Source organism: Silene latifolia, chromosome 1 (genome assembly GCF_048544455.1).
Source record: "Silene latifolia isolate original U9 population chromosome 1, ASM4854445v1, whole genome shotgun sequence".
NCBI classification, from domain to species: Eukaryota; Viridiplantae; Streptophyta; class Magnoliopsida; order Caryophyllales; family Caryophyllaceae; genus Silene; species Silene latifolia.
Window position 1 is genome coordinate 131,723,623 of NC_133526.1, and position 72,089 is coordinate 131,795,711.

At 39.1% G+C, this 72,089-nt stretch overlaps 1 protein-coding gene and 1 long non-coding RNA gene across 2 annotated transcripts; one reads left to right on the plus strand and one right to left on the minus strand.

The window, feature by feature from the left end:
* Positions 1 to 23,121: 23,121 nt before the first annotated feature.
* Positions 23,122 to 24,128, minus strand: LOC141656189 (uncharacterized). The gene is made up of 2 exons (XM_074463047.1): positions 24,069 to 24,128; positions 23,122 to 23,856 (listed from the first exon to the last, which is right to left on the minus strand). Exons 1-2 carry the CDS (start codon positions 24,126 to 24,128, stop codon positions 23,122 to 23,124), a joined length of 795 nt encoding a protein of 264 aa, XP_074319148.1.
* A 31,029-nt stretch (positions 24,129 to 55,157) lies between these two features.
* LOC141603660 (uncharacterized) lies at positions 55,158 to 55,641 on the plus strand. Its single transcript, XR_012525569.1, has 3 exons — positions 55,158 to 55,240; positions 55,330 to 55,455; positions 55,554 to 55,641. It is a non-coding gene; the product is annotated as an uncharacterized LOC141603660 (long non-coding RNA).
* The last annotated feature ends 16,448 nt before the right edge of the window (positions 55,642 to 72,089 follow it).

The following is a 72,089-nucleotide window of genomic DNA, read 5'->3' on the forward strand; positions in this document are numbered from 1 at the left end:
CCATATCAACCCCTTGAGCCCCTTCACCATTGCCAGCCTGAAATACCACCGACCCAGCAAAGGGTTGGGCAGTTACAGCAAACATCATCCCAGGTACAACCCTTCCCCCTGGAGTAATCCCTAAATCAAACTCAATTGCCCTCTCAGGGGACTCCCATCTTCTCCTTATCCTAGGCAAGCCCCTCCCATTACCCAGCTTAACCCTAGACGACAGAAACTTAGTTGTGGAAGGTGTTGCTCTGAGGTCTAAGTTGAACATCGTATGGTTACTATTTGCTTAATACACGGGAAACCCTTTTGCTATTGATCTATCTAACATACCATCACACTTGACACCACAGTCATTACAGACTCCCTACACTGGGATCATTTATGCCCAATTTTGCCACACCGGATACAATACTTAAAGACCTCCTCGTATTTAAATTGAACCCATAACAAGTACCCCCCCCCCCCCTCCATGGCTAGGAAAAACCCCGGCATAAGGGGTTCATTCAACCTTAGATACACTTTCAACTTCAGATAATCCTTATCAGGCACCAAATGGAAAGGATCAACTTGGTACTGATGACTAAGAAGCTTACCTGCAATCTGAGCAACCTCCATTGTTAAGTACTCAAAGGGCAGCCCACAAACACGAACCCCAATCTCAGCATAAGGAAATCTGACAGTGCGTGGTACCGTATCAGGGAACCACTTTGAAAAAACCATCACTGCCCCATCAATGGTAGCAGTATTCCTTTGCAATAGAGCCTCCATATCTTCCACCTTAGAACAATGGAACACGTAGACCTCCCTCATACGAAAGGCCGTAACCGTCGCATTAGTAGTCCACTTGCGTCTAATGACATCATTGATTAGTTCAGCTTCAAACAGGCGATAATCTATAAGAAACCCCAGTACACATTTACCCCAGAACTCCCGTGACTTACCTAACTCAGACGGGTCAATGTTGATGACCCCTCCTGAGCGTGGGTATCTCCATATATTAGCATGAAGAGGATTGGTGGGGTGGAACTCAGTAGGGAGAACATCCTCAGGCAAGTGATGATGATCCCCATTTCCATTCATCCCCTGAGCAAACCCATTGTTTCCAGAAAAGAACTCACCCTCCATAATCTGACTTAAACAAGAAGAACTTGATAAAGAAGAAGAAGAAGTTTTATTAAGCTGATTTTTATACCTTGACTTGTTATTCGAATGTAGTAGATTAATGAAGTGAGACGATTGGGATGGAGAACCAACAGCCATCAGAATTGGCTTAAATAGGGAAAACTCAAGGAACTTGCACACGTTACTAGACGGAATAAGCAGCGTCTATATTAATCAATGCTTCCAAACCACTAATCAATACATTAAACACTCCTTGAGCCACCCAAACAGAAGAATACCCAATAAACAGCCACCATATTGTAATGATTGTGGGATAGCTGAAGAGATTTAGACGCACCAAACTCCACCCCTTCAAATCATCCTATAAATTAGGGTTTCCATCCCTAATTGTAAAAATGCAGAAGTAATAATTATTGCAGCTTTATCAGACGGAAATCATAGGAGCTTACAACCCCCAATCAAAAAGTATGAATAACTGAGCCTTAAGGGAATAAGATAAAGCAATTTATTGGGTAGTGTAAAGAGAAAAAGGATAAATAGGTAAAGATTTTCCAGAAAGGAGAGATCTAAAAAATCCCAAGACAGCCAATTAAATGTGCTTGCCACTAATCATAAGCTAGGAAAGTTTGATTTTTCAAGAACAATAGGAGAAGATTAAACGAAGCCTAGGTTTTTCGGGCTAGAATTTGATAATCGTGGAAAAGCTCAACTTTTTGGGATAAAAGCTCTCTTAGCTAGAGAGAGAAAGTTTTTTGTCGTCGATTGTTAAGTTTTCTTCTATTATTCTTTCCTTTCCAATTGTTCATCTTAAGTTTGGTATAATTCCTTTACTCTTTACTCTTTATTGCTTATTTCTTCACTTTTTTATCGTGTTTATAATTGTTGTGATGATTGACACCATTGATGACATGTTTTCCATGATAATAAGTGAGTAGTTACTTAACTAGGACTAGTGGGGGATTAGGGGAGCTAGTCATAGGAGAGATTTATGCTTAATGAGTTCATATGAATGCTTGCTTATTGTTCTTCAACTTATGCACATGTTATGTTTGATTAAATGCTAGACTATGAAACCTTGCATTTTTTTACCCATCTCTTATCTTTTCAATGAGACTTGTAAGATATAAACCAACTTAAGCCTTATTAGACTATGCATAGAGTTGAATAGGGAAAACCCAAGTGGACTTGTAGGTGTTGTAAAGTCTTAATCGACTCGCCTCCGAGATGTAAGGTTCCCTAGGATTTGGACGTAAGGTTCCCTAGGATTTGGTTTATCATGCATATAGTTTAATAGGAAGAGTTAAGTCGACTTGTAGGTGTTGTAAAGTCACAAATGACTCAGCTCCGGGAACCAAATCTTCTTATGAATTATATGACATGTGTGGACAAGGCCCTCGGGAACTGCGTCCGCGGGATCCACACTAGGCATAATCGACTCGAGGTTCTTTCGAATCGAATTAAGACCAATTAGAGTCGCCACCAAGTTTTTTGGGAACTTGGAACCGTTCAAGTCAACTTTACACCTTTCATCGAAAAGCATAAAGCCAATCGACTACGAGTGATTAAAGATAAAGACTTTTACCCTATATCACTCGATTTGAATGACTCTCGTAATCCAATGGTATTTAGACGGATCCACAAACCATAGATCTTAAGTAAGGGGTGAGGGTACGTGTTGGGAAGCCCATAAGGACACCCAACCCCGCCCGTCGATAACGGCCTCTACTAAGTCAAGTATGGATTTCAAACAAGGTCATAGCTACTACGATGTATGATATGCAAACGTTGTTTTAACCCTATCATGTGACAACAATTTCTATGTCGTTTTAGATGCAACTAAACTAACTTTGTCAAAGTTGTAATTTAGCATGTGGGTTGATTGATCTAAGCAACATATAAACGAAAGCAAACAAGGCTTAGGGGGAATGGGGGAGCCGTTGGGATCTACCTATTACAAACCAGGCATTTCATGCCGACACAACAATAAATTAAAGATACAACTCGATCTAAATACAATTGCTACACACACGACGCAATACACGGCCATTTGGCCTAGAAAACCGTGCACAAGAGGGGTGGCCCACGGCTTACATGACTCACGGCCTTGGGTCACTCCTCGTAATGTATGCTTTCACTTAATCTTATCGAATTAGGCATAACGCTACGCACCAAAGCATGCATTAGCATAAACCGGGCCATGTTGCTTTAAACAACATGCGGTTTACTACGCTCCTACAAGCATTGGGGAACAACCGTCTAACCAAACAAGACTAAGGTTTTTTGAAGAGGTTTTGACTCAATAAAAGTAAAACAAGCTCGAAAATTACAACTCGATAAACAAATTACAAATTACAAGCAACGAAACAACGAAGAACAAAAGGTATAAAAAACGAAGCAAGAAAGACAAAGAAGACGGCCAAGCTCACGGCCCAAACCACGACCACCCTCACGGCCAAGACAAGGCCATCCTAGTTCCTAGGTTAGGTTCATTGGTTAGATCGAATGATTGCGAAACGGATTAGAAAACGAGTTAGAAAACAAGTTATAAAACAGGTTGATCGATTGAGAAGAAACGCGCGAGTGTGTATTCTACACGGCCTAAAGGGTCCAATTAGGTCACAATATCATAAGATTAATGCTTACTCGTCGAGTGTTAATAGGAAGGTGCTAATCACGCACTCCTATGCTAGCGAGAAATCAAATGATAAGAAAGATGTATTCAATTAGGTTATAGAATTGTTAATTGATTTTAAAAGCTATGTCCATGCCACCTAACATGTCTAATTAGGTTATTAAAACGATCGAATGTCGTCTAAATACGTCATATGTTAACAATCAGAGGTTAAACTAACATACAACAGATCCTAGGGTGTGTCGAATTGGCCGGAATAGCAAAGGGGTCAAAAGCGAAGAGCGAAGTTAGAAATTCGTTTTATTTATGCCCTACCTTGAAGACGAGGATATGTAAATGAGACGGGGGTGTACGACCGACTGAAGTAGCGGTTTATTTTCCCATCTCAAGTCAACGCGGGTGTTCATGGTGGTACTTTAACTCATACTCGGACTAAACTAGTTTCATAGTTAATTTAAACGATAAATAAAGAACGATAAACAAACAAAACAAACTATAAGAAAAACAAACACAAAAACGAAATAAAAAGAAGAGAAAGAAGAGGATTTGATGCACCCTCAACCTACATGTATCGTTGACACCGTCTTGGGTCGTAATCGATGGTAGATTTTATCTCGAGAGGCCGTCGTCGACAAAGAAACAAAGCAAACACGCGTTTTTGGCAAATCTGGACAGCAACTTTCAAACGATGATTTCTCCCTCGTTTCGCGATGAAAATTCGATTTAAAAGATGTTTTGAAAACTAGAAAGAGAGGAGAACAGAGATCTTAAAGCAACCCCTGCTCGTTTTGAGTTATTGGGCACGAAAAACGAGCACAAACAGAACTAGACAGACAGGAACAAACAGCGAAAACAGAGTGTATAACACTCTGTTTTTCGAGGGATTTTGTGTACTCTCAAGGGCAATTTGGCTCGTAAATCTTTGTCTAATGTGTAGATGGATGTTATGTGGTTAATTAGGAACAAGAAAATCGAGTTTTGATGGAGGTTTGAGGGAGGAACGAGTTGCTTTTCGAGGAGGACACACAAACAGTTCAGTTTGTATGTCGGTTTTGTTTAGGGTTTTTGGGAGGCAATTAGGGTTTTTTTCTGAGGTTTAAAGCTTGTGGGTGAAGGTAGGATGTATGGAGAACTTAGAGGAATGAATGTATGGTGAAGGGGTGGTATTTATAAGGAGTTAAAGTAGGTTAAAAGAGAGGGAGAGGCAGTCGGGCTTCATCACGCATGGCTGCTGTCCAGCAGCTTTTGTGAGGGTTTGAGAGGGGTTTTCTTGGTGATTAAGCTAGCGTAATATGGGTAGGATACTAGGGTATGGGTTAGGGTTAATGGGTACGGGTTTTGGTAGTGTTTGGAGCGGGTTTTGGGCTTGGGAATTGGCACGCAAAACAGGGGGGCTGTTTGTATGCGCGGGCTGGTTGGGGGGTGTTTGGGGATGGAATTTGGGCCGTGGATAGGGGGTTCGAACAAGGGTGGATGGGTAGAGGCTTAGGTTGGTTAGTGTACTCTATATTCGTGCCAAGTCGTAAAGAAAACGGGCCCAAAAACCGAGCTAAAATCGAGCTCAAAAACATGCTTCTAAAACGAGTTTTCTTCGCTTTTAAAAACGATTTTTCAAAACAATTAATAAATTAAAATAAATGATTTTTCAAATCAAATATATTCATAAAATGATTTTTCAAATCAAATATTTATTTTATTTTCAATAAAATAAACTTAAGAAAATAAATTCAAAATAAAATAAAATAAATTGAATTCACCTTAAAAACTTTAATTTAAATATCATTTAAATTAAAATACTCCGTCGACAACGCTCATTCTACATCGTAAAACGAACCCAAATAAATGACAGTGACAACTAAAAAATACATGTGTCCTATCATCATCGGGTGTTTGTCGGGTTCTCTATAAATTCCAATATCGACGGATACGGGTATCTACAGAGCCCCCACTTTGACTGAGGCTTGGACAAGGCGAAAGTCAAAGTATACCCCAGTCCCTCTCGACCGAGGATTCTCAAGGGTCGTTTATAGTCCATTAGACTTGCGTATATAAGCTCGCCAGCCATAAGAAGAGATCATACCTGAAACTTCGTTGGGGATTGACTCTTGCTTCTGTTGCGTCGAAATATCATCGTTGGTCATCGACCCATAAATTGCATAAATGGTGGGTTGAGCCTTATCCTTAGGCGCCTTACGAATCCGTTTCGACGGAATCAAACCCGCGTCGTAGTTCGGCAAGCACTCTTCATGCTCAAAGTTTATCATCTGCTGGCGTTTGTCCAAAATTCATTATCTGCTAACACTTGCCCAAAGCTTATCATCTGCTGGCAGGTGCCCAAATGGGACGGAACTTTCCGAAGAGGTTGTCGCCGCTTCCATCATTTGCTTTCAGCTACGGAATTTTTCCATTTCATACTCTTGTATTGAATTGAATTCTGAGTGGATGTCATCCTTTACATCTTGATAATGGTCTCTGAAGCCAACGGCTTCAGAGCCCCCAGTTTGCAATGGCTCTAAAGTCGAAGACTTTAGAGCCCCCAGTTGAAGCATATCCTGCTACATTTGAAACACAAAAACGTACTAGCAATAATCATCACATAAGCACCTTTGGATCATCGATCCTAAAATTAGATCATTTGAAAGATTGGGTCATCGACCCGAAAATTGAATTTGAAAATTTTGAATAATTGGGTCATTGACCCGAATTTTGAATTTGACATCACTTGGAATGTTGGGTCATCGACCCGAAATTTGAGTTTGAAAGACTGGGTCATCGACCCGAAATTTGAACATGTTGAAAATTTTGAATAATTGGGCTATCGACCCAAATTTTGAATAATTGGGACATCGACCCGAAGTTTCTACTACTTGGATCATCTATCCACAATTCGCAAAAAGTTTTTGGAATTTTGAAATTTTGAAATTTTTTGAAATCGAACCTTGATGGGTGAGCATGAAATACGACTCAGACACTCTGTATGACTCGTAAACAACGTGGGCGTAGCCCGCTACCGTAAAACAAAAAAGAAAATAAAACCGTAAGTGTGCACGGGTTTTAATTCAAATATTGACTTGTTGGGGGTAAAAATGTAAATTGGCCATTCTGGCACCAAAAGATGGCAAATGGGAATCACTAGGTCGCCGGACTTGGGATGTAGATATCGTATGTCATGGGCGTGCTCCCGAGGGCACATGGGAATCAAGATCACTTGGCATTGACAGGGTGGGTTTAACTCACAGAGCAACAATGTTGGCTTCGCCCAGATACTAAACACATACTGATTTTATGAGAACACCTAGACATCACACATCACTCTTGTTGGGAACATTCTGTCACTCTTCTCCTCGCCTCCTTTCTTTTCAGCGAGTTTCGTCATTTCTTGCCACCGCCTTCTTTCTTTTCAGCGGGCTTTTATTATTTTTTTTCCACGCCTTCTTTCTTTTCAGCGGGTTTTTCATATTTTCTGTTCCCAACAAAAACCCACATCTATCTGACTGAGCATTTTTGCCTACACTGTTAGATAAAGCTCATTCTGAGACTTGATACTATTCATCCAAACCTATATCCTTATCCTAGCCTACATCGAGTGCTAAGACCGACTCAAACAAAAGGTGGCTTCATTTGGACTTGGTTAAGACCCGTAAGAAACCAACAAGATGACAACTTGGTTGATGAGTGGATTGAATCCCTTATTCTGAAGGACTGCCTACGTATTCGCATGGAGCGAAATCAAATCCGACGTAGTTCGATCATGGTGCATAAACATGGCATTTTAATTGTGTGTACACACTCGAAGGTTTCACTTAAGGTATCATGTCGTATCCCATTCTAGCCTGTAAGGTACTGTTAAATCCCGTGCCTAGGGTTGGTACAAAAGGCTTGGATCTTTTGGGATGTGGAGCTTGGTAATAACAAGTTGGAATGGTTAACCATGATTCTGAAGGTTTGTTTTGTGGTGCTAAGGCCAAGGTCTATGGCTGCTGATGTGGTTGGAATGGGTGTCTCGGGTTTGATCAACCACGAGTGCAAATGGGTTGAAAAATGATGTGGGTTCAAATTTCCATGTCTGGACCCTAAAGGTTGGGTGTAACAACACAAGCGGAATAATTCTCAAAATTCCCGACTATCCCTTTGTAGAATCGTCTCTCGGAAGGACTTAGAGGGTAAAGAGGTTACTACTTAAGCTTTTGGGCTTCGCCCATTGAACTTCAACTATGGGTACTTGACTTGATTTCTGGCTTCCGTAACTTCGACATTCAACCAAAAGCATTCTGCAATGACTTCAACATCTTTTTTCTTTTTTTCTTTTTCTTTCATTTTTTTTTTCATTTTTCCAATTTTTCTCTTTTTCTCATTTTTCATTCTTTTTCATCTTTTTTTCTCTTTGAAAATGATCTTCTATTCATTCTCTTAGTCATAAATGGATACACCTTGAAAACTGGGCTTCGCCAACTAATTTGGGTAGGAACTAACAATTCCTTGTTAGAACGGGTTGATATCTTCTCTCTTCGAGATGGGATGATTTTGTTGGGGAAAAGGCTAGCCTTCCGTCATAGATAGGGGAAACAAGGAGCTAGTCCGGGTTTGTCATAGAATCATCTAAAAGCTTGCCACAAACATTGGTTCAAATGGAGGTTTTCTACCACCAGACATGGAATAGGTAAAGGAATCAAACACGGAATCCTATTGTACCTTAAATTTTGAAACGGGACATATTTCCACCCCAGGGATGCCTTTGAGTGTGTTGTGCATTTTATCATGTTTCGGAATGATTGAGGATTGGAAACAAGACATATTTGGAAACGAAACTGGAACTTTTTATTGGAAAGACAAATGCTTAACAGACTCGAAGGAACGATTCCTAGGACACACCCTAGGTCATCGCGGAACAAACGACTCAACTTCAAGAAAAGAAAATCCTAGAATCGACTCGACTAAGATAAGAAAACAGATCCCGACTCATAATTTCAAATCTGGTCATGAGCTTTCCCTTGTTCAGCTGTCAAATTAGATGCTCGACTCTTGTCCTTGATCCCTTCGACGGTCTGCCTCCATCCCGAGGTAGTCCTCTGAGGATCTACGCCAGTGATGAAGGTTGGTGAACCGAATTGTCTTTTATTAACTTTTTTAATGAGAGGAGTACATTCTAAAGCAAGACTCCCGACTTGAATTTCATTCTTCGGGTTTGGAAAGAATTCAAAGCAATCCACAAATATTTTCCCAATAAACACCCCTTTCAAGTGACATGGGCAGATAATATGGGAGTAATCGACATTGTCTTCGACAGAAACAACGTTGGCGTGATCGCCAAATGGATTGGTGATGTTATTGGGTTTGACAGCTGGGATTGGGAGCGTTCCGTTCTCAATCATGTCTTGATTTCGTGCTTGATCGATAGCACCTTTCGAGATCATGGCCTTTCCCTTGATGAAAGGCACGAGGGCATTTGGTTTATACCATTTACCTTGTTGATCAGCGGGAGGGTCCGGAGTTGGACCAATAGGCTTCAGCTTTCCTTCGGCTATGAGCCTTTGGAGAGCGTATGTATAAGTGCATCCGATATCGGTGACTGCCCTAGGTGTTTGGCGCTGCGACTTCTTCGATTGCCCTTCTAAGAGATTGATGGCTTCATCAATATGGGTCATTGCTGGGGCTTTGCCCTTAGACGATGAGGCCCCTTGGTACCCTTTTGGCTTCTCAGCTTCAGCCATTCGGACATCGTCCTCTACCTTTATCCCGATTCTTATCAATTCTTTGAAAGAACCAAAATTCTGGTATTTCAGAGCATTACGGTAAACAGGTCGTAAATTCTTCACGAACTTATCTACCATTTCAACTTCATCAGGCTTCTTAGCTAGTTTCACGCTTTCAGCGCGCCATCTTGCGAGGAATTCAAGAAAGCCCTCTTTCTCCCTTCTGTCATTACTTCCAAAGTCCTTATGTTGGTTTGAATCTCAACATTGTCAGCATAGTGCTTACAGAACTCCAACGTAATATCTTCGAAAGTGGGGAAGTTCTTAAGGTCCAGATTGTAAAACCACGCCTTCGGGTGTTCATCTAGAGATTGAGCGAAAATTTCAGAGAGCATGTCAGCAGGTACTCCCTTCAATGCTAAGTACCCCTTATAGGCCTTAACATGGTGGACTGGATCTTCTGTGCCCTTAAACTTTGGGATATCAGTGAGTACCATGTTTGTGGGCAACTTATCCTGAACTGGGGCATAGGCCCTAGCATTTTCGTAGTTGATGTTCTTCCCCTGGGAAAGTTTCAGACGGTCTTCAATGAATTTGAACCATTTCTCCAGATCAGTCAGAGGTGGGGTAGATGAAGAGGAATCTTCACCCAGCTTGGATTCGATCGCATCCATTCTGGTCATCATGAGGTTCACGGCCTCAGTGAGTTTGTTAACAGCATCTTCCATTGCTTGAAGTCGGGTTTTTGGCGGCCTTTCTACAAGAAAACCCCGAACCGAGTCAATATTCAAATGTAAGAGCCCCTGCACACTTAAGGACACGACACCAACTTGACTCAAACAAAGACTGGACTTGAGACTGATTAACCAAAAGGTTCGACTCACGGTTGGATTTAGACCTCGATTCATTTTAGACTCGACAAAACGACATGACTCAAGCTGTCATAGCTCGATTCTAAACTGGACTCGGTGTGACTAAACCCGTGATTGGACCAACATAGTCCTTAGGTTCGGGTGAAACGTCCTAAAGGGCCTAGCTTGGACGTGTCTGTGGACTATCCTAGACCAAATGGTCGACCAACATGACTCAAAGCCCAAGAGGTGAGCTTGGGTGACCCAAAAAGGTCGTGTTCTAGACTCTTAGAACGAAACACACCCGGCCTAACACGGCCATGACCCGGACACAACTTGACGCATTTCATGCTTGGTTGAGGTTCGAGAGGCATTTTGGATTGGTTTTGAAAAAAAATGAAAGATTGATTCGAAAACGAGATTTGAAGCATGCCGGCTATAAAAGCTTATTTTGGGCCGAAAATTCTAGTCCTATTTGGGCAACATTCCGCGTTTTTAAAACCATGCTATTTTGAAAGTAAGTTGTTCAAAAGTTCGGTTTTGAAAAGGACATGGGAAATTTCGAAAAAGACTCGGGAAAACAAATTGCACATTGTCATTCTCATGTTGTAAGGATGTATGCTCCTAGACATCTCTAAGTCTCGGCCAGTCTTCTACAAGAAGGTCTATGCCCTCCATCCTTTTGCGGTCTTATAGAGCAAGGTGTCTTAAGGTAGAGTACCTAGAAGATCGTCCCCACCATCAAGAACCACGCGAGGTGAAGTGGAAGCGAGCAATGTGCAGCTTCCTAGCATAGTGGGACGTCGCCCCCCACGCATCACGAAGAAACGCTGGGACGGCCCGGGCAAGTCCTTAAGGGTTTATGCATGAATCGTAGCACTATGAGTAATGTTTTACTTTCCAACACTTTCTTTTCAAGTTTCACCTCGGAGGAAAAGACTCTAGAAACAAAGTGTAACTAGTCCTCTTTTCCCAGTGAGTCGCCAAATCAGTGGACAAGGCCCTCGGGAACTGCGTCCGCGGGATCCACACTAGGCATAATCGACTCGAGGTTCTTTCGAATCGAATTAAGACCAATTAGAGTCGCCACCAAGTTTTTTGGGAACTTGGAACCGTTCAAGTCAACTTTACACCTTTCATCGAAAAGCATAAAGCCAATCGACTACGAGTGATTAAAGATAAAGACTTGTACCCTATATCACTCGATTTGAATGACTCTCGTAATCCAATGGTATTTAGACGGATCCACAAACCATAGATCTTGAGTAAGGGGTGAGAGTACGTGTTGGGAAGCCCATAAGTACACCCAACCCCGCCCGTCGATAACGGCCTCTACTAAGTCAAGTATGGATTTCAAACAAGGTCATAGCTACTACGATGTATGATATGCAAACGTTGTTTTAACCCTATCATGTGACAACAATTTCTATGTCGTTTTAGATGCAACTAAACTAACTTTGTCAAAGTTGTAATTTAGCATGTGGGTTGATTGATCTAAGCAACATATAAACGAAAGCAAACAAGGCTTAGGGGGAATGGGGGAGCCGTTGGGATCTACCTATTACAAACCAGGCATTTCATGCCGACACAACAATAAATTAAAGATACAACTCGATCTAAATACAATTGCTACACACACGATGCAATACACGGCCATTTGGCCTAGAAAACCGTGCACAAGAGGGGTGGCCCACGGCTTACATGACTCACGGCCTTGGGTCACTCCTCGTAATGTATGCTTTCACTTAATCTTATCGAATTAGGCATAACGCTACGCACCAAAGCATGCATTAGCATAAACCGGGCCATGTTGCTTTAAACAACATGCGGTTTACTACGCTCTTACAAGCATTGGGGAACAACCGTCTAACCAAACAAGACTAAGGTTTTTTGAAGAGGTTTTGACTCAATAAAAGTGAAACAAGCTCGAAAATTACAACTCGATAAACAAATTACAAATTACAAGCAACGAAACAACGAAGAACAAAAGGTATAAAAAACGAAGCAAGAAAGACAAAGAAGACGGCCAAGCTCACGGCCCAAACCACGACCACCCTCACGGCCAAGACAAGGCCATCCTAGTTCCTAGGTTAGGTTCATTGGTTAGATCGAATGATTGCGAAACGGATTAGAAAACGAGTTAGAAAACAAGTTATAAAACAGGTTGATCGATTGAGAAGAAACGCGCGAGTATGTATTCTACACGGCCTAAAGGGTCCAATTAGGTCACAATATCATAAGATTAATGCTTACTCGTCGAGTGTTAATAGGAAGGTGCTAATCACGCACTCCTATGCTAGCAAGAAATCAAATGATAAGAAAGATGTATTCAATTAGGTTATAGAATTGTTAATTGATTTTAAAAGCTATGTCCATGCCACCTAACATGTCTAATTAGGTTATTAAAACGATCGAATGTCGTCTAAATACGTCATATGTTAACAATCAGAGGTTAAACTAACATACAACAGATGCTAGGGTGTGTCGAATTGGCCGGAATAGCAAAGGGGTCAAAAGCGAAGAGCGAAGTTAGAAATTCGTTTTATTTATGCCCTACCTTGAACACGAGGATATGTAAATGAGACGGGGGTGTACGACCGACTGAAGTAGCGGTTTATTTTCCCATCTCAATTCAACGCGGGTGTTCATGGTGGTACTTTAACTAATACTCGGACTAAACTAGTTTCATAGTTAATTTAAACGATAAATAAAGAACGATAAACAAACAAAACAAACTATAAGAAAAACAAACACAAAAACGAAATAAAAAGAAGAGAAAGAAGAGGATTTGATGCACCCTCAACCTGCATGTATCATTGACACCGTCTTGGGTCGTAATCGATGGTAGATTTTATCTCGAGAGGCCGTCGTCGACAAAGAAACAAAGCAAACACGCGTTTTTGGCAAATCTGGACAGCAACTTTCAAACGATGATTTCTCCCTCGTTTCACGATGAAAATTCGATTTAAAAGATGTTTTGAAAACTAGAAAGAGAGGAGAATAGAGATCTTAAAGCAACCCCTGCTCGTTTTGAGTTATTGGGCACGAAAAACGAGCACAAACAGAATGGACAGACAGAACAAACAACAAAACAGAGTGTATAACACTCTGTTTTTCGAGGGATTTCGTGTACTCTCAAGGGCAATTTGGCTCGTAAATCTTTGTCTAATGTGTAGATGGATGTTATGTGGTTAATTAGGAACAAGAAAATCGAGTTTTGATGGAGGTTTGAGGGAGGAACGAGTTGCTTTTCGAGGAGGACACACAAACAGTTCAGTTTGTATGTCGGTTTTGTTTAGGGTTTTTGGGAGGCAACTAGGGTTTGTTTCTGAGGTTTAAAGCTTGTGGGTGAAGGTAGGATGTATGGAGAACTTAGAGGAATGAATGTATGGTGAAGGGGTGGTATTTATAAGGAGTTAAAGTAGGTTAAAAGAGAGGGAGAGGCAGTCGGGCTTCATCACGCATGGCTGCTGTCCAGCAGCTTTTGTGAGGGTTTGAGAGGGGTTTTCTTGGTGATTAAGCTAGGGTAATATGGGTAGGATACTAGGGTATGGGTTAGGGTTAATGGGTACGGGTTTTGGTAGTGTTTGGAGCGGGTTTTGGGCTTGGGAATTGGCACGCAAAACAGGGGGGCTGTTTGTATGCGCGGGCTGGTTGGGGGGTGTTTGGGGATGGAATTTGGGCCGTGGATAGGGGGTTAGAACAAGGGTGGATGGGTAGAGGCTTAGGTTGGTTAGTGTACTCGATATTCGTGCCAAGTCGTAAAGAAAACGGGCCCAAAAACCGAGCTAAAATCGAGCTCAAAAACATGCTTCTAAAACGAGTTTTCTTCGCTTTTAAAAACGATTTTTCAAAACAATTAATAAATTAAAATAAATGATTTTTCAAATCAAATATATTCATAAAATGATTTTTCAAATCAAATATTTATTTTATTTTCAATAAAATAAACTTAAGAAAATAAATTCAAAATAAAGTAAAATAAATTGAATTAACCTTAAAAACTTTAATTTAAATATCATTTAAATTAAAATACTCCGTCGACAACGCTCATTCTACATCGTAAAACGAACCAAAATAAATGACAGTGACAACTAAAAAATACATGTGTCCTATCATCATCGGGTGTTTGTCGGGTTCTCTATAAATTCCAATATCGACGGATACGGGTATCTACAACATGAAATAACTTAATTCCAACAATAATAAATTGCTTGCATCTATATAACTCATTTATGCTATCTTACCATGATTCCCTTATGATCCCATGACATCCTAGTATCCTTTATTATTTGTTTACATCTTTATTTTGTTTATTGCTTGTTTTACTTTATTGCTTTCATTAGTTTAGAATCAATCAATTCCAAATCAATTGTGACAACCCTTAGCATAACTACGATTAGATTGAACAATTTGAATACCCCCGTCCCGTGGATCGACCCCGACTTGCTTTCTATGCTAGTAGTTGGGTATAAATGTGTTTGATGGCGGACAACGACCCGCACCATCAAAAGTGTTGAGTTATGCTTGTTAATTTGCTTCCATTTTTTGAACTCCATAGATCAGTCAGTAATCAAGATCAAGATTGCTGCTACATAATACTCATTAACAATGGTTCACCGACAACCGTTGTAAATTTGTTCATTAAAAACGGGTCACATACAACGGTTGTAAATTTTGTTCATCAACAACGGTTCACCTAGAACCGTTGTCAGTTGGTTCATCAACACCGGTTCACCTACAATAGTTGTCAATCGTGATGTTCTAACTTGAACGTGGACCTTTATTATTTGTTTGACCATACGACTCAATATATTAAAAAAATAAATACATGTAAGATATGACCATACGAGTCAATGTATTAAAAAAAATTAATTGTTTGACCACACGGGATTTTTTAAGCCATGGTGAATATTTCTCATTATTCTTGATTTGACAAATGCACAGACTGTTCAATTATTTTTTATTGAATCTGTAACACCCCCATAAGTCGGGGCCCTTCCTCTACGCAATTCCCATCAAATGGGGGTGTCACAAGCCTTGGTTTCCCAAGAGTGAAGTGCGAACAACAAGTATAGAAGTACTTTAGGTTACATAAATAGTTAAGTTGTAAAGTTAAGTAACTACAAGTTAAGGGATATGAAAATCATCCCGAAAGTACAACCAAATCGAATGGAGTTAAATGTCCAAAACTAAATAAGAACAAATGGCGACAATGAGGTAGACCGCTCCCAAGCCCGCTACTCAAACATGTGCACCTGTCGACAATGCTCCCCATATGGGCGAAAATCACCATATGGTTCATCACAGGCATTCAAACCCAAGTGTTAGCCAATGATATAAATGTTCAATAATAAACGAGAGATACAACTAACTTACTAATTTAATGAGGTATGAAAACAAGATAAGTATCCACCAACTCATCTCCTCCCACTGTGACCGAGACACGCCCACGACATCACCAATACCACTAAGGTACTCGGAACACATCCGTGGTACCAAGCCAGAGCGCGACTCGAGTCCCCTGCCAGACAACATGCCTCACCGCATTAGTCCCTCCATAGCCTAAGTACTCAATGTGCACATTCCCTTGGAGTGGGAAGCTCCAAGGGAGATGTAATACCCGTCCTTTCATAGACCCGTTGACCATCATTGACTGACCTTAGACACCTATCTAGACCTTCGGAAACCTTACAAGCCAACCTTGTGTCATTATAACCCTTTTGAGTGCTGGTAACTCGATCTAGCGGAGGCTACTCGATCGAGTAGCTTAATCACTCAAACGAATAACGGGAGTTCAGCAATGAAATATAGATCGTGAAACCCAAATCATTTTTTTTCCTTTTCTCCTAAACCTAGATGTCGTCATATCCGTTCTCCTTCACCTGAATTCACCCTTTTGGAGCCTTTGAGGGTAGAGACACCATGGGGATGGGATGCTTAAGTCGGGTAGCTGTCGTGTCGCCGAAGTGCTATTTATAGGTATGTGTCATCATCATCATCGTCTTCCTTGGTTTTATTTGTGATTGTGGTAGTAGTAATAGATGGTTATACTGTTTGTTATAGGTGGTTGTGGTGGTTGCTTGTTGTTTTATGGTCGTGTGCGGAATCACTGTGGTTGCTAGAGGTAGGTTTTTCTACTCAGTATTGTTGGTTGTCTAGTGTGTCGATTGTATTTTATAATTGGTTTTAGTATCGTTTTTGGTGGTGCGGATTGGTTGTTGCTGGTCATTGTTGTTTGTTTGTCTCTGGTTCGCGAGGTGCGCCCTCGGCTGAGTGGACTCACTTGCGGGAGTGGCTTCACGCCCTTGATTCACCCTCTGTGGAACCTGACATGGCTGTCGCAACCCTATCAAAAATAAACCAACCGGCTCTAACTAATATAGCAGAGGTAAGTCGGGTATCGTACTCCACAGGGAGGCGGTCACTATCTGCTTGTTATCTAGTCTGTCTACGGTCACAAAATGGGGGGTTTACATTTGTTTTAACTAAACTAATGAACTATATCAAAGGCAATAAAAGAAACAACAATTAAAATGGCGAGAATGAAATAGGATGTGATTAAATAAAGAGAAAGATGCCAGGATGTCGGTTCACCATGATATTACACAAATCAGCTAAAGGTAAGGTCAATCGGTCTAATGTGAGAAGGGTAGTGGAAAGGTCCTTCCGGTCCGCTATCCACCCTAGATTCTTCCTAAATAACTTTCGCTCTGATTAGGATAGTCTATTGTTCATACCAGGTCTGTTCATTCCAATCTTTAGATCTAGGTCTGAATTTAACCTGTTTAATTACTTCAGTTGCGTGCACTCAACCTAATAATTACTATTAAATTGCTATAAAACAATTCTCACAACAAAAACCTCCTAAACTAATTATCGCATCATTGTTTTACTATCATGGCTCCCATAATCCTAGCAATAAAGATTTTAGCTACGCATGACGATAAAGAAAACAATAACAATTGAATAAACTATGCTAAACATGGTATTAAGATGAATAAGGAGAAATTGCGTAAACTTAATAACAATACTAATAACTAACAAAAATTAAAGAACAATAATATTGAGTATGCAAAAAGAGAATTAAATTGAATAGAAAGAGTAAGATAAATTACAAAAGTTGAGATCCGGAAAATGAAAGGCAGCGTCGAACAAGAATGATTAAAGAGTTCAGAAACTAATGAAAGATTAAAGATTGATTAAAGGTAAAGGATTTGATAACCTAAACCTAATTACTTCTTTTCTTTATATAGGAAAGATATTTTATTCTCTAAACACGTAAAATAAAACATCAAAATAATAAGTTCAACGCAAGAAAATCTCGCGTCAGATAGCAAACTGGTCGATCGAGTACTTTGAAACTCCTCGATCGACCATCTTCCAACCAAAACCTCTCAATCGAGTAAACAAACTACTCGATCGAGGAACACCAAAAAGGCACCTCTCGATCAAACAGAACAGGAGTTTGATCGAGGACTTCTCCTCATCAGAAAGCTCTCGATTGAGCAACTTAGCCAACAAACCTACTCGATCGAGCCAACTGCCACTGGATCAGCCTTTGGACGTATAATTTAGCTTTCCAAGACGACTTCACGCATCTCGAGACAGTAGGTATTTCCGCTCCAAATCTTCCATCTCCTAAATGCAAGATAAAGGGACAGTTCCAAGCTCAGTTTTGCTTCTTTCGGGTCCATTCCTGCAATTATAGCCAAACGAAGCAAAGTAGACTATTCGGGGCATTTCGTAGCCTAAAACTACGATATTTGCATAAAAATGCGTGCAAATAGGACTTAGAAAGTCTATATAAAATGCACGCATCTGAACCCGCCACAGAAGGGGATGTGCACATTAAGGAATGTGGGTTATCGCTCGGATGAGATGAGCGGGGCTTAGGTGGGAACGGCTGCGATCCCCCAATGGCGGCGTGGATTACTGGTTGCAATTGGTAATCTGGCAGGACTGGACCTTCAGGCAGTAAGAGGTGTGTGGGTGATTGGAGGAGGTGGTGTAGGTATGTTGGTGTGTCTGCTTTTGTTGTGTTCCTTCAGTTACTGACCTTGTGTGGTGTTGTTGTGTTGTCTTCTTGTGTTGTGTGTGTCATGATCCACTATGGTGAGTAGTCGGTTTTAGCAGGTTGATGTCTGGATCTTAGCTGTGTGCCTGGAGGGACGAGTCTACCACGAGTCATGGCAGAGATAGTTTCACATAGTTGATAGCTGTCACAAGATGTATCTTTTATTTTGGTTAAACACTTGTAATTTAATATAATTGTTCTTCTATCGACTTTTGATTATTACTGTTCCTCGGGCAACCGAGATGGTAACGTCCTTATCTGCTAGGGAAGGTCTTGTTAAGGCTCCTTCGTAGATAGGGGTGTTACAAAGTGGTATCAGAGCGACGATTTTGGAACCTGTAACTAATAAGCCCAATGAACGTAGTGAGTCTAATAAAATGAACATGGTGTATGTATGTTGGGAGCCCTAGCAGATGCTTGATTTTGAGTGACAAGGAGCCCTCATTTCAAAATCATGGCCCTAATATGCTTAAGCTAGCCACCTTGTATGGGGATATCTAGTCGGGAATTGTCTGCATAGTTGTGTATGATATATAGATTAGATATAGCTGTGATGGAGTCTATGGTAATGACTAGTGTATGCAAGTAGTAATGATGAAACGTGAAGGGTTGTGAGTCGTTGGAAGAGTGTGTGTGGATGTAACAGAGATGGTGAACGTGCTAATAGTGGCATATGAGAGCTTGTTAATGTAATGGTGGTAATGAGTTTTGAGTTTTTGTATGCGTTCTAGTTAGTATAATTGTCAAGTAATGTCGTGGAATGCAATGGATGAATGTTGTTGCGTACTCTCGTGAATAGGCATAATTATGTGAGATATCCTGTTGTCTAATTGTTGTAGTATGATTGAAACTTTGAGCAGACTTGAGTAGTAAATGATAGTCAATTGCTAAATGTTAATGTAGTGTAATCACATGTTGAATTTTGAATTTTAATATGCGTAGGCGGGAGTAGAATAATGTGTTATTATATATGTATATTCATGAGAATTGAAGCGAGTAGTGGATGAATCGTTTGGTATAATGTTTGATATAGGATGGAGTGATATGTGTAATGTTCGGATGAGATAGTTGTATCATATTTGAGTTAGTATTAATGTATCGTAATTGGATGAAATAATCAGTAACGGGTCCCAAATATACTTTGGAATCGACACGGGTTGTTGTTTTGAGGGAACCGTTAACCGAACTCGTAACTTTTGACCTCGTTCCTAACCTTACTCGACCGAGTACGAGTGCCTACACGACCGAGTAGACCTCATTCGATCTAGTTGTGGGGTTATTAGATCGAAAATGTTGGGACTGCCAGCGGAAACTCGATCGAGTAGCTCCAACTCGATCGAGTAGAGGCCACTCGATCGAGTACCCGAGTTACTCGATCGAGTAAGTGCTGCTATACCCGTGTTTTATCGGGATTCTTATGCTTTCCCAATTTCATCCTTCCTCTTAATTCGTCTCACTCTAACCCTAATTCTCTCAAATCCTCTTTTCTCTCAACAACCTTGGTGAAGTGTGTGCTTAATCTCCTTGTTTTCTCCTTGTTAATTCGTTCTACTCATTTGCAAATCATTCAAGGTAAGAATGCTACTCTTTTCTTTGTTTTTAATCAATTAAAAACATGTAAAAGTGTTAGATTTCCTAAAAAAATCGATTTATACTCATGGACTTTTTTGTTTATAGTTGTTGTATTTTGGTAGAATTGCTTTAGTTTGTTGATTATTGATGCTAGAAGTTGCAAAATCGAACCAACAAGGGAGTATTTGTGGACCGAAATTTCTAGGGTTTGAGTCACAATTGAATTTTTGGTTGTCTTTTGAGTATGTAAAAGGGAAAATATGGTAAAGTATGTTGTTAGTATGATATTTGGTGTTGATTTTGATTACTTTCACCCAAAATTTTGTCTTAAAACTCCGTCTTAAAAGTGCCCGAAACTGAAATTCGCCCCAAACCTTTATGAAGATTACCTTTTTGTAAAGCTATTTTGAGGGGATTAATACCCCAATTTGCTAATTATTGTTGCAATTTTTGTATTTTGGAAGCCATAGGACCGTCTTTTATCAGATATGGGAGTAATATGTTTTGAAAATTATTGGTCGTTTTGTGAAAAAACTATTTTCAATTGTTGTCTCTTTATCCATGAATATACTTTAAAAAGTTCTTTTGTTCAAGTAAGTGTCCGTTTGTGTGCCTAAACATATGTTGAAACAGATGCCGAGAGCAGCTGGAGTGACCCGTCAGAGTAAGAGGGGAAGGGCCTCTGACCCCGAAGTTGGGTAGGGGAGTCAGGGACCCACTGTTCCACCGGTCCCTGAGTACCCTAGCATTGTCTTTGCTGACTTTAAGCAAAGAGAGGCTTTTATTGAGTTACAGAAACGCCGTATAAAGCCTACTAGATGCATCGACACCACCATCCTCGAGGACATTAAGATAGAGACGGATGTGAGGCATATCTTTGAAACCTTGGGTTTGACGGGTTTGTATCGTCTTAGGAAGCACTCCTGCCCTTTCTTGACTTTGGAGTTCATGAGCTCTTTTACCTATGATGCGGTAGCTAAGAACATACAGTTTCTTCTTATGAACACCATTTTCCTCTTGTCTATGGACCAGTTTGCTTCTCACCTTGGCCTTGCTCGACCGGAGAAGGGATCCCTCAGGGATATCCCGACTGAGTGTGGGACTAGTAGCTATATGCCCTGTTTTACCGGTAAGTCCGCCCCCCACTTCAAGTAACATGTTGATAAATGACGTTCAACATGTCACTTTGAAGATCATTCTTCATGCCTTGACTTATCTTCTCTATGATAGGAAGGATGTGAGCAAGTTGAACTCACATGAGGTGATGTTGCTTGTTGCCTATCTCAACCCCACCCGAGCCCCGAGAATTCTTTTAGTGCCCCGGCCATAGTCTGTGCTAGCTTAGCTTTGATGGCCACCTCTGCGACCCGGTACTTTAGTTGTGGTGCTATTGCCACATGATAGCTGAGCGGTTGACCACCTTTGAGGCCTCCTTGGCCCTTACACCTTTGGTTCCATCTATGCCTACCTTGAACCGAGACTGCTTCATCGACCAGAAATGGTTGAGGAGTTTGGAGGGTGGTAGGTTGGCCTGGAGAGTCTGGGGTATAAGTTGGATGAGGATACCTGACCCCGAGCACCTCCCTGTGACTGTGCCTTTGATGGCGGCGGTAGTGGTATCAGACTCTGATAATGATGAGGAGGGTCCTAGTCGGTAGTACTACCTCATTGATGATAGTATTTTGGAGGTGATGCAAGAGTGGACTAAGGGGGATCAGGCTAGACTTGAGGATCTTCAACCTAGAGTGGGGAGGGGTCCGAGACGGGTGAGGGAGAGAGTTGCTGAGACTCAGCCAGAGCAGCTTGTGCCTCCACAGTATCAGTATCCTAACTACCCTTCGTCCTTCAGTCCTGACATGCGGGTGAGTGAGCTCACGGAGAGGGTATCTGCCACTTTGACGCTCTGGAACCTACACGAGATGGCATACGTGCAGGGTATTGGGACCGCCTCGGCCCAACCAGTGTTGTGGAGAGGAGTCGGGGATGACAGTGGAGTCTTCCAATCCTTTGGTGTCGATCCGACTACATGGGGGGAACCTAGGAGTTACCCCTTCGGTTATTTAGCACCATGGCGAATGGGAGCAGACTCAGGTACAGGAGCTACCACAGGTGAGGGTACAGCTGGAGCTGGCACATCCGGAGGAGGAGGCGGAGATGCGGAGATGGAGGAGCCGACCTTGGAGTGATGTTGTTTCTTGTCATTTTATATTCGTTTCAATGGATTTGTAGTTACTTGGTACTTGTTTGGTTGACACTTGAATATACTTTGGTTTGTATTTGGCCATAAGGCCGTATTTTGTTAGGTTTTGAACCTTTTATGAAGGTGGATAGTGTCGGAGATGAAACTCCGATGTTGATTCTTTTTTCTTGGTTTGGCAACGCTTTTCTTTGGGATTTTGACCTGTGGCTACTCGATCGAGTAACCGCAGGTGTGGATTAGAATGCCTACTGGACTCGACGTACTCGATCGAGTACCTGATGAACTCGATCGAGTAGCTTCTTAACTCGATCGAGTGCCCCTGTATACCGGCTGTTTCATTCTAAATTTTGGATGGTCATCATGCATGTGTACCTTGTTGATAATATGTTCCTTTGTCATTGTTGGTAATAACATTGTCGTGTTTCAAGTACGGTTTATATGATATTAGCATGGTTTTGTGCTTTCACACTTTTTGGATGCTAAATTGAATTGCTTGAAGTAACATGTTAAACGGTGGTTATAGTTCTTGTTCCATGTTTTGGTAATGTCACGTAAGGAGTTTCTCGATGTTGATGAATAATAATTGGATGACGGAATGTGTAATTGTGTTATCCACTTTTCATATGTTCTGAATATGCCAAAGTCCTATCTATGTGATGTCAATGAAGTACCATATTAGATGTTAGTCTCAACACATAATACAATTTTTTTTTTGGTGAAAATGTGAATATTATATATAAATATCAAGTAACTATGCAATAGATACAAACCGATCAAGGTTCAAACCCCCACATCGACAAAAAGACTCAAAACAACTAAGCCTAATTAACTTGAGTGAAAGCAAGCCAATCAATGCTCACATTGGCTCCTCCAAGCTTAGTTTTAATTCTCCTGGTAACTTCTTCCTCAATTTTCCTGGCTACCAGTTCAGGACGCAACAAACAACAGTTTATTCTTGCATTGTTTCTTTGATACCACACATGCTAATGGTAGGCAGTAAGACAAGCAGCTCTAGCTTTCCATAGGACTGATTTCTGATACACTGTAGCTAGATGTATCGTATCAGGCACATTTCCTCCAAACCACTGGGATAGTTGAGCTTTAATTCTGCAGCTGTACACACAGTCAAAAAACACATGATTCACAGTCTCAGTTTGGGCCTCACACATCACACATAAGTCATCAGCACAGCATGCAAACTTGAACAATTTTTCCTTGACATTCATCCCATTATGCATCATCAACCAAGTAACAATGGAATGTTTAGGGACATTCCAATTGTTCCAGACCACAGGTGACCAGACTGCAGCAGCCTGTTCAGAGCACAACCAATCATATCCACTTTTATTTGTATATCCCTTTGGATGATGATCCCAGCTGCCATTCACAAACCCATCCTTTAACTTCTCTTTCACTTTGCAGATGCTCTTCCAAACCCAAGTACTGTCAGCAGGAGGAATGTAGTCCTGCCAGTTCTGATCTTTAATGTAGATAGCATTGACCCATTTGATCCACAATCTATCAGCCTTTGAGTGAATCCAGTTGACAAGTTTCCCAACAGTGGCAATGTTCCAAATGTCTGCTTTTTTTATCCCTAGTCCACCTTCCTTTTTTGAAGTCGTCACTTTGTCCCATGCTACCAAAGGAACCCTATGAAAATCAGGGCTTCCATCCCATAGGTAGTTCCTACAGATAGCTTCTGTTTTAGCAGGATTTTCCTGGAGGGATCCGGCTTAGTTATATAGTGATCAGGGTATCTAGTTCTATAAGATTAGAATGGTATGAACAAATGACAAAGAAAGAAATGAGTATAAAGAATAACGTTTTTATTGTTTTGATATACCGGGCACAATGTTGAAAGAATATTCAAATGCTCAAGAGTAAAAAAGATAAAGTATAGATAAAATTAAGCAATAATGAATGACTTTACAATTGTTGGAAATCTCCTATCTATATTTTTCTCCCTTCTAACGTTTATATTGAGCAACATCTATAATCAGCAACCTCTTCCCCAAATTGTAGGAACTGTCACCGGAATAATAGGGCATGCTTCCTATTAGCTTGCTTGACCCGTTCTCAACTCAACCAATCCTTAGCCTTTTCCTTTCTTTCCGTCCAGATTCATGGATTATATAGTTCTAGGTTTGGACTTGGTCTTCCTTGAGAATAGGGCACGATTATTTAGCTTATGCAATCGTATTTCTTGTTTATCTGCCTAATCCAGGCTATTTTCAGGAATCCGCCAAGCTATGATATACTGATTATCAGGCTTCTCTTCCAGGATTTAGTAGTCTTCTTGCCATAATATTCTTCACCAGCCAGATAGTAGTTAATCTTGTCCGGTCTGTGTCTCAACCATTCAGCCTCATTGAGTCGGACCAGGTTATGGTCAGACCAGGTTAAACTGGGCCTAACAATTGCCCCTTGACATTTTACCCGTGCTGGGTCAGGCCAGGGGTGAAATGTCAATTTTTACCGGGTTAAACAATAAAGAGACTTACACTTAATTAATGACTCTTAGACTCCTAGTTACCGTTGGACACTATAACGGCTAGGTGATGTCATGCTGAGTGTTTTACAATCCCTAGGGTTTTCACACCGTTATAGGTTTTCTATAAATTCGGTATTTAGGGCAAGATTATCTTCCACCAAATTTCCTCCACTTTCTTTGCTAAATATTCTTCTAAAATTCTTCCGAATTCTTCCATATTTCTCGAGAATCCTTTCGTATTTTCTCAACAATTTCTATAATAAATCAAACACTTAAGAACATGGGAGCAAAGAAACGCCCTACATCCCGAGAAGTGCTGCTGCCGAGCCCGAACTCGTAAACGTCCGGAAGAAGAAGTGATGGAGATTGATCCTCCTGCTCGCTGTTGTTGCTTTTAAGTACCAGGATTCTGTATTCACCGCCCTTCAATCTTTGGATCCTTACTTTCCTGAAGAGAACTTGTTGAAAACAAATTATGACAAGATACTAAGGGAGAAGAAAATAATTCCTGAATCGACTGAGGTATGGATTCCTGAGTCTTGTCCAGTTAGGGCTAACTGGGTATCACCTGGTTGGTTCTGTATTTTTGAATGGGCATTCAAAGCAGGCTGTAAGTTACCTTTTACTCCCTTAATGATTGACACCATCCGTGCTATGGAAGTGTCACCTTTTCAAATTATGCCGATGGTTTGGAAACTTGTTCATTCCATAGAAAATTTATGTGCTAAACACAATCTTGTGATTACTCTTAATGATATTAAGGCATTATATCATTTTAAAAATCCTTCTGTTGGTCGTTTTAATTTGAGAATTAAGTCAAAGATGACTCCATTAATTACTAACCTGGATTCTGGAGACGACAAGAGTTGGGCAAAGACTTTCCTGTTTATCCGGACTGAGACTCTGGGATCAGGCTTTGATTACCTGAGATATCCTCCTTTGGAGAGTGGTAGGTTTCCTGTATTCTTATTTTGCAGTCATATTGAGTGAGAGTGAGGTATATAAATCTTACCTGTATATTTTGTTTTTACCTTAATGTTTGTAGCTCCTGATTGGAATCACGATCCTCTGGATGAAGAGGCTATTGCAAGGATAGATGCTTTCCTTGCCATTCCCGAGGAAGAGAGGACACAGCCACCGCTTGGCGGGGAATTGTTGCCCCGGTATATGAAGACCAAACTGACTGGGGTCAGAGTACCCAAAGGCAAGCCTAGTTCTACTGCTCTTTCCTGTACGTCTTCTGCATGCTTTTATTTTGGCTGTTGTCTTCTTGTCGCTTTTTGGTTTGATATTTACGTATATTTTTTATGTATCCAGTGTTTAGGTCTTCTGCTAGGCTGGCTAGCTTTTCTGCCAAGGATTTGAAGGTGGGGTGGCTAGGATTCTTTGAACAGTCCAAGAGCCAGAAACTAGTGGGAGTGACAAGACTTTGGATATCCCGATTTCGATGTCCGGCCTCCTCAAGATCCGCCCGGATAGTGTCACCGAGAGGTCGTCCGGGCTCAAAAAGGAAGAGAGAGGATGATATTCGGAAGAGGAGGAAGGAGGGAAACAGACCTATCCCGGCCCACCACTCGGGAGTATAAGGCGGTGCCTGCTAGGATTGATGACATGGATGATGCCGGGCTCGGATAGATGAGTTTTACGTAAGGATGAGCGACCAACTGTTGTCCGCTAGTACCCCGATTCGTCTACCAGGGTGGTTTCTATTCGACTCTTCTTGTAACAAGGGCTTTCGAACTCGCTTCCCGTGGCTAGAGAGGTTAGTTGTATCTGTTTTTTATAGTTTATATGCTTTTTGTTTTACCTTGTATTTGCCTAATTGATTTTGTATGTACGCAGGGGTTGGATCTTTGTCAATCTCACGCTTGTCGGCTTAGGGACGCCTGTGCCAAGGTTACCGACTTGGAGGAAAAGCTGGATAAGCTAAACCGTGACCTGCACTCATCCAGGGGTAACGAAGTGGTGCTCCAATCTCAGTTGGCGGCAGCTAAGGAGTCAACCAGGGCTGCTATAGTTTGTGAGGTGGCTGCAAAAAATGCTGAGAAGGCTGTCAGGCTGGAGTTGGAGGCTGAGAAGCAGGCAATGCAGGATCAGTTGAAAAAGAATGAAGAGCTTGCTGCTGAAAAGGAGTTAGTGGAGGCGAGGTTGGCTGATGCAGCTCAGTACTTCTTCGGAAAAGGTCGGGTTGATGCTATGAGGGACCCAGAATCTGATCGGGCTGATTGGAATCCGGACCGAGATGAGACAGCTCTGGATGCTCAGTATCCTGATTTGGCCAATATGGGTCAAGAAGAAGAAGTGGATTCCCCTCCTTCCAAGGCAAAGTCCGGTGATCGGAGATGGTGGATGGTTGTGAGTCGGTTACTGGCTCAAAAATAACTTAGTTTTTTCTTTTGGGTTTTGGTCTATCCAGGGGGAATGTCCCTGGAATGAATTTTTAGAGTTTTAAGGAATTTTTTGGCCCATCCAGGGGGAATGTCCCTGGGATGGATGGTTATTAGGTGGGACCAGTATTTTGGGTGAATAAATATTTGGTCTTTGTTTTGTTTCTTTTTGTGTTTTGATAAGGTATTGATGTTGGATATGTACCGGATCGCCGATTATTCGACCGATCAGGCGATTTGATCGATCAGGCGATTATACGACTGATCGAGGCGATTATTCGACCGATCGAGCGATTTAATGTGTTATGGGTGGGGTTGTTGCACATGCCTGGAGGGCTTATGACCCACCTATGTCATACAATTCAGGAATAGATTTTCCGGGCTTGTATGTTGAGCTCAGTATTTAAAGGCCTATTTTGCAACTGAATTTTGGGTATCAGTTGGATATTTGGTGGGGGTGGCCCCCAATCTTTGAGATTTGTTTTAATTAAAATGCAATATGTAAAACAAGTGTTGAAGATTTCGCTAAATGAATATGAGAATATAAATAAGTGTTTGGACATATAAATTGAAGAAATCATATACGGCATTTATTCATGTAATTGCAAGTATCATACATGTAGGTTCCAGGCAAGAAGTATTTGAAGTAAAAAGTTATACCTGGATTGTGCGATATATTCTATATGTGAAATAGTTTTAAATGTGTAATATTCCAGGCTCTCGGGATCATTTCGCCGTCCGGGTTTGTAGTCTATAAGCTCCCGGCCAACAATTGAATCAATCGATAGGGGCCTTCCCAGGTTGGGGCCAATTTGCCATTCTTTTCTTTTGTGTTTTGGAAAACTTTCCGAGAACGAGATCTCCTACCCTGAATACCCTGGCTTTGATTTGTTGTAGCTTCTCGCAACTCTTTGTTTGGTATCTTTCGCTAATCGATGCTTGCTGCATCTCTTAGCTCCTCCGTTAAGTCCAGGCTATCCTCCATTAGAGGTATGTTGTTTGTTGTTGTGTTTAGGCTACACCTGGCTGATGGAATGTCCACCTCAGCCGGAATCACTGCTTCACATCCATAGACCAAGGAATAGGGGTTTGGCCGGTGGATGTTTTAGGCGTGGTTCATCGGCCCAAAGGACCGGGGGAGCTCTTGACCCATCTACCTTTTCTTCTTTCCAGCTTTTTCTTTATACAGCTGATCACCACTTTGTTACTGGATTCAGCTTGACCGTTGGCTTTTGGATATCCTGGCGTGGATGTTACCAGATTGATGTTCCATTGAGCACAGAAGGCTGCTGTTCTTTTTCCCACAAATTGTGTGCCATTGTCGCATACTATTTCAGAGGGGATGCCATATCTACATATGATATTATGTTTGATGAATGCTATGACATCTTTCTCCTTGACTTGCCTGTATGATTCAGCTTCTATCCATTTGGAGAAGTAATCAGTCATTGCTAGCATGAAAACTTTCTGTCCGGGTGCTTGAGGTAGTTTTCCTACTATATCCATGCCCCACTTCATAAACGGCCAGTGCGGATATGGAATGTAGTTCCTCGAGATGGTGATGGATATATGGTCCGTGAATCGACGGGCTTTGCATTTAGAGTGAAATCCGAGGCAATCGGCTCTTAAGGTGGGCCAATAATATCCTGTTACGAGTACTTTGCTTGCCAGGCTTCTTCCACCTTTGTGATTTCCACAAGTATCCTTCATGGATTTCGATAATATCTGCTCGCTTCCGTGGTTCCAGGCATCCGAGGTAAGGTCCGACTGCGATTTCTTAAAAAGCACGTTGTCAATAATAGTATACGAAGCGACTTTTATTTTCGGTGCTCGGCATCTTGCTTATTTAAGGGTAGGATTCCCTGTTGTAGCCAAAATAGTAAGGTTTCGTCCAAGAATTAGCAATGTAGATTGGGAAACTTTCATCTTGTTTGTTTATTGCAGGTTCTAATAAATGCACAATGGGTATTTTGTCAAAATCAAGGGGACTAAAGTTGGACCCTAGGCCGGCTAAGGCATCGGCCTGGGTATTTAAGTCCCTGGAAATTTGGTCAATATTAAAGTTTTTAAACTTTGATTTTAGCATTTGAGCAACATCTAGATAAAGCATCATTTTGGGGTCTTTTGCAGTATATATGCCATTTACCTGGTTGGAGACGAGAAGGGAATCAGTGCGTACCTTTAAATTTTGCACACCAAGATCAATACATACCTTTAATCCGGCTATCAGGGCTTCATATTCTGCCTCATTGTTGGTGGCCTCAAATGCACAACTTATAGCCTGTACTATCTTATCCCCCTGTGGTGATTTTAGTACTACACCTAGGCCTGTGCCCCTTGTATTGGCTGCTCCATCGACAAATAGGGTCCATTCTAGGTCCTTTGGTCGCCGGTCGGTTTATTTACTTCTTTTATTAGGTCGGGTTCTAGGGTCGGACTAAAATCAGCCACAAAATCTGCTAGTGCTTGTGATTTAATTCTTGTCCTTGGTTCAAACGTTATATTGTATGTGCTTAGGGATGACCATTTGCACATTCGTCCGGACAATTCTGGTCTCCTAAGTACAGACTTAATAGGAAGATTTGTTCTAACTATTATAGGGTGACTTTCAAAATATGGTCTTAATTTTGTGCAACTCATTATTAAAGCTAAAACATATTTTTCTAGTAATCCATACCTGATTTCTGCATCCAGTAGACTTTTACTTACATAGTAGAGTCTTGTGCCGTTGTCCGTCTGCTTCTTTGACCAGACTCGCACCGAAAGAAGTTTCTGGATCAATTATCTTGTCGGGGTTCATCTTTGACTGGTTTTGCCAGTAAAGGGGGAGGATAGATATATTTTCAAGTCTTCAAAGGCACTGATGATCGGGGGTCCATTGGAAGTCTTTGTTTTTCCTTAGCGAGTTATAAAACGATTTGCATCTTTCTCGATGATCTTGAAATGAACCTGTTCAGTGGTCGCTATCCTTCCAGATCGGTTTTGTATATCTTTGACTGTCTTTGGTGGTTCTAGCTCCAGGATAGCTTTGATCTGCTCAGGGCTGGCTTCTATTCCTCTCTTTGTCACCATGTAGCCCAAGAATTTGCCTGCGAGACTCAAGTGGCATTTTTGTGGGTTGAGCTTCATATTGAATTTTTCCAATATTTGAAAGGCTACTTCCAGGTCTTTGACATGGTCTTCTCGCTTTTTTGATTTGACTACCATGTCATCTATATAGACTTCCATGGTGTCTCCTATCTGATCTTTGAACATCATGTTGACTAGCCTTTGATAGGTTGCACCCGCATTTTTTAATCCAAAGGGCATAGCAAAGATAACAATATATACCTCTTTCAGTGATGAAAGCTGTGCTTTCCTGGTCTGCTGGATGCATTTTTATTTGATTGAATCCGCTGGAGGCATCCATGAATGTCAACATTTCGTGGCTGCAGGTGGCATCTACCATTGCATCGATGTGTGGTAGGGGAAATGGATCTTTTGGGCGAGGCTTTGTTTAAGTCGAGTGTAATCTCACGCAGACTCTCCATTTGCCATTTTTCTTTTGGACAACTACCACGTTTGCAAGCCATCAGGGTACATCACTTCCCGATCATTCCCATGTCCATGGCTTGTCAACTTCTTGGTTGATAATTTCGTGCCTTTCAAAAATTTTCTTCTCTTTTCTTTGTCTGACGGCTTAAAGGATTTGTCAATGTTCAACTTATGAGTAATAACATCAGCATCTATGCCAGTCATATCAAAATGTGACCAAGCAAAACAAGACATTTTAGTTTTAAGAAAGCGACCAGATTTGGTCCGATTGAGTCGGTGCATCGACCCTACAAGTACTTTCTGTCGGGAATTCGGGTCTAATATGACTTCTCCTGTTTCCATCTGTGTTTGTGCTATGTATTCTTCCCTGACAGGTGACTTTAATTGCTATGCAAGAGACTTACCTGACTTTGAGGGTTTCAAAGCCTGAGTGTAACATTCTGAGCGAGTCCTTTGTTCTCCTCTGATGGTGGTTATCCCCATTCTGTTGGAATTTTCACGCATTGATGGTATGTTGATGGGATTGCTTTGACATTGTGGATCCATGGTCTGCCCAGGATTACATTATATGAGGATAAGCAATCCATTACTCCAAATCTCTCATATGAAGCCACGCCCTCCACATAGGTAGGCAGGTGATTTCTCCCAGTGTTTTTTGTTTCTCCACTGAATCCAACCAGGACGCTGGATTTCTTTATGATCTTGCTTTCGTCTATCTTCATAGCTTTAAGGACGTCAAGCATCACCAGGTTGATTGAGCTTCCTCCATCTATCGAAATTCTTGATACTTTGGTCATGCTTGATTTGCATTGTGATTACCAGTGTGTCATGGTGTAGACCGATATTCCTTGCGGTCCGAGTCATCAAAGGTGATAGCAGGCAATGACACAGGCTTGGGAGGAGGTTGAAGTCTGGATTCCCTGGATATCCTCTTGGGCTGCAGAGTCGGTCGGACCACGATTTCGATCCTCCATTTATGAATTTGACTTCATAGATGGGAGGAGGAGGAGGAGGATCTCTGCTTTGCTTCCGGGTCTCTCTTATTTTGTCCTTCATCTTTATTCTTTGGTCAGCTGGATTATATCTTTCAAGTAGCCTTTCTTTAGAAGATATGCCACTTGTTTCTGAGTGAATGCATTCTTCCGTGGTGTGTCCGATGTCCTGATGGAAGTCACACCATCTTGTTGGATCCTTCCTGGGGTTGTCGGACTTCTTTGGCCATCCGACCGTATCTCCCGGGTTTTCCAGCGTTTGATTAATCCTGCAGTATTAATGGAGAAGTTATATTCAGGAATAGTTGGGAGGCTAGAGAGGTTACCTTTATGCTCTTGTGTCATATTGACTTCGGATCGTTCGGGCCTGGAATAGGGTCTTCTAGGATTGCCTCCTTTCTGGTATGAACTTTTCTGTTGGTGTGTCCATAGCCTTGCTTTCCTCCGGATGAGTTCGTCCCGAAGTTGAGATCTTCTTCTAATCGACATGCTCTAAGGCGATGGATTGGACGATTGCAAAGGTTGGACATGCTTTCTTGGTTAGATCTGCATAGATGTCACCATCAAGCAGGACTCCTTGTCTGAATGCTTCTACTTTTTGTTTCTTCATCGCATCCGGGAATGGCCACCTTTTCTTTGACAAATCGGCAGGAATTCTTTGAGAGATTCTTCAGAAGTCGCTTTATCCTGAACAGGTTGCTTGGTCTCTTGGCCATATCTCTCTACTTACTTGCGAATTGTTGATTGAAGGCATTGATCAATTCTGCAAAATTCTTGATACCTCCATTTGGGAGATTGATGAACCATTGTAATGCTGCCCCGGTCAGGGTTGTGCCAAAGCCTTTGCACATACAGACTTGCCTGAGTTCACTGGGTATTGAGGCAGCCAACATTTTTTGTTTGAATATGGCAACATGATTTTGTGAATCAGAAGTTCCATCATAGGTTCTCATGGATGGGACAGTAAATTTCTTGGGTAGATCAATCTTTGCAATTTCATCTGCAAAGGGTGAATCCGCAAAGTCATCAACTTCTACTTCACCACGAGTCCGTACTCCGGGTATATTTTCTATTTTGTTGTGGAGTTTTTGGATTTCTGAAGCATAGCCATCATTATTGCGGCTTCATTTTGTTTGTCTCATCATTGGGAATAGTTGGAGTGCTTGGATAATGTATCCTTCTCCGGGGTTCCAAAATTAGAGAAGTCTATGTTTTTGATGATGGATGAGAATGGGGTTCCTGGTTCGAATCGGTCTTGGAGCCCGAAGCCTGATTTTCCAATTTCTTCTTCAGTTAGACTCAGATTCCTTCAGCCTATTGATTTCTGCTTCAGCCTGAGCTGCTTTCTCTTGGATTGTTTCCAATTCCTTGATTTTGGCCAGAGCAGCCGCTAATTGTTGTTCAGCGGTGAGTTCCACCATTTTTGTGTGTGAATATTAATTGAAAGATAATAAGGAGAATTTTATTGGTTTGAAGAACTAGATGCCCCACGGTGGGCGCCAATTGTTTTAGCAGGATTTTCCTGGAGGGATCCGGCTTAGTTATATAGTGATCAGGGTATCTAGTTCTATAAGATTAGAATGGTATGAACAAATGACAAAGAAAGAAATGAGTATAAAGAATAACGTTTTTATTGTTTTGATATACCGGGCACAATGTTGAAAGAATATTCAAATGCTCAAGAGTAAAAAAGATAAAGTATAGATAAAATTAAGCAATAATGAATGACTTTACAATTGTTGGAAATCTCCTATCTATATTTTTCTCCCTTCTAACGTTTATATTGAGCAACGTCTATAATCAGCAACCTCTTCCCCAAATTGTAGGAATCACACACCGAATAATAGGGCATGCTTCCTATTAGCTTGCTTGACCCGTTCTCAACTCAACCAATCCTTAGCCTTTTCCTTTCTTTCCGTCCAGATTCATGGATTATATAGTTCTAGGTTTGGACTTGGTCTTCCTTGAGAATAGGGCACGATTATTTAGCTTATGCAATCGTATTTCTTGTTTATCTGCCTAATCCAGGCTATTTTCAGGAATCCGCCAAGCTATGATATACTGATTATCAGGCTTCTCTTCCAGGATTTAGTAGTCTTCTTGCCATAATATTCTTCACCAGCCAGATAGTAGTTAATCTTGTCCGGTCTGTGTCTCAACCATTCAGCCTCATTGAGTCGGACCAGGTTATGGTCAGACCAGGTTAAACTGGGCCTAACAGCTTCAATCCGTTTAATGACACTTTGAGGAATGATAAACATTTGAGCCCAGTAGTTATACAAAGTATTGAGAACAGAATTGATTAAGGTGATCCTTCCAGCATATGATAACTTCTTTGCTCCCAAACTCCTTATCCTGGAGACCATTTTTTCAGTCAAAGCAGTGCAATCTTTCTTGGATATCTTTCCAGGCTGTATAGGCACCCCTAAGTACCTAAATGGCATGACTCCCTCATTAAAGCCAGTCACTGATTTGATACCCTCTTTGATTTCCTCTTGCATCCCATTAAAGAAAATCTCTGATTTGGTATTATTCATACTCAGTCCAGAGGCATTAGAAAAGGATGTATAAGCTTTCATAAGCAGCATGATAGAAGGAGAATCTCCTTTGCAAAATAGAAGCAGGTCATCTGCAAACATCAGGTGGGTAAGCTTGAGTGGCTTGCAGTTTGGATGATAATGAAATGGCCATCTAGAAGTAGCAAACTTGATGACCCTGGTGAGGTAATCCATACATATAGTGAACAAGAGAGGAGATATGGGATCACCCTATCTTAGACCCCTCTATCCCTTAAAATATCCAGATAAATTTCCATTGAGGGACAAGGTATAAGAGGGGGTGCTGATACAACTCATCACCAGGTGGACAAAATGTGCAGGAAAATGTAACCCATACAGCATTTGTTCTACATAATCCTACTCAACTGTGTCATAAGCCTTCTGTAGGTCAATTTTAAACAAGCATCTTGGGGAGACACTTTTCCTTGCATACATGTGAACTATATCCTGACAAATTAGGACATTTTCAATAATGGAACGACCTTTGATGAATGCTCCCTGGTTTTCATGTATAATGTCAGGAAGTACCAGGGCTAGCCTATTGCAAAGAAGTTTGGAGATGACCTTGTAAATCAGGTTACAGCAGGCAATAGGTCTAAAGTGCTTAACTGTGGTAGGTCTTTCACATTTGGGAATGAGAGTTATATTAGTAGCATTAATCTGAGATAGCAACTGACCATTCCTAAAGAACTCCTTAATAGCAAAGCAAATATCAGGTCCAGTAGTGTCCCAAGTATCTTTAAAGAAACCACTGGTGTAGCCATCAGGTCTAGGGGCCTTGTCCTTAGGAATGGCAAAGACAACTTGCTTGATTTCCTCATCTGTCACTGATGAAGTTAAAAGAGCTGAGTGTGCATCAGTGCATAAAGGTCCCTGCTGTAGAACTTCTTTTCTCACAGCCTCAGTAGACTTCTTGCTGCCAAGTAGGTCAGTATAATAATCTATGAATGCTTATTGAATTGTCTCTCTTTCAGTACAAAGTTGGCCCTGCATATTTTTAATTTGAATGATTTTATTCTGCAAGCATCTTTTCTTAATAGCACTGTGAAAGTAAGCAGAATTGGAGTCCCCTTCCTCTAACCACTTGGACTTGGCCTTTTGTTGCAGAAAACTATCCCTGGCATCTGTCAAAAATCTTACATTAGCAGCAACAGTTATTTCCTGAGTTATCAAGTCAGCATTGGAAATATCATCTTTAAGCTGCAATTGAATTCTTTCTAACTCATGACAAGCCTGACTAGCCTTGTTTTCAATGTCAGAGTAGCAGTCCCTGTTCAGATCTTTGAGTACCCCCTTCAGATTCTTCAGTCGTTTGGCTACTCTAAACATCATAGTCCCCTCTATATGCACAGACCATGCTTGCTGAATTTTAGCCAGAAAATCAGGAGCTGTGCTCCACATATTGAAGTACTTGAAACTTGCATTCTTCCTACCTCCCATTTTTGTATTCCTGACAACACAAGGGTTATGATCAAGTAGTCCCTCTGGATGAAAGTGAGCAGCCATCTCAGGGAAAGTATTCATCCACTCATGATTTACCATAAACCTATCCAACCTACTAAATTTCCTATGAGCAGCATCTTGTTTATTTGTCCAAGTAAAATAAGCTCCAGTGGCATAAATATCAGTCATTCCACAATTGGTAATGCAATCAATAAAATCATTCATATCCTCCTGCTTAGTATTACCACCCATCCGTTCATCAGGAGAGATAACTGTATTGAAATCTCCTGCCATAACCCAGGGACCATTTGATACAGATACAATTCTCTCCAGTTTAGCCAAAAGATCTTTCCTATCCACACCCTCATTATAGGCATAAATCATACTCAGAAAGAAAGATTTCTGAGTAATTTTTATAGTCACCTTAACATGAATAAACTGAGGATCATATTGCAGAACCCACACATCAAAAATGCTAGGTTGCCAAAGAAGCCAAACTCTGCCCCCTTTATGTAAGTTACAGTTTGTTGTCACACACCACCCTTCTAACATTTTATTGGAAGTATTATGCACATTTTCACCATTTATTTTTGTTTCTAAGAGACCAAACAAACAAATCTCATTATTCTGAATGAATTGTTTTACTAACTTTTGTTTATTTACATTATTGAGCCCTCTAACATTCCAAAAGCCTATATTATTCATTATTCAAATCGTTAGGAGGGTCACCAATATCTTTCACCTGAACTGTAGTTGCCTTTATCCCATTCTGAGTAGTTGCATCAGTACCAGCATCAACTACCACCACTTGCTGAGGAGTCTTCTGCATTGGACCACTTTTGCCACTCTGAGGTGCCAGATTCTCCTGAGTAGGTGTACTAGGAGTAGACAGTTTTTTCCCAGGAGTCCCATTTGCTACATTCAGGACAGGATATTCAATTTCAGAAAGTTTATTATCAGTTGCAGCAGGCTTTGGAACTGGTTTCCAAACCTTTTGCGTAGGCTTGACTTTCTGATTCATCTTCCTACAAGTCTTTTCTTCATGTCCCATGCCCTTAGACTTAGTGCATATGCTTGGTTTCCATTCATACTCCACATTAATCACAACAATTTGCCCCTGCTCATCCTTAAATTTAACAGAATTTAGGAATTTTTGTCCTACTGTAAGTTCCACCATAGTTCTACCAAAACCCAATCTCGACTTTTCATCTGTTGCTACATCCTTTTTGATATATTTTCCAACAAGCCCTGCAATAGATGGAAGACACTTGCCCCAAAATTTCAGTGGCAAACCATGGAGTCTTACCCAGGCAGGAACTACTTTAACATCCTCCTTTAAGAGGTCCACATCAACCTGCCATGGCCTAACAATCAAAAGTTTGTTATCAAACATATGATAACCAGCCGCAAGTATGGCTTCCCTATCTTTCACCTCCTTAAATCTTACCAAAAAAACTCCATTTGGCAAGAAAGAAACCTTGTCAATGCCATATTTACTCCAAATACGATTGATAAACCCTTGCAACACTTCCCATGGAGGATTCGCCCCAAGAACAAAGCAATATACTGCCTGGTTCCAGTACTCCACCTCCTCTTTTACGTCCTCACCTGTAAACTGCAGCATATCATCATTTGCAGTCTCCACAATAGGGTTTTCTCCAGTCTCAGGGGCCCTATCATCCTTTTTAGCCTCATTCTTCTTGCCTCGTTATGTGACCCATGCTGTGGTGGTAACTGGATCCTCTTCATCTTCAAAGGACAATCCAGTCACAGGATGCACCTCATGCATAGGTTTAGTACGTAAAACCTCATTCTCCTCTAGACCTCTCTTTTTTCCATTATTATGAACATGGCTCGTCTTCTTTGGAGTAGTAGTTCATTTAGGTATAGATTTTTGATTGCTACGTGATTTCTTTGCTGAATTTCGTGCCATAATAATGAATTAAAGAGCCCTAATTAATGGCTGCAAGCAGATGTTTTCGGCTAACACATAATACAATTATTTTGTAATGTCACTAGTGAATAAAGTTTATCGTCTCGTGTAATGGTTATAGTTCATCTTGAAGGTGAACTTCGGGGACAAAGTTCCTTTTAAGAGGGGAAGAATAATATCGCGCGGGAAAATGTCAAATTATGAAAATCTTATCGTATTTTGAGTAGTTGTTTCGAGTAATTGTTGAATAATTGTTGGCAAGTGTTGGAAAAATTCACTGTATTGTTGTATTTCATTTCCGAGTTGATTAACCTTTTGTTAGCAAAGTTGTTAAGTAGTTGAATTGTTGCATTGTTGCATTGTTGAGTAATATAAATGATTTAAAGGAGTAATGTTATTGTTAGGGAGTTGATTTAAAATGAACGTTAACTTGCTTGTTGTATAAGTGGTGGATAATTTACTACATTGTGGTGATCGATAACTAATTGTTGATAAATAATGGATGGATGAGTAAATGGATAGTTGTGTTGGTTTGTTCTCATGTATAAGGCATGTTTGATGACTCGATAGGAAGTTATATTGGATGATGTGTGCTAAGGTAGATGATGATAATGGGTGGTGAGCCTTCATAACTGGGTGGTATATACGAACGGTTGTATTGTCCTTGTCGAGATGAATGGTTGTCAGTTGCCTTAGTCCCTTTTCATCTTGTGTCGTGGGGGAGGTCAAGTGAACCCTTTTGAGTGCTGGTACCTCGATCCTTTTAGAGACCCGTTGACCGCCGTTGACTGACGTTAGACACCTATCTAGACCTTCGGAATCCTTACGAGCCAACCTTGTGTCATTATAACCCTTTTGAGTGCTGGTACCTCGATCTAGTGGAGGCTACTCGATCGAGTAGCTTAGTCACTCGATCGAGTAGAGCCCACTCGATCGAATAAGTTGCTTACTCGATCGAGTAACGGGAGTTAGGAGGGGAAATATAAATCATGATATCGTGAAACCCAAATCATTTCTTTTCCTTTTCTCCTAAAGCTAGATGTCGTCATATCAGTTCTCTTTCACCTTGAGTCACCCTTTTGGAGCCTTTGAGGGTGGAGACACCATCGGGATAGGATGCTTGAGTTGGATAGCGGTCGTGTCGCTAGAGTGCTATGTATAGGTATGTCTCATCATCATCATCGTCTTCCTTGTTTCGTTTGTGATTGTGGTAGTAGTAAGAGATGGTTATACTATTTGTTATAGGTGGTTGTGGTGGTTGCTTGTTGTCTTATGGTCATGTGCGGAATCGATGCGGTTGCTAGAGGTAGGTTTTCCTACTCAGTACTGTTGGTCGTCTAGTGTGTCGATTGTATTGTATAATTGGTTTTCGTATCGTTTTTGGTTGTGTGGACTGGTTGTTGCTGGTCATTGTTGTTTGTTTGTCTCTGGTTCGCGAGGTGCACCCTTGGCTGAGTGAAGTCACTTGCGGGAGTGGCTTCACGCCCTTGATTCGCCCTCTGTGGAACCCGCCACAGAAAGGGATGTGCACATTAAGGAACGTAGGTTATCGCTCGGATGAGATGAGTGGGGCTTAGGTGGCAACGGTTGCGGTCCCTCACTGGCGACGTGGATTACTGGTTGCGATTGGTAATCTGGCAGGACTGGACCTTCGGGCAGTCAGAGGTTTGAGGGTGATTGGAGGAGGTGGTATATGTATGTTGGTGTGTCTTGTTATTGTGTCTGCTTTTGTTGTGTTTCTTCAGTTACTAACCTTGTGTGGTGTTGTTGTGTTGTCTTCTTGTGTTGTGTCTGCCGGGATCCACTATGGTGAGCAGTCGATTTTAGCAGGTTGATGTCTGGATCTTAGCTGGGTGCCTGGAGGGACGAGTCTACCACGAGTCATGGCAGAGATAGTTTCACATAGTTGATAGCTGTCACGAGATGTATGTTTTATTTTTGGTTAAACACTTGTAATTTAATAAAATTGTTCTTCAATCGATTTTTGATTATTATTGTTCCTCGGGCAACCAAGATGGTAACGTCCTTATCTGCTAGGGAAGGTCTTGTTAAAGCTCCTTGGTAGATGGGGGTGTTACAGGAGACTTGAGCGGAAGACGGTTTCCCAACCGTCTTCCGTCTCCAAAACCATCACCAACATCCTCCAACAATCTCCAATGTCAACAATTCACCAACAACAAGAACAATCAACTAAACAAGCATGCCATTAAACTCATATAACAAATAATTTCTGGTCACAACTTCATTAATTCATTTTCTCTTCTTTTAATTGCTTATTATCATGTTATAGTGCAAGACAATTAATACTAGGTTCATTCACCATACTCATTCCTCCCAACATCATCATGAGACCACAACATGTAACAAACCCTAATTATCCAAAACATGTTATAATGCAACTACTATGAGATAAATGTAATTAATCGTATTAAATGCACAATTAAACACTTATAACACCATAGCTAAGTAGGGAAACCCTACCTTGAGCTTATTTCAACAATTCCACAAGCTAATCCCTAAAAATGCTCCTCAATAAAGCTTCCTACACATATTAATTATTATAATCAATACTACAATCTATTATAACAACATACTAACTTAACTCCTTGAATTATTACAACATAATTAAGTAAGGAATAACTTACTAACTAAATAAAGTTGTTAAGACAAGAAAGAAAAGAAGATGAAGCGTAGATCCACTTACAACAAAGGAGAAAGGCTAAGGAGGCAAGAACTCTTCTATAGAAACTTTGGAGTCTTGAAAGGATTTGATGGTGGAGAGTTTAGAGAGAAGTTGGGGAGATGTAGAGAGTGGTGAATAGTGTTTGAGAGGGGTTTTGGTGTAGGAAATCTGAAGTGATAGGGTTATGTAAGCGACATCTCACCAAACAATTCCCGTGTAAACCTCACTCGACCGGCACTCGGTAGAGTGGAAGCCCACTCGATCGGGTGGGGGCTCCACTCGGTCGAGTGGCGAGTCACTCAGTCGAGTGAGTGACTTTTCAGGCTTTCCAGCCTACTGCATTGGAGTACTCGGTCCTCCACTCGGCCGAGTGGGTTCTTTATTCGGTCTAGCTATGCCTAAATAAATACGAGGTATTACAGAATCAACGTTACATTATTGGTGGGTGATTCTATAATTTTAATTTTGTTCCAAAATTATGGTCGTTAACCAAGGTACAAATATTGCGAGTCTATGAGTGCAGAGGGATCGTAAGTTGTCAGAAGAAGCAGAAAATAAAAGATTAAGGGAATTGCATCGTCAACCGAGCTATATTGAAAGCGAGAAGAAAATGGATGCGTTACGAGAAAGGTTAAAGGAACAATCTCCTTTCTATTTCATTAAGTTCCCCCATAAAAGTATAATTCTTGAAGGTACAGACGAGAATTCATCGGCTTTCGAAGTTGGTTCTTCTGAGGATTTGATGGTGGGGGTATATATTACCCAGATGCGATTGGTATGTATCTACTGTGAGTGAAGCATCAAAAGCTTGGCATCAATGGTGGTTTAGGTCATCGAAGGTGATGTCGGATTTGGAGAAAAAGACCAGAGTTGAAATAGACTCCTACACCATTATTAATGGGAAGAGATATTGTCCATGACGTAGTGTATTTTGGGTCATTTGATTAATGTATGTTTATTAATTGCTCATTGGGTTGTATTTAGAAAACTAATTAAGGAAAGAAGTTTTTAATATATGCATTAATTATATTGGGTTATGTATAATTTAGTCTTGAATTTCCATTTTCCCTCACTTGCTCTCCCACTTGCCTTGTTGTGAGAGGAGCAATATCCGTCACAAGCTTGTGACGGATCACAAATTCTCATTTGTGACGGACATATCAGTCACAAGCTTGTGACGGGTCAAATATTACCCACTTGAGTAGGTAAAGACAAACACTTTGTAATTCCCTAGACATGTCTACACAAGTGGGAGATACATACTTGACCCGTCATAAGCTTGTGACGGATATATCCGTCACAAGTGAGACTTATTGGTGACGGATAATGTCCGTCACAATCAAGACGCTTTGTACTAACATAATACAGAGTACCAAATAAAAATGACAACGGTTACACACCAACCGTTGTATTATAATGAAAACAATTACGATTTTTTAATCAACCGTTGTCATATTGCAAAATAAGGAAGGCGGTTTGGCATAACCCGTGTTTATTAGTTTCAATTAAATAATTCTTCAACCAACACACATGCAAACCTTCTCCTCGCTCACTTAAAACCCTCGAACACTGAGTTTCCCTAGAACCACTAGTACTCTCCGTCGCGTCGCCATCCCCATTGCCTCTGTCGTCCCCTCCGCCATCGCCATACCGGGTCCGGCTTCTCCTCTTTGAAGAAGTAATAATAAACCTTACTCCTTCGTCTCATTAACTTAATGTCTTTATTTTATTTTTTAGTTGTGATATTATCCCCTAATTATCTTAGGTTTATTGTGTGTTAAACAACACCTATTATTTTAAGTATATTGTGTGTTAAACAACACCTATATTTTTAGGTATACTATGTGATCATTTAATTGAGACGGTGCTTCTGCTATGTCGACTTAATGCTTAAAGTTAGTAGTTTATTGATTTCTGGTTTAGAAATGGGTGAAAAGAGGAAAAGAAAAGATGGGAAAAACTCATACGAAGAAGATTCAGGTGATGAGAATAATTTGGAATCGGATACTGGGCGAAAGAGCCATAGGGTTTCCCTAGAAATAATAGAGAGAGGGATACATAATAAACTTCAATGGGATGAATTAACAGGGCTGCCAGATGATATCTTTGCCGCAAAATTCGCGAGTTGGATTGGTTATTGTGTAAAAGAGTATGTGCCTCTCAGTTTGCCGCGTATCGATCAGTTGAGTAAAGACCTGAAGGAAAAGCTATGGGGGGAATAAAGGTATGTATGTATAATAATAAATGCAGTAAGATGAAATTATCTTAGTATTCGATATGTGCTATTAGCCGAAACTAACCAAATATGCTCACCATATATGTAGGCAGCTTACACTGTCCCCCAAGAACATGATGGTTACCTACAAAAAAAGATAGGGAAATCCTTCAGAGTATGGAAGTTAAAGGTTGCTCAGAACCACTTGTTCAATAAGAAGACCTGGGAGATAAACAAGAAACCACCAACGAAGAAGTATCGGTATGTCAGCCATCAAGATTGGTATAACTTTATCGCTTATAGGCAGTCTGACAAGTTTAAAGTAATTTATCTGCGACTCAGTGGGATCACTTTATTAGTAATCACTTAATAAGTTAAGAAATATGCTTACGTTACTTGATACAATTCATTTTATGAAGATTATGAGTAAGCAGAACCTAGAGAACATTTCAAAGAAAGAGAGCGTCTTTCATGGCTCCAGAGGTGGTTATATATTGATTAAGAAGAAGCTTGTAAGTACTTAATTCTTATATTATTAGGTGTTTTATACCGATGTTATATATATATATATATATATAGGATCATGTAAGTCCTACTCTTTTAGTTGAGTCTTTGAGTCCTAATTTAAGCCTTTAGATCATAGATAATGGATGGTTGAGATTAAAAGGGAAAAAACACACAAATAACATTCCCTATGCAAACATTAATTCCTCCATCTTTCATGACTCCATTTCCCTATACATTATTAATTCTCTCATCTATAATTCTCTCCTCCATTCTCATCAAATCATAATTTTCTTTTTCATCTCTCACAAAATCAGATTTTTGTTGTGTTTACAATTCCCGCGTAAAATAAAAGCGGTTTTATAAAAAGCTTCGTAAATCTTCATCCGGACTCCGATTAAGGTGAATCAAAATCCTAAATTTATTATTTTTTCGAGCTCGTTACAATGGTGATATTTTTGTATACTATTCAGTTTTCGAAATATTCGTTACTGCTCAGTTATGCTCGAAATCTAAAGGTAGGTTTGTTTTTTTTCTTTCTTGTTAATTGTTTGTTGAGATTTATTGGAATCATTTTTTTGGTATTTGAAATGATTTTATAGTATAATTTCGTGTTTTATTATGATGGGTGAGTTCTTATAAGTAAAAAAAAAATTCTTGGAAAACTTATGCTTCCTTTGTTAATTTAAATTCAAATTCATGATTAGTGAATAATACATTGAGTGATTGTCACATGTGTTTTTTACATACTTTTTTTGTGATTTTTTATTGTCAATAAATTGGATATTTTTTCGTTTGAACTATAGGTTCGGAACTACGGTCAACCAAGCCCAAATCGTTGTTGATGACTCTTTGGCGATATAGATTGGCGAAGAAGATGTGAGATTTGGATGGATGAAGACATGTTATTATGAATTCGGATATTTTTTTTAATTTTTTAAATTTTAAAATAAGTTTATGTAGCATTAGTCTTTTACGAGTGTAACTTTAGTTTTTTACGGGTGTAACTTTAGTCTTTGATAGTGTGAATTTGAATATATTAATTTAAATTTGTGTAATTTTAAGACAAGATTATGTAACTTTAGTGTTTTACGAGTGTAACTATAGTCATTGATGGTGTAACTTTTGTCCTTTAGTGTAATTTAATTAATGAGTTAAGATTGTTTTTCGAGTGTAACTTTTTTGGCGATATAGATTGGCGATGAAGATGTGAGATTTGGATGGATCGATGAAGACATGTTATTATGAATTCGGATATTATTTTTAATTTTTTAAATTTGAGAATAAGTTTATGTAACTTTAATCTTTTACGAGTGTAACTTTAGTCTTTTACGAGTGTAATTTTAGCCTTTTACGGGTGTAACTTTAGTCTTTGATTGTGTGATTTTGAATATATTAATTTAAATTTGTGTAATTTTAAGACAAGATTATGTAACTTTACTGTTTTACGAGGGTAACTTTAGTCATTGATGGTGTAACTTTTGTCCTTTAGTGTAATTTAATTAATGAGTTAAGATTATTTTACGAGTGTAATTTTAGTCTTTTACGTGCGTAACTTTAATACCTAATAGTGTAATTTTTTACTACAAATTGATTTTGACGCATATTATTTTGAATTTTTGTAATTTTAACATAAATTTTTGTAATTTTAGTGATTTACGAATGTAATTTTAGTCTTTTACGAGTGTAACTTTAGTCTTATATTGGTGTAATTTTAGTCTTTTGTGGGTGTAACTTTAATCTTTTATGAGTGTAACTTTAGTGTGATTTAATTAATGAGTAAATTAATTATTTAGTTTCAAGTAAAAATGGTGTAAATTCAATTAATGTATAGTGTTTTATGAGTGTAACTTTAACCTTAATAGTGTAATTTTATGGTGTAAGTTTCGATTAAATAATGTAATTCTCATTAGTTTCAAGAAGAAATGTTGTAGCTTCAACCGGGTATGTAACTTCAAGCAAATATGATGCAATTTCTGAATAATTAGCAGTACTCAAAATTTCGAAAACTCAATAGCATACGAAAATATTCCTATTGCGACGGGTTCGAAAAAATAATAAATTTTGACTTTTGTTTCGCCTTAATCGGAGTCAGAATGAAGATTTAAGGAGTCTTTTACGAACCCGCTATTATTTTACGCGGGTATGAAATTTCGTTTTTAAAACCAATATTGATATGTGAAATATAAATTATAGTATATTAATTTGATAAATTAGTTGATGAAAAAGAGAAGGTAATTGATTAGGGGAATTGGGAATTGAAATTATGAGAGAGAACACATTAATTACTTGGTAGGTAAGTGTGTTTTTGCTTTTAATCTCAACCATTTATCTTAAGAGATCTAATGGTCTGGATGAGGACTTATGGACTCAACCAAATATAAGGACTCACTTGAACCTCTCTCTCTCTCTCTCTCTATATATATATATATATATATATATATATATATATATATATATATATACATAGTAATCATACATATTTTGAGAGGATATCAACGTGATGAATGAATAGAAGTCAAAGCTAAGAACTGTCAATCGTCACGACGCTTGGGTGGCCGGTCACACTCCTAAGAATGGAAAGTTAGAATCTCCATATGATAAGGCCATCAAAGAGAAAATTGTAAGTTTGAATAAATATGTCACTCCTACCACTGGTGGTCGGTTATATAATTGTGAGTTTAAATAAAATTTAGTTGCATAATGGTTTTTTAAGTATGTAGAGGATCTGTTAGAAGGAGGTAAAGGAAGGAAAATGGAAGCCTCAAGGACGTGATGACATTCTTGCTAGGGCAATCGGCAAAGCAAAGCATCCAGGTCGTGTGAGAGGGGTATCGGCGCATGTTGGTATCACTAAGTATTTTGGGAAAACTACTCGAAGGACAATGAGTGGTGGTGATAGGGTATATAAATATTGTATTTTATTCAACATAATATATATATATATATATAGAGAGAGAGAGAGAGAGAGAGAGAGGCAAGATCCGGTGAGTCCACCTATATTTTTGAGTCCCATGAGTCCACTTATGTATCACACGCTGTACACAAGAATATCACTTGTTAATTTTTGAACCAAACAATAACAAGGACTACAAATTTTGCAATCAATCAAATTCTCCAGAATGTAGCGATATTTGCAGAAGATGAGCATGAGATATAGGACTTATATTCTGCAATTCTGAGAAGAGATTCATTCGCTGACTTGCATTTGTACTCCCTTGGACATTAGCATCAAAGGCTCCTAGAATGCTCCCATGATCAGAAGTATATCACGGGTTAGTTTGATTTGCATTCTAATTCGATCGTCTTTTTTTATTTTATTTGGATATATTTTCAGGTGGAAGTAGAAAAGGCAGTGGATGGCGTACATGCAGAAAGGGAGAAATGTGGTATGTCGGGCTGTGAAAGAGGGTTGTCTAAAGAAATCAGATGGAGCACTTTATCCTCTGCGTTTCACTGGTCAAGGAGTTAGCTATAGAAGATTGGAAGTTATTCTTACCATGGTTTGTGATTTAATCACAGATACCTTTTCTTTCGGCAATTAATCTCTTGTCTTCTTTCGGTATACAATTATTGACATTTTAATTAAAATCATGTACAATATGGAGAACCTTGGTAAAGCTGGTGATATAGTCAAGGTTGCTCCTGGATATTTCCGTAATTATTTTATGCCTAACCTACTGGCTATGCCCAACATTGACAAGTTTGCCTATCTCCTCAGGGAACAAAGGAAGGTAATTTTGGTATCCTTACTGTATTATCTTTTCTCTCTACTCAAATTAATGGTGGACAAGATGACTGACAATGAAGATAGTGAACGGCGGAGTTAGGTTCAGTGGTGTGATATTGTATAGTATAACCCGTGATATTGTTTAGTACAACCTGTGGTATTGTTTATTGTAAGGTATGATATTGTTTTGTATAATTTGTGATACTCTTTTACTGGATTTACATACTCAGATACAATATCACAGGTTATACTAAACAATATCACAGCGTAGACTCTAACAAAAAAATTTATTCATAAAAAAAAAATTATTCATAAAAAAAATCGTGATATTTTTGTGTTGAGCGTGTGATACATAAGTGGACTCACGGGACTCAAAAAGATAGGGTGGACTCATGTGATCCTAATTCTATATATATATATATATATATATATATATATAGAGTGAGCATCCCATGAGTCTAGCATCTTAGATGAGTCTAGCATATCAATAAGAACCGTTAGATCTTATTGATCCAACCGTCCTGATTATGACACGTGTCTTAATTTTAAAAAAAAAAAAAAAAGTAGGCGCGCTGATATAATAAGAACGACACATTCATTATTTCTCATAAATTTTCACTTCCTTTTCTCTCTCTAAAACGGTTGTCTCTCCCTCTAAAAACCGCTTCACGTTCTTTTTCTTTGGCAGTTAATTCACTAAACCATAAATTTTTTCCGTAAATTTTATTACATCAAGCAAAATCGCACTAATCAAGTGAAGATCATTATTATATTTACTCAGAACAATCGTTTCGAAGATGACGAAGAGGTATAAAATCGCTCTATTTCATTATATTGTTTTTAAACTTATTTCGCCACTGCATGTTGTTGCTGTTGCTATTATTGTTGTTATTGTTGTTGTTTTTAGTGTTGATTATACTCTTTTTTCTTCAAATAATCATCGACTTAGGGTTTCTATTTTGCTCAAAGCAGGAAATTGATTTTTCCGCGAAAAATTAGGTTATTATTGTTGTTGTTGTTGTTATTGTTGTTGTTGTTAGTCTTGATTATAGTGATTTGAAGCGTTTATTAATTGATCGAAGAAAGAAATTGAGTTTTCAGTAAAAAATTAGGTTATTACTGTTGTTGTTGTTATTGTTGTTGTTGTTAGTCTCGATTATAGTGATTTGAAGCGTTTATTAATTGATCGAAGAAAGAAATTGAGTTTTCAGTAAAAAAAATTAGGTTATTACGTTCTTGTTGTTAATGTTCTTTTTGTAATTGATTTAGGCTAACTGTTTTGCTCGAAGAGAGTAAATCGATTTTCTCGTTCTAGTCTTTCGCTTCAAAATTAGGGTTAATGATTTGTAATAAATGAGCAATTAATGTGTGTTACCGTTACGCTTTCGATTGATTTATTTGTTCGTCGTATTGAGTTATTTGTGATTTGCGGGGAATGTTCATTTTCCTGAAGTTAATAATATTTCGAACAAATCTACAAGAATAATAATATTATTGTAAAACTGTCATAGTAAAAGTGTATCCCCTATCGTTTTAAAGAGCAAATTTGCTTCGTAAATGTTGTTATCGTAGTTTTATATTAAAACAATTGTTTGACAATACTTTGTAACAATGTCTCATTCTCGTGGAGGATACTATCATTCTTATTCCATTCCACATTCTTTCTCGACTCGTCCCACCATCATTCCTCCAGTTTAATAGTTGTAATTGTTTTAGTTTTAATGTTATTCTGTTCGGTTTTTTTATAAACAATCTCGGAAAGCGGGTAGTACTCAAAATCTGCCAAAGAAGAAGGCTAAAGTGGAAGCATCGGAAAAGACACCGAGCAAAAAAGCGCCGACACGAAGCCTTCCAAACCGTCGCAGAGAAAAAACGTCGAAGCATCTCATGCCGATCAAGATGTCCCTATAACTCTTCGTCGTGCTGAGCTGATTTGCATGAAATGTCCCTTTTCCCGAAATTAATAATATTTCTCAACAGATCTACATTAACAATGTTATTTGTAACACTATCGAGTAAAAGTGTATCCCCTATCCTTTTCAAGAGCAAAGAATTGCTTCATAATAAAGAGTGTTCTTGTAGTTTTATATCAAAACATTGTTTGACAATACTGTAACACTGTCTCATTCTCCGAGGATACTATCATTCTTGTTCCATTCCACATTCTTTGTCGACTCGTCCACCATCATTCTGCTTGATTTAATAGTCAGTAATTGTTTTTTTTAATGTTATTCTGTTTTGGTTTTGATAAACAATGTCGGAAAGCGACGTTAGTAACCGAGAAATCATGCGTCATTAAGAAGGCTAAAGTGGAAGCTTCGGAAAAGACAATGAGCAAAAAAGCGCCGACGAAAAAAACCTTCCAAAATGCCAAAGACAAAAAAACGTTGAAGCATCTCATGCGGATCAGTATGTCCCTATGACTCTTCGTTGTGTTGAGTTGTTAGTGATTTGCATGAAATGTCCCTTTTCCTGAAGTCTATAATATTTCTCAACAGATATACATTAACAATGTTATTGTAACACGGATACGAATAACAGATACTATCCCCTACTCTTTTAAAGAGCAAAGATCATTACCTATCGGTGTAGTAGTTTGTAATTGATTTATCTTGTTAATCTTATTCGATTTTGATTTTTGGAAAAACAATGTCGGAAAGCGGAGGTGCCCGAGAAATCACCATGACGAAGAAGGCAAAAGTAGCAAGATCGAGAGAAGACACCTAGCAAAAAGGTGCCGACACGAAGCCATCAAAACCAACAGCACAGAAGGAAGTCGAAGCATCTCGTGCATCTGAGTATGTGTCTAAAAATCTTTGCTCGACCGCAAGTCACTACTATTAGGGTTTATGATATATTATCTCATTGTTACAGTAAAACAGAATTAATTGATCTTTAAAAAATTATTCGACCGCCATTATTCGTATTCCATTTGTCATTTCTTCAACGACTTGACTACCATCATTCCTTCTCAATTTAATAGTTGTCTCTTATATTGTTATTGTAAACTTCGATTTTAATTTTTGAAAATAACAATGTCGGAAAGAAGAGGTACCGAGAAATCGCTCCCACTAAGAAGGCTAAAGTGGCCGCATCGAGAGAAGACCCGAGCAAAAAGGTGCCGACAGAGAACGTGCCAAAGCCGACTAAGAAGATGCGACCGAAAAGTCACAAATCCTACAACTGAAAAGGCGACGAAGGTGCCTACAGAGAGTCTACGCCAGTGCAACACCGCTCCTTCAAAAAAGGTGCCAGTGAAGGAAAGTAAGGTGCCTCTCGAAAGGTGCTTAAGCCACCAAAGCAGCGATACCAAAGGAGCAGGTCGCGAAGGTTCCAATCCAGCAAAGTAAAAAAGAAACCAATGTGCCGAGGAAGAAGACAGCAGAAAAGCCGTCGTATGATGTGCCAGTGTTGTCGAAGGAGCAATCGGTGCCCATTGAGAAGTAAGCAAGTGCAGTTCCTCATAAGGCAGCAACTGTGCCAACGTCAAAGGCAGTGACTAAGCAATCAAAATCGGTTGCAAAGGAGACAAAAGAAGAGGTGCCCAAAAAAGTTATCAGAACAAAGGGTCGACCCGAAGACAAAGAATGGCCAAATCTGCAGAGTTGGTGACAGAAGAGGTGGCAAAGAAGGTGCCCAAACAAAAGACGGCGGAGAAGGTTGTAGCAAAAAAGAAAGTTTCAGCGGCAAAAGAGCCAACACCAGAAAAGGTAGTAAGCAAGAAAGAGAGCGTGAAGGTGTCTCGTAAAAAAAAAAACCGACAAACGCAGTGCCAAAAAAGGTGGCGAAACAAAGAAACCAAAGACGAGTAACAAAAAAGAGACCTAGAGATAAGCCCATGTCATCTGAAGAAGAAAGTGATAGAGATTATGAGGTTTCGGATGACTCGAGCGTCAGCTCCAAAATGTCGAAGAGGGCTAAAACAGAGAAGAGACCAGCCAAGACGGTGGTGAAGGCTGAAAAAGAAGAGGTCTTAAAAAAGTATGTGTCTTTCTAGTGGCCAAAACTTGTATGTTTAAAGTTTAAGTTTCGATTTCGATGTTACAAAGAACACCTATACTCGTAACATTTTTATGTTTGTTTCGATTACTAATGTGATGTCTTTAACATTGTCGATTATACTTGATTGTTAATTGATCTTAGAAGGAACTTAATTTTCCATTAAAAATTAGGTTGTTGCTGTTCTTGTTGTTATTGTTGTTGTTTGTGTCGATTATACTGATTCGTAATAAATTTAGCCTAACAGTTTTGCTCGAAATGAGTAATTGATTTTCTGCGTTCTAGTTTTTCGCTTCAAAATTAGGGTTAATAATTTGTAATAAATGAGCAATTAATGTGTGTTACCATTCTCCTTTCTACTGATTTATTTGTTCGTCGTGTTGAGTTGTTTAAAGTTTCGATGTTACAAGAACACCTTTATCGTATCCTTGTTTTGTTGCTTTCTTACTGCTGGTTTGTTGGCATAAAATAGTGTCACACTGTTTAAGCAGTGGTGCTAATTTACACTTCCTTATTACAGGCCGGATAAATACCAAACTAAGTGCAGGGCCCAGTCGTTGGTCGATGTTATGAGCAAGTTTTCTGTAAAGCAAAAGAAAGCCATTAAAGAAATTGGTTTTGGAGGATTATTGAAGATGAATATATCAGCAGTCCCTTCCGGGCTAACAGACTTGCTTGTTGAGGCATTTGATTACGACAGTTTTAAGGTTCATGTTACTGAAACAGAGGAGTTTGTGCTGTCACACTATGATGTTCATGACCTATTTTTACTGCCGGTGAAGGGTAATAATGTGGTGCTGACTGCGACTGGTCGCGGATCCCAGGCTGAGGACAGTGAGGTTAAAAACAAATGGAGAAGGCAGTTCAACATCTCTACATCACAGAACATCAAGCTAGATTTGGTGACTAGTTGGTTTAAGAATAACAAGGGCGCCTGCGGTGATGAGTTCAAGCAGGTGTTCGTTCTTTATGCGCTCTCCACTTTTTTAGCGCTGACTCTAAATTATTCTGTTGATTTCAGGTTGTTGAAGGCTGTGGACGATGTTGAAAAAATAAAAAGTTTTAATTGGTCAAAGTATGTCTTTGAGAAGGTAGCTGAGGGTGTCAAGGGGTTGAAGACAGAAACGGTTAAGTGTCTTTGTGGGTGTATTGTGGTGCTATTGTTGGCCTACATTCACCGGTTTGAGTTCCATGGCGAGGTACAACCAACTGACTTACCTCGATACAAAGATTGGACAGATGAAAGTCTTTCAAAAAGAGTCAAAGACGAAGGAAAGATTGGTTGTCTAGGAGATGATGAGATGTCGAAAACTGTCTATCCTATTTGTCTTGGCAAGGGATCCCACCAAGGTAATGTGGCACCGTCGATGTAATATCGTCATCGTAATATGGTCACCGTAATATCGTTCTTCGTAATGGCTTTACTTTGTAATAACATTATCATTGTTACCTTACTATATTGTTAATTATTAATATTAATTACTAATTACTAATATGCTTCGTAAATAGGATGGGCGAGAATCGATGAGGGTGAGGATGACGAGGCGCTTTTTCTTAAGAGTAGTGAGGGAAGGAGTACATCTTGATGGAGAAGCTTCCCGGCATTGAAACAGATGCCGAGTTGAAGGAAAAAGTCATTGATGTGAGTTGTTTTTATAAATTTAATTGTCTGCAATTGTTACAACTCCCAAATCTGGTATCTAATTCGTTTCTTTCTGTCTGGTTTATTGACTTAGGAGACCGACCTGATGTTGCTGATGTATAGAAGCGATTCCAACCTTGTTCACGAGAGATTTGCTCAGTGACTGAAGGTTTTCGAATCAAAGCAGAAACAGAAATCACCACTAAAGCCTGAATACCTTAAATATGCCGAAGATGTTGTGCGAAAGGCTGAATCGTTGAAGAGGAGGGCGAATGACTTCCCGGTATATACAAGGTCCAAAGTCAGTAGGAAGTTGGAACCATTTCCAACACGAAAAGTCCTAGGACAAATTAAGTCGAATCCCGGTAAAGGAGGTATTGAGCAGTTTAAGTGAGCAACATCATGAAGAAGATGATGAAGAGGATGAGGAGGTTCATGACGAGGACAGGCAAGATGAGATGGAGGGTGGAGTGGAAAGTGATGATGAGGACGGGACTGATGATGGCAACGATGATGACGGGACTGATGATGGAGAGGATGATGATGAGGACGGGGATGACGATGGTGGCGATGTTGAGAGTCGTCTTAAAAACAAGAGGCTTCAAGAGGGTGGCACAGACATAGATAACGATGAAGAAATTACCGATGAGGAGGAAGACGATGAACAGGATGAAAAGGAAAAGGAGGATGAAGAGGAAGAAGACAAAGAGGACAAAGAGGAGGATGTAAAGGATGTTGAAAGCCAATCTGGTGAAGGTAATAGATCGAGTAACAGTGTTACTGTTATTACTTTTAGTTATAGTTTTACAATAACACTCATTCGTAATATGTTATATATATTAATAGTTAGTAATATAATATTCAATTACTTACTTCTGATGCAGATGAAGAGGATGATGCAGAGGAAAAGGATGATGCAAATGAAGACGATGATGCAGATGAAGAGGATGAATCTGGCAAAGGTCAAGAGGATGACGGAGATGAAGAGGAGGAGGATGGTAAAGAGGAAGAAAATGAAGACGACAAAGAGGGGAGTGGCGAGGATGATAAAGATGCATCTGATGAAGGTAATATAGTAACACTACTACAATAATCTAATCACTTGCACTAACACTGTTACATCATTGCTGTTATAGAGTTTTCATTTTACAAATAATTACTAATAATCAATTACTTTCCTTTTAGATGAAAACGATGATGCTGATGAATATGATGCGTCAGGGCAGGGTGACAAAACAACTAGCGAGCTAGAATATGGATCTGGTGAAGGTAATAATGTAATGTTTGTTATAGGCTTTACATCGGGTGCTTTTTTAACAAACAATTTAGTAATATATTTTCATTCATTATCTCTACACGATGACAAGGAAGAGGCCGAAGGTGATGCATCAGTCACCAAGATAACCCAACTAGTGAGGCAGGTGAATAGGCATCTCCTGAAGGTAATTGAGGAATCTATTTAAACTCGTTGTGTCGAGGATGTAATCGTAACAATGTTACTTTGTGACGTAATTTTAACAGAAATTTACATGTATCTCATTTGTGCCTTTTTTGGTTCAAAGATAAATTGTTAATATATATTGAATCCAATTACCTCGTGACACGATGACGAGGAAGAGGCGGAAGTTGATGAATCGTGCAAGCCCGAAGACAACCCACCAATGAGGCACTAAAAAGAAGGATCTCCCGAAGGTAATAGAGAAATCTATTTGCACTCGTTGTATTAGCGATGTAACACTGTTAGCATTGTTATCAGAAATCGTTATAGTAACGCTTTGTTACTATGTCGTAGTTTTATCGAAGTTTACAAAGATGATATATATATTCAATTATCTCTACACGATGACAAGGAAGAGGCCAAGATGATGCATTGCGCCAAGTCAAGAGAACCCAACGATCGAGGCAAAATTAAGAAGGATCTTCAAGGTAATTGAAGTAGCAAATTTACAAACAATAATCGTTAGTATAACTATGAGGCATTGTTTGTCCGAAAAACATTAGTAATTTATATTCAATTCAATTACTTGTGCCACAGATAACAAGGAAGAGGCCGATGATGATGCATCGTGCCAGGTTGATGACCAACCAACCAATGAGGGAAATGAAAAGGAAGATGACGATAAAGATGAAGAAGAGGATGATGGGAATGAAAACCGGATGAAGAGAACGATGATGATAAAGATGAAGACAAAGTCTTTGGCGATAAAAACGAAGATAACAGTAAGGAGGATGAAGCAACTGGTAATGAAGACGCCGATGGGAATGATGAAAAAGGCGAGGAAGGAGAAAAACCCAGTGAGGCTGATGATGAGACAGTTGGCGACGAAGAACCAATAACTACTCAAAGTCAGATCAGGTAGCGAGAAGATGACGACGATGATGAAGTTTATATTGTCGATGATTGCAGTGATGAGATCCTGTATGACGATTACGACGAAGATACTGGCGACCACTATTTGTTACATGTCGAAACAACTGAAGACTGGATGCGCATGTGGATCCTCGCTACGGCTGCACAATCGAATGTGGCCTACCAGCTCCGGATCTAACACTTGTGTCCAAGACTATGATAAAACACAAGGAGATAATGGCGCATATTCTTGAAGTTAGGAAAAAAACAATTGACTATTGTTTTATCGATGATGACGAGAACCTCTCAGATACGTGAGTACTTTATTTACTCTTGCACTGTGATAAACAAAACGTTTTACTTTGCAAGTGAATACTTTTTCAACTGAATAGTTGTTACTGTTAAACTGTTACTCTATTAAAAGGTGTTCTGACTATTACATCTCATTGTCCAACAGGGAAAGACTTGTCTCGTATGGGAAGTATCACTTCATTCCAAGGGAAGATTTAATTTCATTGGCTCCTGGTGAGCTTATTTATATAATGGTGACTGAATGTTGGTCAATGTTGCGCAATGACCTCATCTCCAGAAAGGTAGCAAGTGATACACCATTGAGGATCTTCATGGGCTTGGGTCAATCTGTATGTTACTGTAATAAAAAAATTTTATTCTTATTGATTTTGTGTTTCTATAATGTTTATTGACTTTGTATTTATATTTATTTTTGTAGGACGCATTAGCAACTATGTCTGTTGGAAAACCCGTTCAAAACAGACATTTAGAAGGTGAAGTTTTGCTGTCCTTCACACAGTGGATCAAATACAACCCGAGTCCACTGAATTTCGACTGTGATATGGTAAACCACATTACTGTTAATATTTTTTTTTTTATTCTTATATAAGTAGAGTGTATAGAAGTTCTATTTAGCAATGATATATATCTGCTTAATTGCAGATATTCATTCCACTCATTCTGGAGGACCACTTTTTCTGTGCTTGCATAAATTTGAAGTCGCAAACCGTTGACTACCTAGACAACAAACCCTTATATGCTAGATCCCGAAAAGCAAAAATGGCAAGAAATGCGGTAAGTTTCTCTACTTACAGTAACAATGTTATACTTTTAAATTTCCATTAAAAAATTTGGAAATCATTGTTACACTAACATAGATACAGTAACAGTATTACTTTTTGTGCAGGCAAATATCATGGGGAAAATGTTTTCAGAAATGCAAATTGCAAAAGGCTCCAAAGTGGAAAGTTTCCCACTGCAGAATGTGAAATTTAAATGGCAGAGCATTGCAAAAATGTGGATTGTGGGGGTTTTTATGATGATGCACATGGCTTTCTACACGGGGAATATTTTTGACTCTGAGCTGGGGGATGAACGGAAAATAATGTTGTACCGTGCTGAAATATGTGCAATACTTGTTCTTAGCAACTTGAATCAAGTACGAAAAGAGGTGCAAGGGAGGATATCAAAATTCAGAAATGAAAGGGAATAGCTGAAGGAAAAGCTGCTGCAAAAAAGAAGGCTGGAAGAGAAGAAGGAAGAAAAGGAAGAGGAAAAAACAAAGAAGCCACAGGAAAAACAAAAGGAGGAAGAGCCCAAACAACCGAGGGTGAAGTCGGTTGCTTACAAGCGTTCTCCTAGAGCAATTGGTGAAGATGAGGAGATAATATTTAAATTTCATAAAGATGATGCTATGGGATGTTCTCTAGGTCACGGTGAAATTAAAGGTGATATATTCCTAGTCTCTGAATTTATGAGAGCAAATCGAAAACTAGCCATCCGACAACTAATCTGAGAAGGCACGTTCGTGATTATGCGTTTATGGATGATATCGACTTCCACAAAAGGTAAAATACTTGTTGTTACTGTAAAAGTGTTACTGTTACACTGTTTCTGTAAAAGTGTTTTTAAACACTGTTTATGTTACACTATTTCTGCGAAAACTCTTGAGTAATCTGACTCTTATGGTTCTGTAACATTGAGATCCTGGCTGCGTTTGGAGACAACAGGAGGTTGACAAGAGCTGATATACTCTCACTACATCCTAGGAGTCACACAAATTGGATGGTGTTTGAATGCTGGTCTCTACTCTTGAATTATGTCGAGAACAGCAAAAGAGGCACAAGGGCAGGAGGGCCAACCATACTTTACTTAGGACTAGGTCACATGGTAAGTTGCATTGGTGTTAAATGTCTGCTTCTGTTCAATAACATATGATTCTTTTACAAGGGAAATCTAACCCTTACATTTTTTTTTATTTTTTTTTTTAAAAACTACAGCATGATCTACTGGCTGTGATGCAGGAGGATAGTGAACAATCTGATATAAAGAACGAGTTGTTTGAAATTTGGGATAATTTCATCGACGCGAGCAAGGCAAATTACAGACTTGATGTCGAACTTATTTTTATACCTTGTTTGGCTGGCTATCACTACTTCTGTGTGTGTATTAATTTCCTCAACAAAGAGATTAGTGTGATCGACAGTCAATTGTATGCTAACTGGGAGTCTTCATTCACTTACGACATCGCAATGGCAGCAGTAAGTCCCCTGAGTTGTCAAATTATATGTTTACGATTTCGATTTCGATTTCGATGTTACAAATAATACCTATACTGTAACATTTTTATGTTGTTTCAGTGTTACTGTTACACCTATACTGTAACATTGTTGATTACTCAGATTTCTTAATTGATAGTAAAAGGAAATTAATGTTCTATTTCTGACAGGCCGGTTCCATGAGTGACTACCTGGACACAAAGGGCGACGTGAGGGTAACTGAAATGCTCCGCTATCCTGTGGTAAATGTGAAGTTTAAATTGCAGAAACGGGCTTCCGTATTTGAAGAGTCACCCTGTATCACTATGACAGCCGTCTTCAATTTTTTGGGATATGCAAACAAGTCTTCTTTGCTCAACAACACATTTTATCGGCGGGCATGTGCTTCCCAAATTGCTGCATGTTTGCTCATGGCTGACATCAACAAAATACGGGCTGAATTGTTGGACGCTGTTGAAATCTTCAAAAAATCAAAGAAAACAATCTGGCCTGATATAGCTGCAAGGAGGGAAGCCGCTAGAATGCTCAAAGGGAAGGCAACGGAAGATGAATTGTCAGACAAAGAACCACCGATTGAGAATGAACCGAAGCCACTCAACACCGAAATGCATGTACTTCGTTTTAAAGTGAAAATCAAGTGATGTACTCTAAGACAATGTTACTTTAACAACGTAATAGTGGTCATCATAGACATAAAGGAACATATTTTGGAATATTTTGGAATATATTACAAATAAGTTTGTTACTGTAACAGTAACAGTAACTTATTATATGCAGAATTCATTAACTATGTTACTGTAACAGTGTGACAGTTGCAAAAGTGAAAAGAGAAAACATAATTTGACGTTTTGAATTCTTCACTCTTGCAGCTGTTATAACTGCACTTCATAGGGAAAACGAAACATGGGTTGGATAAATTTCATGTCTTATTTTGTCTTTTCGAATTCAAAAATTAACTGTTTTTTTAAAGCATTTAATTTTGAAAACAGTTTTTAAAATGTTAGTGTGTTTTTTTTTAAACAAAAAAAGTCGAGACAAAATGAAAATAATGTTACTGTAACATTGTGATAGTAATAAATGAAAATTATAATAAAAGATTTTGACGCTTTGAATTCTCCACTCTGTGCAGTTTTTATAACTGGACTTAATTATGGGGAACATGCACGTGGTTAACATCAATCATCATTTAAAAACAGTTTTCAAAGCAGTTAATAAAAGTGGTTTTTAAAGCAGTTATTTTTTTTTTTTAAAAAAAATAACTATTTTGTTTTTCACAATTATCTATAAATAATCTAATTTTAAAAAAACACAATTATGTTACTGTAACAGACGGTTTTGACGCTTTGAATTCTACAATCTGCAGCAATTATCTTTCTAAAACAGTTTTCACTTTGTTCAAAGTTACATTTTTCAAGGCAGTTATTTTTTTTATTTTTTTTTTAAAACTGTTTTGTTTTTTTCAATTATTTATAAATAATCTCATTTTCATTCAACATTTACACTTCATTTTCTAAACAAAAAAATAAGCCAAGACAAATTCAAAGGTTTTTCATGTCTAATTTTTTTTTAATCTTTTGTAATATTAAATATCTATAAAGATTATGGATGGTTTAATATTACAACTGTTGCTAAAATTTAATTTATTATATGACTACCTTGCTCTAATTGAGGGAAAACAGTTTATGTTTGTTTATAAATAGATTTTGTTTTCTATAATTTAGGGAAAACAGTTTATTTTTCTGTTTTAATAGGTTTTTTTTTTTTTTGCAGCAAGAGAAAAATGAAACGAATTCAAAGGAAACTAGAAGACACCAAGTTTGAACTGGAAGAAATAACAAGGCATAGAGATTCATTACTTGAGCAGGTTATATCATCTGATAGTAAGGTAATAGAAATGCTAGAACGAGTACAAGTGCTTGAAAATGACTTGAACAATGTCAAGCTCATCTCAAGTTTCGATGGCGGAAAACAAGTGTATTGGGAAACAAACTAGAAGAAAATAAGTCAAGAAATACACTCAAAACCGATTTAGACCGTCAATTTCTCCTTGGTGTTACTGACTCTTAGGGAGTCATATGCTAAACTCAACCCTTCGATTAACAGGAAGTGGCCTCTTGTTGTCAAAGCTATTGAAGAGATGGAAGGTTACAGAATAATCTAAAAAGGAGTTGCTAGAGGGCGAAAGCGTGTTCATTCTCCTCCCGTGAATAAACGACTAAGAAGGGAGTAAAAGATTTAATATTTCCTTTATCACATTACGATTTATGCTTATCAGACAACTTATATTTAAGTTAACAATGTTACTGTTTGTAAGTATTTCGTTTTTAATCAGTGTTTATAACACTTGTTTTTAATGAATGACATCTTAATTCGGTTAATTGTCCGATTTACTATTAGAATTGTGGTATATTAAATTGAACAACGATTATGTAACTATGTTTAAAATTGTCAAAAAACGCTCCTAAAATGGGACGGAAAAGGGTTTAGGGTTGGATTAGGCGGCACCGCTTCACGGAGCCGCCTAATCCAACCCTAAACCCTTTTCCTTAAACAAAGGTTGTTCGTAGTACAACACTGTTACAGTAAAACCAAACTAAACCCTAGGGCAGGACGGGAGATAACCTGTCGTGGACGGGATTTAAATTTGGGGAAAAACACTCCTAAAACATACGACATGATTTAAATTTGGGGAAAAACGCTCCTAAAACGGGACGGAAAAGGGTTTAAGGTTGGATTAGGCGGCACCGCTTCGCGGAGCCGCCTAATCCAACCCTAAACCCTTTTCCTTAAACAAAGGTTGTTCGTAGTACAACACTGTTACAGTAAAACCAAAACTTAAACATTAGGGAAGGACGGGTGATACCCTGTCGTGGACGGGATTTAAATTTGGGGAAAAACGCTCCTAAAACGGGACGGAAAAGGGTTTAGGGTTGGATTAGGCGGCACCGCTTCGCGGAGCCGCCTAATCCAACCCTAAACCGTTTTCTTTAAACAAAGGTTGTTCGTAGTACAACACTATTATAGTAAAACCAAAACTAAACCCTAGGGAAGGACGGGTGATACCCTGTCGTGGATGGGATTTAAATTTGGGGAAAAACGCTCCTAAAACGAGACGGAAAAGGGTTTAGGGTTGGATTAGGCGGCACCGCTTTGCGGAGCCGCCTAATCCAACCCTAAACCCTTTTCCTTAAAAAATCGTGGTGCAAAAAAACCAAATCTAAACCCTAGGGAAGGACGGGTGATACCCATCGTGGGACGGGATTTAAATTTGGGGAAAAACGCTCCTAAAACGGGACGGAAAAGGGTTTAGGGTTGGATTAGGCGCATCGCTTGCGAGCCGCCTAATCCAACCCTAAACCCTTTTCCTAAAAAAATCGTGGTGCAAAAAAACCAAAAATAAACCCTACGGAAGGACGGGTGATACACTGTCGTGGACGGGATTTAAATTTGGGGAAAAACGCTCCTAAAAACGGGATTTTAAAAGGGTTTAAGGTTGGATTAGGCGGAACCGCCGCGGAGCCGCCTAATCCAACCCTAAACCCTTTTCCTTAAACAAAGGTTGTTCGTAGTACAACACCATTACAAAGAAAACCAAAACTAAACCCTAGGAAAGAACGGGTGATACCGTCGTGGACGGGATTTAAATTTGGGGAAAAACGCTCCTAAAACGGGACGAGAAAGGGTTTAGGGTTGGATTAGGCGCACGCGCTCGCGGAGCCGCCTAATCCAACCCTAAACCCTTTTCCTTAAAAAATCGTGGTGCAAAAAACCAAAACTAAACCCTAGGGAAGGACGGCTGATACCCTGGCGTGGACGGGATTTAAATTTGGGGAAAAACGCTCCTAAAACGGGACGTAAAAGGGTTTAGGGTTGGATTAGGCGGAACCGCTTCGCGGAGCCGCCTAATCCAACCCTAAACCCTTTTCCTTAAACAAAGGTTGTTCGTAGTACAACAGTGTTACAGTAAAACCAAAACTAAACCCTAGGGAAGGACGGGTGATACCCTGTCGTGGACGGGATTTAAATTTGGGGAAAAACGCTCCTAAAACGTACGACAGGATTTAAATATGGGGAAAAACGCTCCTAAAACGGGACGGAAAAGGGTTTAGGGTTGGATTAGGCGGCACCGCTTCGCGGAGCCGCCTAATCCAACCCTAAACCTTTTTCCTTAAACAAAACAAATCGTATAACAAATCGTATAACACCAAGTATCGTAAAACTTAGGAAATATGCTCCTAAAACGGGACGGAAAATGGTCTTAAAACAATATTTATTGCTTTGTATAAAATGTTGTAAGTCTTTGTATAAAATGTTAACTATGATGTAGGAAAATCGAATGACTTTTTATCGTGACATGTTATTGCCACAAAGAACACACAATTCTACTTTTTATTTTTACTTTGTGACATATTATTGTCACAAAGAACACAAAATCCTACTAATTATTGCTAAGGTCACAATGTTACTCGTAACATCATAACAAAGATCAAACTTTTTCTTTTTAGTCGCTTTCTCGTGACTACATCATCAATATGCGAAGAGGGCATGTTCTCCCGTCGTGGGTAACTCTTTCTTTGCAGTATGCACATAGCCTCTTTGGCTTGGCTGCTTTTTCAATGGCCTGTTGTTTAGCCGACTTTAATCTTTTCCGCTGCCCTTGTTGCGTGCTTGTTCCGGAGGGTGGATAGTCACTTCGACGACGAGTTGCAGCCCAAACAAAGATCTCCATCTCTTGGTCTTTTGTAAGCGGTTCAATACATAACTTCTTTAACTCAACTAGGAGGGATGCTAACTCTTCCGTGTGTTCAGCAGCTTAAAGTTTTGAGAACACCAACTATCCGACGGAACTCCCGACCATACGTTGCACAAATGATCATTATCGACGTAGCCATATATGAATCCTCAATGACATTCCCATTCGAATCAAGCCTCGGAAGTAAAACAAAGAAAGTTACTGTTTATCATGGTGACAATGTTACTATAAGAAATTATGGTTACAATGTTATCAGAAACAATTATCAGTAATAAGTCAAAATCACATCGCAATAATATTTTCGAATCAAACTTGTTCGCTGCGTGTGTGTTATTTAGCCAACGATCTACAATGTACTTGCTTGGTATTCGCCCAATTCCTTTGCCCTTGTACACCCACACAATATGCCTGCAGAGTAATCCAATTCTTTCGAACAGTTTACACTCGCATACCGCATCCGTGCTTCTAAGGTCCAACCTCACCTTGAAAATTCTGTCTATCTCAAAGATCGATTACATGAATTATGCGCACATGCTCCTCCTTCTCAAAGTCATCAACACCACATGAATCGGCAGCCATTACTTCTTCTTGAAACACCTTGAACACAAAGATGTGTGTATATAATAGCGCCATGCTTTTCTATAGGTAATTCCGTCTTAAGCTCGGGGAATGAGTGGTCGCGTTATAATCATCGCACCTTCGTTTATAGCGGCTGTCCATAGCAGATTTGGAACCTGGTTTTAATGCAACATGGATTCGGCAACAAATTATTTATGTAACAATGAAACAATGGTACTCTAACATACACTGTTCCCGGCATCGTAAGGAATGAAAAAGAGTTGTTTAGCTCATCCAAAATTCGACCAGTGTACCAAAGTGATTCTCATAGCGCTTGAAAAACGAATTTGTACTTTCTCGATCGCGTGTTGTTCTTAATATGCAGCCCAAGGCAAGGTCACGATGGTAGGCGGAATCCAATGGTGTCCGTCTGTCGAACATTCTAGTCAACCAATCATTATCTTCCAAAATCAAATGAAATGACCTTCGGCCACTTCTCTTCGAACTCCGACGGCTCCATATCAGGGTCCCAAACAACAGCGTTGAAGCGAGCAAGGAAGTCCGTGTCTCTCGCAGAGAGTCTTTGAACCAACTTTGTCCGTGATCTTTTGTGTAATATGCCACATACAATAACGATGCCTAGCTGTCTTGAAAATGTAGGGAAAGCCTGTTGTATGCCGGTCATAATGAAACAAAGACAAGTCGAACGTGATATTGACCAAGGATAGGGAAAGAGCAAGTGAGTAAATTATATGTTAGTAATTTAGTTACTGATAACATTGTTATTGAATAACCTTGTAAAAGAGGAAGAGATGGAACAGTGGTAGTTGGAGTCGAATGTTGTGGTACAATAAATTTAAGTAAGTCTCATTACGAGAAACATTATCACACTATTACCTTCTTTATGCCAGGGCATTGATCCGTGATCATGAACTGCGGCTCTTTTTGTCCCATGGCAGTCAAGAAATGCTGAAAGGTCCATTGGAAGGAGATGTCATCCTCGTGTAACAGGAGACAACCGGCAAACAACACCGACTTTCTGTGGTGATTAACACCTGTGAATGGTGTAAAAACCATATCATACTTGTTGGTTCCGTAAGTAGGGTCGAAGCTCACAGCATTCCCAAAGAATGAGTAGTTTCTAATACATGTAGCATCAGCCCAAAAGAACTTTGTTAGACGGTTTTGCGGATCAACATCATAGGCGAAGTAGAACTGGGGTTGGTTCGCTTTGAGTTTCTCGAGTCGATCGATGAAAAGGTCAGCATCTCTTAACCCAATGTAGCATTTGATATCTCTTTGAAAGTTCTTAAAATCTATCAATGTAGCACCGATATTTTCATACCCATTGACAAGTTCCTTAACCTGTCTAAAGGTCAATCCAGCGCCAATATTCAACTTGGAGTTGTCCAAGATAAGCGTCTTCTGGAACATATCAAGGGATCGTGAAATCTTATCGAGATCTCTGTTACAGACAGAGGTGAGATGATGATTGTGGACTTCAGAAAACTCGTCAATCATAGCTGGGCCATCAAGGCCATGTAGAAGGGCAAATCTGACGTACGCTCGGCATCCAATTCTTGTGATTTTAACTCGCCGTGTAACTGTACTAGCTGTGGACGAACCATCACCCATATTCTCATCATCCTTGGTTATGGGACGTTGTTTCGGTTTAGATTCCCTGAACCCTTGACGGGCGCAGACTACGAATTTTTGGTGTGCAACACCACCTCGTAGTGTTTTCGTACTGTGCTTCCAAGGGGTAAATCCACATGCCCGAGCATAAACCTCGTAGAACTTGATTCCAGCCTCAAGGGAGGCGAAAACTGCACCAATGGTAGGTCTAATCTTGTGCTCAACCACACGCATCCAACGCTCACCTCCATTAGGCGTGTGAGACAGAACAAGCTGATTATTTGGTTGAGGATTGGGTTGCTCTTGGACAATTGGCGTAGAATGGGGTTGAGTGACAAAGATTTGAGTCTCGTAATACAAAAAGGAAAATACGAGTATTAGTGACCTGAAATACAACGGTGGTATTACAAAGAGTAACATTGTTACAGTAATACTAGTACTATGACAATGTAGTGACATAAGGATGGACGGGAGAACAGGAAATATGCGAAGAGGCTGGACTACAATTTAGAACAAGAAACTAAAGTACATTGAAGTAACAAAGTGAGAACAAGAGGACATCCGTATGGTACAAAGATATGTTATATGTGCAATGGAAATGAATATATGTGATTGCGTTACTGTAACATTGATATTGTAACAAGCTGAGCCTGTAAGCATTGACAGCAGAACAGGAATATACAGACAGGGGAACAGGAATATACAAGACAGGGAAAGAGGTCAAATATAATGAAATTTGACCGAAATTGAACAGGAATATTTGACCTAATATTTAAGACAAAAGCAACTACGAGTATAATCAAAGGAAAGGAGACCGTAAATTGAAGTAGAAGTGAACGGATTTCATTAAAATTGAAGCAAACAGAAAATCGATTAACCTAAAAAACTGAAAAGCAACAGAATAAAGACAAATATAATCAAAATTGACGGAATGTGACGATAAAGCAACTGCGATTGTAAGCAGAAGCAGAGGAGAACGCAAATATGAAAATTCGATAGGAAAAACAACAAATACAAGGAGATTGCACCTAATATTTAAGAGAATAGCAAATACGAGAATAATCAAAGGAAAGGAGACCGTCAAATTGAAGTAGAAGTGAACGGATGGCATTAAAATTGAAGCAAACATAAAATCGATTAACCTAAAAAACTGAAAAGCAATGGAATAATGAAATTACAATAGCGAATGATCAGCGACATAGAATCCAGATCAAATCGCGAAAAAGAAAACTGAAAACGAAAGGATTACGGAAATTACCTGTTTGCATGTTAATGTCGGTAGAATCTGCATCCATTGTAGCAACGAGAACCTGGAAAACACACGAATTTGATTGATTTGTGAATGAATTGATAAAAGCGAGTAAAAAACAGGAACCTAGGGTTTGTTTGCTTGATTCAGAGGATTATTTTGACTTAGAGAGAGAGATAGAGAAAGCGAGGGAAAGAGACGGAGGAGAGAGAAAGTGAAACTGAATTATGAGAGGGAGGTTTGAATTCTTAGCTTTTATACGTTTGTTATAATTTCGAGATTTAATCTCACCCGTTGATTAGAGTAGATCTAATGGATGAGATTAAAATGCTAGACTCACCTAAGATACCTAGACTCACTTGATTCAATTTCTCTATATATATATATATATATATATATATATATATATATATATATATATATATATATATAGAAGAAGGATCAAGTGAGTACACCTAAAATCCTTGAGTCCATAAGTCCTCATTAGGACCGTTGGAAAGATGAGATGAAGGGTTGAGATTGAAAGGAAAAAGAGGGAGATTAATGCTAAAAGGAGGGGATTGATGCTAATTAATCACTTACCCTCACTACCATCACTAATCAAACCTCTAATTTCACTATATAAGCTTCTTTTTCCACTCACTTCTCTCTCGTAACACACAAATATCATTCCTCTTATCTCTCTAAAAACCAAAAAACCAAAACAATTCCAAAAACCAAAAAATTCAAAAAATCAAAAAAAAAAAAAAAAAATCCACTCCTCTCATCCTCACCAGTCACCCCAACGACCACCCCACCCCTACCTCCCTCACCACCGCCGCCCACGACCAAACAACAACACCACCACGCACCACCACGACGGCCGCCTCCTCCATTGCCGCCATTCTCACAACCCAAAAATGACCCCTACTTTTCCACCACCACAACGCCCGCCACTACCAACAACACCACCACCCACGAACTGCCACCACCTTTGCAGCCCTCACACAGCGCCTTCTCACCTACCTCTCACTAGATATGCCGCCTTCCTTCTATTTTCGTCACCCACAACCGCCACCCTCTCTTCCTCTGCCGCGCCTCTTCCTCTATTTCCGTCACCCACAACCGTCACCCACAACCACCTACCTCCTCTTCCATATCTGAGCACACATCAACTGATTTACTTTTTTAAATCTGAGTATTTACTTTTTTTGAAACTGATTTCCGTCACCTACCTCTTCTTCTAAATCTGTGTTCTTTGTTTTTTTATGTTTTTTTGTTCTTTTTGAAGTTGATTTCCAGTGTGTTCGTTGTTTTATTTTCTTTTTCTTTTTTTTTTTACTTAAAAGGTTGGTGGTAGTGTTTAATTAGTTGTTGGGTTTGTTTTGTGTTTATAATGGTTTGTTTGTGACTTTGTGTCACGGTTTTTGTGTTGTTAATATACACTCGTATTTTATTAAATATACATTCGTAGATCTAATAAATATATAGTAGATTTTGAAAAAAAAAAATCGTATTATCATGATTTTTATTCTTAGATCTAATAAATATATTTATTATACTCATATTTCTCTACATTTAGACCCGTATTTCTTTACATTTACACTCATATTTATTTACATTTACACATATTTTTCATATTTACACTCACATTTATTTACATTTACACTCATATTTCATTACATTTACACGCATTTTTCAGTTTTACACTCATATTTCTTTACAATTACACTCATATTTATTTACATTTACACGCATTTTTCAGATTTACACTCACATTTCTTTACATTTACACTCATATTTATTTACATTTACACGCATTTTTCAGATTTACACTCATATTTCTTTACAGTTACACTCGTGTTTCTCTACATTTACACTCATATTTCTTACATTTACACTCATATTTCTTTACATTTACACTCGTATATCTGTACATTTACACTCGTTAAAATTATATAGATTTGCACTCATAGTTTTTGTGGATATGAGTTGGTGGTGGAGGACGACGTTGGTGGTGTTTGTTGGTAGTCGGACTAAAGTTTTACTCGTAAAGGACCAAAGTTATACTTGTAAAAGACCAAAGTTACACTCAAAGGACCAAAGTTACACGCTTAAATCTTCAAATTTACACTCGTAGACCTTCAAATTTACACTTAAAATACTACATTTACACTCGTAAAACATCACATTTACACTTGGTAACAGGTTAAGATTATATAAATTCAAAATTTTATATAGAAAATTGCCTAAAAATCAAATTTATACTCTTAAGATATTTACATTTACACTCGCAAAACATCAAATTTACACTCGTAAAATGTTAAAATTATATAAATTCAAAATTTCCGTCACAAAAAATCAAATTTACACTCTTAAAATATTACATTTACACTCGTAAAACATCAAATTTACACTTTTAAAATGTTAAAATTACATAAATTCAAAATTTCCGTCACAAAAAATCAAATTTACACTCTTAAAATATTACATTTACACTCGTAAAACATCAAACTTACACTTTAATATGTTAAAATTATATAAATTAAAAATTTCCGTCACAAAAAATCAAATTTACACTCTTAAAATGTTACATTTACACTCGTAAAAGATAAAATTTACACTTGTAAAATGTTAAAATTATATAAATTCAAAATTTCCGTCACAAAAAATCAAATTTACACTCTTAAAATGTTACATTTACACTCGTAAAACATCAAATTTACACTTGTAAAATGTTAAAATCATATAAATTCAAAATTTCCGTCACAAAAAATCAAATTTACACTCTTAAAATATTACATTTACACTCGTAAAACATCAGATTTACACTTGTAAAACTCATACAACATTACATTTACAGTTCTGAAATCTGAAACTCAAAACTGATTAATTAGGGCTAGAGAGAGAAAGAAAAATTAATTAGTGTATAGAAATTTAATTAGTGGTAATTTTTTTTTGGTAATTTTCAATCTCAACCACCCATCTCAATCCAACCATCCACATTTTTTTCCTTTTCTTTTTAATAGCCCTTAATCAAATTCATCTCAACCATCCATTTAGTCCATCCAATGGCCCTTAGAGAGACTTATGGACTCAATGGCACATGTTGGACTCATTAGAACTCCTCTATATATATATATATATATATATATATATATATATATATATATATATATATATATATATATATATATATATATATATTTTTAGGATCCATTGAGAACGACCACTCAGTGAGAACGGTGAGAACAAGCTAATTTAATCCACATAAAATCCCCTTTGTTTCCGATAAATCCATTTTTCCTAACTCCCTGCCGCACTAGTACACTACCATTCCCATTTTCTACAACAAGCCACTAGTCAGCATCCTGACACGCCGTCACCGGAGGTTCAACTCCACCTCGTCGGCGCCGGCGACCACAAACAGGTGGTCAATTGAAGCTCCCACTTTCCCTCTCTCCTTAAAAATTAACCATCCCTCATCACCACACATCAAGTGCTGCAGCCACCGCCGACCGTCTCCGATGTCGGCGCTAACTCGACGACTAACTATAAGCTGTCATCAAATGAAGATTGGAGTGAAAGAGATTGGGATTTGAGGTGTACTCTGGAACGGCGTAAATTCTCTATGGCGGTTGATTCCGAAAAAGGCTTCAGCTCTGATATTGAGGTTGCTGGCGATGATGGCTTAGAAGTGATGGCCTGGTAGTCTTTGTTTGACATGTTGTTGATATGGTGGTTGCAGGTTCGAACCTTCTGATGAATGTCGCTGACGTTAGTGTGTTCCTCGCGCGTCACAGGTGTTTGTCGGCGGTGAAAACCCCTGAAATTCCCGATTGAACCCAGATTTGCATTAAATCATTAATGTATCCGGTTTCTATAATAGTGTATCTCAAATCAATTTTGGTGTCCCGGATAACTAATTTTGTGTATTAATGTTAGATACATCAAAGTAGTGGTTAGATACATAAAAAAATAGTGTAGATACATTGTTATGGTGGGAAATCAAGGAAGTGGAAAAGGTGAGGTAGAGGCGGCGAGCCTATAGGACTTACCACCATAGAGGGTTCATGAATGGGTCGTCATCGAACACTAGGATGTCAGCGATGGTTCAACATTTTCCAAGGTTGAGAACTAATTTCAGGGAATTTAAGTATATATATTCCGGCAACGATACGATGGGACGCCAGATCCATCACACGCCTCCACGGCACCACGTCGGAAAATTTATCACTAGAAAACGTCTCCGACGTGCATCCCATACCTAGTCGAATAAGATATGACGGGGGAGATGGTCGGGAGAGGAGCAGGAAAGAAATGCCGATCTGGGAAGTTGGAGGTGAACGGAGGAGCGCCGACGTATGATGATGTCGTCTGCTGGTGAATGGTAGTGGTGATGTGCAATCAGGGATGAGAGAAATTGGAGAAGGAGACTATTTTTTTAGTGATTGTGTTTGAGAAATGTGATGGGTTTCAAACTCTCAATAGTCGTTATTGGGCCCGTTATCTTGTTTGTTATTATAAGTGGGTTTGATAGTGTGTTCTCACCGTTCTCACCGAATGGTCGTTCTCACCGGATCCCACCTCTATATGTGTGTGTGTGTGTGTGTGTGTGTGTGTGTGTGTGTGTGTGTGTGTGTGTGTGTGTGTGTGTGTGTGTGTGTGTGTGTGTGTGTGTGTGTGTGTGTGTGTGTGTGTGTGTGTGTGTGTGTGTGTGTGTGTGTGTGCTGAAATTGAGGATGAAGGAAAAAGCGGGCATGCGAACTGAGGATGACATGGCAAAGGAAAATGAGGTGGGAGCCAAAGACATGTCAAAGAATCAAGATCCGATAGTTGAAGAGGAAGACATGAAGGCCGTGAGAGAGGAGGTGGAGGTAGTTGATGTTGGCACGTTCTTATCATCTCCAAATCCGGCTTTCGACGAGGTATTAGCTACTACGACTAGTTTATAATTGTTGTATATATACTAATTAATTAAATTTATTAATTAAAGTAGTAAATGTATATCTACTAATTAATTAAAAATGTGAAGGGCGTTTGCAAGAAGCCTTGTGTACTTTACTACAATGCCCCTGCAGTAGCATCCGACAAAATTTTTGTTGCTAGGGGAGCAGCGTTCTATTACGACCAGATTCAAGAAGTTGAGGTTGAAAGCATTGCCCTCCGTCAGAAATGGAGGGAAATGGAAGTGACCGCCTTATATCTGGAGTATGGTACTCTAATAGCACCACTTAGTGATAATTGACATTTGCAAGATGTCGTGGATTCTATTGTGCAATGGCCTGAAGCATTCATTAGTGTTGACATCTCCGGGGTAGTTATGCTAAAGCGAACACATTTTATATACTGAACGCCTTTAAATTTATTAGGGTAACCTTATCTAACATATAGTAAGTATTTCAATTTTTACATTTGTAGGAGTTACACGAAGCCATTATGGCTGAAATTAGGACTACTACGTCAACACCCAAAGTCACTGATTCGATTGCCTCTCCACCCAAAATTCAAGAGGTAGTAATAATTTGAAAAATAGATTGTGAGTTTTTCCTTTTTTTGGTTATTTAAATTTTATATGACGTCTCATGTAATGTATATATATTTTTTATTTCTAAATTGTAGACCGAGGTTAAATCAGGCGACGTACATTATAAGCCATCTACTTTTGCTGCACACAGCCATGTTGTTCCTCTTAAAGGTAAATACCAGAGTGATGATTATAAGCAAAAATTGTTATTATGGATGGGGAATCACTGTTCAGTTTCTCGGCCTTGACGAGTTAGATGCTCATTGTAATTTGGTTGAAGTAAGTTCATTAATAAAACTTGTCATTTGGTTTTACGAATAGTGATGTTTATTCAAATCATGAATAAAAATAACATTCTTCGTTCCATTTGACGTAATAGGTACCTGTGTACACACATCGCCAAGGGGAACTATGTTTCTCATGACTACAGATTCTTGTCACTTGAATTGTTCTCTCAAATGGTAATTGGATACACATACGGAGAACACATCGATAAAATTGCTCAACGGTTGAGGATGTCCAAAAGCCTATGGTTTGCCCCACACAATGAGAATTTGTATGTATAGTACTTTATTATAATGAATCACGATTCTATTCATTTATTAACACGCTTACATTCATGTATATGAACTAACAGTTCAATTTTTAATATTTCATAGCAAGCATTGCCTGCTAACGGCAATCAATGTGACAAAAAGTATAGTGTACTGGATTGACTCTTGCGGACATAGTCCCACTAAGAAATTTGTAAAGATGATAACTGAGTAAGTTTACAACCTTACATTATAATGTCATTTGTTATTGTATGACCTTTGAAGACTAGGCTCCTTTTAATGTCCCATCAATATTACTGAGCCAAATGCTAATTATAATTTCCTGTATATATTTATGAATTAGTGTGTTTCGAGCAATTGGAGCATCAAGTACAACTATTGTTCGGATAATAGTAAGTGTATTCTTAATAATTACTCTTATCATTTAATTTATGTTTATGCGAGAGGTTGATCTAATTTAGCTTATTTGTATGTGATTTATATAATAGTCTCCTCTACAACCAGACGACAAACAATGCGCCTTTTACTGTTGTCGATCCATGTGGGAGATTATCACCCGAAAATATACGAGCATAGAGTCACCGGTTATTGTGTTTTAATAACTATTTCAAACGTAACTTGGGTTTAATTTTGTGTAATATTCCACTTATTCTGTCTATTTTGAT

Coding starts and splice junctions, on each gene's coding strand:
- LOC141656189 (XM_074463047.1), bottom strand. CDS start 24,128: ATGTTGCTCAATATAAACGTTAGAAGGGAGAAAAATATAGATAGGAGA. Junction 23,857..24,068: donor ATAGGAGATTTCCAACAATT/GTAAAGTCATTC, acceptor GGATCCCTCCAG/GAAAATCCTGCTAAAACAGA.